Below are 72,089 nucleotides of genomic sequence, written 5' to 3' on the forward strand. Positions count from 1 at the left end.
TACACCAGTGCCCTCAGGCACAGTGCCGCGCTACGCCGCCCTGCCCCCCTCCAGCAGCTCCATCATCACCCCAGCGGGCCCCGGGACTCACACCCCCTACCCACAGAGGGGTCAACACCTAGCTGCGCCACAACACCGCACCCGAGAGCCCCCACCATTACCAGCAGTGGTAGTGCCTTCAATCACCACGACCCGTGGGTGGCGTCACGAACAATCTCCATAGCGGCCCCGGCCGCGCACCCACCCGATCACCAAAACAAACCCCCCTTTTCAGAGTGACCCCCGGGTCCGGGGACGCTCGAGACACCGACACACACCCGAACCCGGACCCGAGCGGCTCGGCGGCAGCAGCCGAGCCCCAGGGCAGTACATGAGCCCCTGACAACACTTAGAAATGCAATTAAAACTGGGAACACATCAGACATCGTATACACGGATCCGCTCCGTACACCTCGTACACACACGGCTCTGCTCCGTACACCTCGTACACACACGGATCCGCTCCGTACGCCTCGTACACACACGGATCCGCTCCGTACGCCTCGTACACACACGGCTCCGCTCCGTACGCCTCGTACACACACGGCTCCGCTCCGTACGCCTCGTACACACACGGCTCCGCTCCGTACGCCTCGTACACACACGGCTCCGCTCCGTACGCCTCGTACACACACGGCTCCGCTCCGTACGCCTCGTACACACACGGCTCCGCTCCGTACGACTCGTACACACACGGCTCCGCTCCGTACGCCTCGTACACACACGGCTGCGCTCCGTACGCCTCGTACACACACGGCTCCGCACCGTACGCCTCGTACACACACGGCTCCGCTCCGTACGCCTCGTACACACACTGCTCCGCTCCGTACGCCTCGTACACACACTGCTCCGCTCCGTACGCCTCGTACACACACGGCTCCGCTCCGTACGCCTCGTACACACACGGCTCCGCTCCGTACGCCTCGTACACACACGGCTCCGCTCCGTACGCCTAGTACACACACGGCTCCGCTCCGTACGCCTCGTACACACACGGGTCGGTACACCTCGTACACACGGCTCCGCTCCGTACACACACGGCTCCGCTCCGTACACCTCGTACACACGTGGCTCCGCTCCGTACACCTCGTACACACACGGCTCTGCTCCGTACACCTCGTACACACACGGCTGCGCTCCGTACACTTCGTACACACACGGCTCCGCTCCGCACACCTCGTACACACACGGCTCCGCTCCGTACACCTCGTACACACACACGGCTCCGCTCCGTACACCTCGCACACACGGCTCCGCTCCGTACACCTCTTACACACACACGGCTCCGCTCCGTACACCTCGCACACACACGGCTCCGCTCCGTACACCTCGCACACACACGGCTCCGCTCCGTACACCTCGTACACACACGGCTCCGCTCCGTACACCTCGTACACACACGGCTCCGCTCCGTACACCTCGTACACACACGGCTCCGCTCCGTACACCTCGTACACACACAGCTCCACTCCGTACACCTCGTACACACACGGCTCCGCTCCGCACACCTCGTACACACACGGCTCTGCTCCGTACACCTCGTACACACACGGCTCTGCTCCGTACACCTCGTACACACACGGCTCTGCTCCGTACACCTCGTACACACACGGCTCCGCTCCGTACACCTCGTACACACGCGGCTCTGCACCGCACAACTCGTACACACACGGCTCCGCTCTGTACACCTCGTACACACACGGCTCTGCTCCGTACACCTCGTACACACACGGCTCCGCTACATCCACACTGTAAACCCCTCCTGACCCCACACATAAACTTCCCCTCATCCAGCACCATGACAACCAGCACAGCAGAGTCCTGCATACACTGAGGAGCTGATCATGTGACCCTGACTCCTCCCCTCCATGTGACATCATCACAGGTCCTGTAAGCACAGAGCAGCCATATATCTAGTGTGCGGCTCTGCAGGTGGAGGTAGGTGCAGGGTATTATATATCTAGTGTGCGGCTCTGCAGGTGGAGGTAGGTGCAGGGTATTATATATCTAGTGTGCGGCTCTGCAGGTGGAGGTAGGTGCAGGGTATTATATATCTAGTGTGCGGCTCTGCAGGTGGAGGTAGGTGCAGGGTATTATATATCTAGTGTGCGGCTCTGCAGGTGGAGGTAGGTGCAGGGTATTATATATCTAGTGTGCGGCTCTGCAGGAGGAGGTAGGTGCAGGGTATTATATATCTAGTGTGCGGCTCTGCAGGTGGAGGTAGGTGCAGGGTATTATATATCTAGTGTGCGGCTCTGCAGGTGGAGGTAGGTGCAGGGTATTATATATCTAGTGTGCGGCTCTGCAGGTGGAGGTAGGTGCAGGGTATTATATATCTAGTGTGCGGCTCTGCAGGTGGAGGTAGGTGCAGGGTATTATATATCTAGTGTGCGGCTCTGCTGGTGGAGGTAGGTGCAGGGTATTATATATCTAGTGTGCGGCTCTGCAGGTGGAGGTAGGTGCAGGGTATTATATATCTAGTGTGCGGCTCTGCAGGTGGAGGTAGGTGCAGGGTATTATATATCTAGTGTGCGGCTCTGCAGGTGGAGGTAGGTGCAGGGTGTTATATATCTAGTGTGCGGCTCTGCAGGTGGAGGTAGGTGCAGGGTATTATATATCTGGTGTGCGGCTCTGCAGGTGGAGGTAGGTGCAGGGTATTATATATCTAGTGTGCGGCTCTGCAGGTGGAGGTAGGTGCAGGGTATTATATATCTAGTGTGCGGCTCTGCAGGTGGAGGTAGGTGCAGGGTATTATATATCTAGTGTGCGGCTCTGCAGGTGGAGGTAGGTGCAGGGTATTATATATCTAGTGTGCGGCTCTGCAGGTGGAGGTAGGTGCAGGGTATTATATATCTAGTGTGCGGCTCTGCAGGTGGAGGTAGGTGCAGGGTATTATATATCTAGTGTGCGGCTCTGCAGGTGGAGGTAGGTGCAGGGTATTATATATCTAGTGTGCGGCTCTGCAGGTGGAGGTAGGTGCAGGGTATTATATATCTGTGTGCGGCTCTGCAGGTGGAGGTAGGTGCAGGTTATTATATATCTAGTGTGCGGCTCTGCAGGTGGAGGTAGGTGCAGCGTATTATATATCTAGTGTGCGGCTCTGCAGGTGGAGGTAGGTGCAGCGTATTATATATCTAGTGTGCGGCTCTGCAGGTGGAGGTAGGTGCAGGGTATTATATATCTAGTGTGCGGCTCTGCAGGTGGAGGTAGGTGCAGGTTATTATATATCTAGTGTGCGGCTCTGCAGGTGGAGGTAGGTGCAGGGTATTATATATCTAGTGTGCGGCTCTGCAGGTGGAGGTAGGTGCAGGGTATTATATATCTAGTGTGCGGCTCTGCAGGTGGAGGTAGGTGCAGGGTATTATATATCTAGTGTGCGGCTCTGCAGGTGGAGGTAGGTGCAGGGTATTATATATCTAGTGTGCGGCTCTGCAGGTGGAGGTAGGTGCAGGGTATTATATATCTGGTGTGCGGCTCTGCAGGTGGAGGTAGGTGCAGGGTATTATATATCTAGTGTGCGGCTCTGCAGGTGGAGGTAGGTGCAGGGTATTATATATCTAGTGTGCGGCTCTGCAGGTGGAGGTAGGTGCAGGGTATTATATATCTAGTGTGCGGCTCTGCAGGTGGAGGTAGGTGCAGGGTATTATATATCTAGTGTGCGGCTCTGCAGGTGGAGGTAGGTGCAGGGTATTATATATCTAGTGTGCGGCTCTGCAGGTGGAGGTAGGTGCAGGGTATTATATATCTAGTGTGCGGCTCTGCAGGTGGAGGTAGGTGCAGGGTATTATATATCTAGTGTGCGGCTCTGCAGGTGGAGGTAGGTGCAGGGTATTATATATCTAGTGTGCGGCTCTGCAGGTGGAGGTAGGTGCAGGGTATTATATATCTAGTGTGCGGCTCTGCAGGTGGAGGTAGGTGCAGGGTATTATATATCTAGTGTGCGGCTCTGCAGGTGGAGGTAGGTGCAGGGTATTATATATCTAGTGTGCGGCTCTGCAGGTGGAGGTAGGTGCAGGGTATTATATATCTAGTGTGCGGCTCTGCAGGTGGAGGTAGGTGCAGGGTATTATATATCTAGTGTGCGGCTCTGCAGGTGGAGGTAGGTGCAGGGTATTATATATCTAGTGTGCGGCTCTGCAGGTGGAGGTAGGTGCAGGGTGTTATATATCTAGTGTGCGGCTCTGCAGGTGGAGGTAGGTGCAGGGTATTATATATCTAGTGTGCGGCTCTGCAGGTGGAGGTAGGTGCAGGGTATTATATATCTAGTGTGCGGCTCTGCAGGTGGAGGTAGGTGCAGGGTATTATATATCTAGTGTGCGGCTCTGCAGGTGGAGGTAGGTGCAGGGTATTATATATCTAGTGTGCGGCTCTGCAGGTGGAGGTAGGTGCAGGGTATTATATATCTAGTGTGCGGCTCTGCAGGTGGAGGTAGGTGCAGGGTATTATATATCTAGTGTGCGGCTCTGCAGGAGGAGGTAGGTGCAGGGTATTATATATCTAGTGTGCGGCTCTGCAGGTGGAGGTAGGTGCAGGGTATTATATATCTAGTGTGCGGCTCTGCAGGTGGAGGTAGGTGCAGGTTATTATATATCTAGTGTGCGGCTCTGCAGGAGGAGGTAGGTGCAGGGTATTATATATCTAGTGTGCGGCTCTGCAGGTGGAGGTAGGTGCAGGGTATTATATATCTAGTGTGCGGCTCTGCAGGTGGAGGTAGGTGCAGGGTATTATATATCTAGTGTGCGGCTCTGCAGGTGGAGGTAGGTGCAGGGTATTATATATCTAGTGTGCGGCTCTGCAGGAGGAGGTAGGTGCAGGGTATTATATATCTAGTGTGCGGCTCTGCAGGTTGAGGTAGGTGCAGGGTATTATATATCTAGTGTGCGGCTCTGCAGGTTGAGGTAGGTGCAGGGTATTATATATCTAGTGTGCGGCTCTGCAGGTGGAGGTAGGTGCAGGGTATTATATATCTAGTGTGCGGCTCTGCAGGTGGAGGTAGGTGCAGGGTATTATATATCTGTGTGCGGCTCTGCAGGTGGAGGTAGGTGCAGGTTATTATATATCTAGTGTGCGGCTCTGCAGGTGGAGGTAGGTGCAGGTTATTATATATCTAGTGTGCGGCTCTGCAGGTGGAGGTAGGTGCAGGGTATTATATATCTAGTGTGCGGCTCTGCAGGTGGAGGTAGGTGCAGGGTATTATATATCTAGTGTGCGGCTCTGCAGGTGGAGGTAGGTGCATGGTATTATATATCTGGTGTGCGGCTCTGCAGGTGGAGGTAGGTGCAGGGTATTATATATCTAGTGTGCGGCTCTGCAGGTGGAGGTAGGTGCAGGGTATTATATATCTAGTGTGCGGCTCTGCAGGTGGAGGTAGGTGCAGGGTATTATATATCTAGTGTGCGGCTCTGCAGGTGGAGGTAGGTGCAGGGTATTATATATCTAGTGTGCGGCTCTGCAGGAGGAGGTAGGTGCAGGGTATTATATATCTAGTGTGCGGCTCTGCAGGTGGAGGTAGGTGCAGGGTATTATATATCTAGTGTGCGGCTCTGCAGGTGGAGGTAGGTGCAGGGTATTATATATCTAGTGTGCGGCTCTGCAGGTGGAGGTAGGTGCATGGTATTATATATCTGGTGTGCGGCTCTGCAGGTGGAGGTAGGTGCAGGGTATTATATATCTGGTGTGCGGCTCTGCAGGTGGAGGTAGGTGCAGGGTATTATATATCTAGTGTGCGGCTCTGCAGGTGGAGGTAGGTGCAGGGTATTATATATCTAGTGTGCGGCTCTGCAGGTGGAGGTAGGTGCAGGGTATTATATATCTAGTGTGCGGCTCTGCAGGTGGAGGTAGGTGCAGGGTATTATATATCTAGTGTGCGGCTCTGCAGGTGGAGGTAGGTGCAGGGTATTATATATCTAGTGTGCGGCTCTGCAGGTGGAGGTAGGTGCAGGGTATTATATATCTGTGTGCGGCTCTGCAGGTGGAGGTAGGTGCAGGTTATTATATATCTAGTGTGCGGCTCTGCAGGTGGAGGTAGGTGCAGCGTATTATATATCTAGTGTGCGGCTCTGCAGGTGGAGGTAGGTGCAGCGTATTATATATCTAGTGTGCGGCTCTGCAGGTGGAGGTAGGTGCAGGTTATTATATATCTAGTGTGCGGCTCTGCAGGTGGAGGTAGGTGCAGGGTATTATATATCTAGTGTGCGGCTCTGCAGGTGGAGGTAGGTGCAGGGTATTATATATCTAGTGTGCGGCTCTGCAGGTGGAGGTAGGTGCAGGGTATTATATATCTAGTGTGCGGCTCTGCAGGTGGAGGTAGGTGCAGGGTATTATATATCTAGTGTGCGGCTCTGCAGGTGGAGGTAGGTGCAGGGTATTATATATCTGGTGTGCGGCTCTGCAGGTGGAGGTAGGTGCAGGGTATTATATATCTAGTGTGCGGCTCTGCAGGTGGAGGTAGGTGCAGGGTATTATATATCTAGTGTGCGGCTCTGCAGGTGGAGGTAGGTGCAGGGTATTATATATCTAGTGTGCGGCTCTGCAGGTGGAGGTAGGTGCAGGGTATTATATATCTAGTGTGCGGCTCTGCAGGTGGAGGTAGGTGCAGGGTATTATATATCTAGTGTGCGGCTCTGCAGGTGGAGGTAGGTGCAGGGTATTATATATCTAGTGTGCGGCTCTGCAGGTGGAGGTAGGTGCAGGGTATTATATATCTAGTGTGCGGCTCTGCAGGTGGAGGTAGGTGCAGGGTATTATATATCTAGTGTGCGGCTCTGCAGGTGGAGGTAGGTGCAGGGTATTATATATCTAGTGTGCGGCTCTGCAGGTGGAGGTAGGTGCAGGGTATTATATATCTAGTGTGCGGCTCTGCAGGTGGAGGTAGGTGCAGGGTATTATATATCTAGTGTGCGGCTCTGCAGGTGGAGGTAGGTGCAGGGTATTATATATCTGGTGTGCGGCTCTGCAGGTGGAGGTAGGTGCAGGGTATTATATATCTGGTGTGCGGCTCTGCAGGTGGAGGTAGGTGCAGGGTATTATATATCTGGTGTGCGGCTCTGCAGGTGGAGGTAGGTGCAGGGTATTATATATCTGGTGTGCGGCTCTGCAGCTGGAGGTAGGTGCAGGGTATTATATATCTAGTGTGCGGCTCTGCAGCTGGAGGTAGGTGCAGGGTATTATATATCTAGTGTGCGGCTCTGCAGGAGGAGGTAGGTGCAGGGTATTATATATCTAGTGTGCGGCTCTGCAGGTGGAGGTAGGTGCAGGGTATTATATATCTAGTGTGCGGCTCTGCAGGTGGAGGTAGGTGCAGGGTATTATATATCTAGTGTGCGGCTCTGCAGGAGGAGGTAGGTGCTGGGTATTATATATCTAGTGTGCGGCTCTGCAGGTGGAGGTAGGTGCAGGGTATTATATATCTAGTGTGCGGCTCTGCAGGTGGAGGTAGGTGCAGGGTATTATATATCTAGTGTGCGGCTCTGCAGGTGGAGGTAGGTGCAGGGTATTATATATCTAGTGTGCGGCTCTGCAGGTGGAGGTAGGTGCAGGGTATTATATATCTAGTGTGCGGCTCTGCAGGTGGAGGTAGGTGCAGGGTATTATATATCTAGTGTGCGGCTCTGCAGGAGGAGGTAGGTGCAGGGTATTATATATCTAGTGTGCGGCTCTGCAGGTGGAGGTAGGTGCAGGGTATTATATATCTAGTGTGCGGCTCTGCAGGTGGAGGTAGGTGCAGGGTATTATATATCTAGTGTGCGGCTCTGCAGGTGGAGGTAGGTGCAGGGTATTATATATCTAGTGTGCGGCTCTGCAGGTGGAGGTAGGTGCAGGGTCTCTATTATTTTGGGGTCATTATCATTAACCCCTTTATGGCCAGTTCTAGACCAGTTTACTCCGGTTCTTGATCAGCCACATTTTCATATTAGAAAGGGGGGAGCCAGCACTGCTTGATCAGACATGTCAGATGGGAGATAAATCCCCTCCCCCGGTCCCCCGTCTGGCCAAAGTGCCCCCCATTCCCCCTCCCCACACTGATCATCTAAGATGGTGGCCGCACGCTGCATTCATCCTCTGATTTCTGTCACATGTGAAATGTCAGATGTGACAGAAACGTCCTCCCCAGGTCCAGCTAAGTCACTCCCTGTCACTCCCCGGACCTCCCCCGGTCTCCTGATACCAGCTGCTGCTCCTTCCTCGCGATCACTACTCATCCTCTGAAAACTATCGTCTGCATGCGCAGAGCGGTTCTAACCCCAGGGCTTGATGACAGGTGACATTACACAGCTGGTATCAACCCCATTTACTACCCTGTTTGCCACCGCACCAGGCAACGGGATGAGCCAGAGTGAAGTGCCAGGATTGGTTCATCTAATGAATGCGCCACTGCTGGGACGACTGCAGCCTTCTATTTTTAGGCTGGGAAGGGCCAAATAACCATGGACCTTCCCACCCTGAGAATACCAGACGCCAGCTGTCAGCTTTACCTTCGCTGGTGATCCAATTTGGGGGGAACCCATGTTTTTTTTTCTGGTTTTTTTTAATTATTTATCAATAATTTAATTTGTTTTGGATTACCAGCCAAGGTGAAGCTGCCAACTGTGATCTGCAGGCTTCAGCCATCTGCTTTACCCTAGCTGGCTATCAAAAATGCGGGGAACCCACATAGGTTTTTTTTTAATTATTTATTTTTTTGGTTAAATATAAGGTAAACACCCTTCACTGCCACATGAAAGTCACTAAAGGGTGCCAGCTTAGATTATGCTGGGGGGTGGGACATTATATATGTGTTTGTCCATCCATCCATCCTAGCTTTTTAGGCTGTGTCCACGATCAGTGTTTGCAGCGTTTTGGACACAGAGTCTTTTCGCTGCTTCCAAAATGTTGCGCTGTGCAGTACAAGCGCAATGGAAGGATTTTTGGAAATCTCCTGCCCACTGTGCTTGTTTTTTTCCTTGGCATAAACTGACCTGCAGCGCGGCTTCCTGAGCCTCAGGATGTCAATTTATGCTGTGGAGACGAGAGTTTCATCCAAAGGGAAAATAGAGCTAAAGTCCTCAGCAGCCTGAACCTGGATCGTGGGCCCGGGCAGCTGCGTTCTCCAGTGGACAATACTCGCATCTCTGCACGAAAGCTGACATTGCGTCTAGACACAGTGCCACCTGGTTGTGGGCACATAGCCTAAAAGTGAGAAATTTGGCACTACAGCAACACTTTTGTGAAGTACCTGTGGGTTCAAAATGCTCACTATACCCCCGAATGAAATCCTTGAGGGTCTAGTTTTCAAAATGGGGTCACTTGTGGGGGGGTTTCTGCTTTATAGGTAATTTAGGGGTCCTGAAAATGTGACATGGTGCCCGCAATTTTTTTCAATTTTTCCAAAATTCACATGGTGCTCCCTCTGTTATGAGCCCTCCCGTTTGTCCAAACAGAGGTTTTTGGCCACATGTGGGGTATCACTGCACTCATAAGAAATTGGATAACAAACTGTGGCGTCCACATTTTGGTGTTGCCCCTTGAAAAAGTGAGAAATTTGGTTCTAAAGCAACATTTTTGTGGAAAAAAAAAGAAAATTTTCAATATGACGACCTAAGTTTATTAAATTTTATAAAGTACCTGTGGGTTCAAAATGCTCACTATACCCCTGGATAAAATCCTTATTGGTCTAGTTTCAAAATGTGATCACTTTTGATGGAGCTCCACTGTTTAGGCACCTCAGGAGCTTAAAACGCGACATGGCATTCGCTAATGAATCCAGGCAATTTTACAGTCAAATGGCGCTCCTTCCCTTCCAAGCCCTGCCGTGCACCCAAACAATTGATTTCCAGCACATATGAGGTATCTGTGTACTCAGGAAAAACTGCACAATAAATTGTATGGTGCATTTTTTCCTGTTACCCTTGTGAATAAAGAGCTTTGCTGTCACTTTGATGCTCATTTTATACCAGTTTGACACTTTTTTTTGCTGCTTTTAAGTGTATTCACATCAGGGCTCCGCACTGTATTGTATTTTATTATTGTGATTTTTTTTATGTTTGTTGTTAAACCTGTAAAAAAACCCTAAAAAATAAAAACTGAAAAAAAAAAAACAACTTCAGCCTCGAATAAGAAACTGGATGAATAAGAAACCAACTTCAGCATTGTGTGTGATGTCGAGCGATACCAGTTTCAATATAAGGGAAATGTCTGTTATTACCACAAATATACCCTGCCCTCCACACTGACTGACAGCCACTGAGCATTGGAACCTGCTGTCAGTCAGTGCCGAGAGTGCGGTATACTGAGCAGTGACTAAAACCGCATCAGTGCCACCCTTATGACTGAAAGCTGGACGCCGTCTCAATATATGTCTATGATCACATTTACATATTTCATAGCTATTTTGTAACACTTCTTATTTTGTATATATGGCTGTTTTTTACCTGGTCGGGTCCAATACCAGAGATTTGGATTGACAGTGTTATTTTCCTATATGTCACACAATTGGAAGGGGGTGGGGGGGGTCAAATCAGTTTATTTATATTTTCTTCTTACTTCCCTTGTGACTGGGGCTGATATAATAACTCAGCGGTGACCATATCCTCTGTATATGGCTGAGGAGGCACGGTCAGCTCTTTCTACCCTGTTTCCTCGAAAATAAAATGTACCCTGAAAATAAGCCCTAGTAGGATTTTTGAGGGCTTTTTTGAGCATGTTTAAAATATAAGCCGTAATCCAAAAATAAACCCTAGTTGTGGTTCCATAATGAATTGTCCAAACATCTAAAAAAGTTAAAGAATACAGCAGGACTTTTATCAAGGAAAGCAGACACCACCAAAAGAAAGCAAATATCCCCCCCAAAAAAATAATTACACTCACCAGGCCCCAAACAATTACAGTTGGCAAGTACCAATGGTGGATGGGCTCTCACACAGAGATCTGTGTCACTGTCAGGTCCCTCACATTCCCGCTGCATTGCACCACAGAGCTGTGTATACAGTGACAGAGAAGGCAGAGGCAGTAATAAACCGTCTGTGCCTTATGTAGAGATGGACGGATTTCCTCTCCGTTGCTACATGATTGTGTGTAGCTGCGCTGCTCTTTTATTTTTCCACCCACATTGCCGTATAAAGAATAGTTGGTTTTTGTTTGTTTTTTTTTAAATGACTCATAGGTTTTAATTTTACCATAAAATTTACTGGAAATTAAGTAAAAATTCCAAATGCAGTGAAATGGTGCAAAAAAGTAATTCCATCATTGTTTTTACTCCGTTCACGATGTGCTGGAAGTGAGCGGTCAGTGTGATTCTCCAGGTCAGTGTGATTACGACAATATCAGACATTTCTTATCTCAGTGGTGACTAGAGATGAGCGGACCCGTGGACGTTCGGCTTCTGCTGGTCCAGCTGAACATTTGTAAAGATCGGTTCTGGACTTGGACTTGACCTGAAGTTTATTTGAAGTCACTGATTGGCAGTTCGGGTCTCCGCCCACATGCAGCCATAAACAGATCACTAACAGGGGAGGGCGGGTTTTTTCCGTTTTATTTCTTGGCGCACAATACATCTGATCACACGAGAGCGGTTGCCATACGTGAAGCCCCCGACCCCAAAACTGAACTTTGCTATCTTGGAAAAGTCTGAGTTTGTACCGAAAACCGAACTTCAGGTTCACTCATCTCTAGTAATGAATAAAAATAAGAGTTTTGTAAAAAAAAAACCATAAAAAAAATCGTTTTGTGTCTCCATTTTCCGACATCAGAGTTGAGTGAGGACTTGTTTTTTGCTTGATGAGCCGACGTTTACATTGATACCATTTTAGGTGCAACTTCATTTCATGTTGAAATTTTTTTTTTTACTACCCAAATCATATTGTCCCTTCATTATTATCTCCATTAATTTTACATATCGGCTCCTCTCCTTCCCATTCAGGTCCTTTATAATATCGGATCCTTTCAGTGGTTTTATTCTGTTTCAGAAAATTTCGTGTCCAGGATAGATAGAGACAGAGACAAGATGGCGGAGAGGATATTACACCTCACCCTAGGGATCCTCTTCCGGCTTACTGGAGAGGTGAGAGATTCTGATGACGTCACATTACATCATTCTTATCTATGGGAATAACAGATGGACAGAACTGGAGAGGTGAGGACTCTGGAAATGTCTGGAGTGAGATTTATTACTGTGTCTCTCCATAACCAGGATTACACAGTAGTGAAGAAGACCTCTAGTGAGCGCTGTCAGGCCCCTGTGTCTGAGGGACGGGGAAGACCCCTGAGCCCAATCATGGGGCCTCCACCTCACCCCCCGATACATGAGGACATCAATGACCAGAAGATCCTAGAACTCACCTACAAGATGATTGAGCTGCTGACTGGAGAGGTGACACTGCTGGGAATGCTGGGACATTATACAGTAACGATATGAAGGGATCGGGGGTGACGGTATCATTGTATTTGTCAGGTTCCTATAAGGTGTCAGGACGTCACCGTCTGTTTCTCCATGGAGGAGTGGGAGTATTTAGAAGGACACAAAGACCTGTACAAGGACGTCATGATGGAGGTTCCCCAGCCCCTCACTTCACCAGGTAATAGACAGGACTAAATACACATGGCCTATAATTATCTGTATGTAAGGAATGAATTCAGTCCCTGTATGTGTCTCCTCCAGATCTATCCAGTAAGAGGACAACACCAGAGAGATTTCCCCGTCCTCTTCTCTCACAGGACTGTAAACAAGAAGATCCCGATGTTCCTCAGGATCATCAGGTAGATGGAGAGAAGGTGCTATGATATATCTCCTATGATGTGTCGATGGCTGTGAAGGTCTTGTGCTCAGTCTTGTTTTATCCTCTCCGGGGCTGGTGGTGAAGGTCGCCGCTGGGATGGTGTCGCTCATCACAGGCGGAGTGGGGTTACCTCAGGGAGGATGACTGAAGACGAACTGGGGTGGTGGTCCCCGTTGGCACCGGAAAAGGAGAAGCAGAGACAGGGGCTGCGGTTCCAGGTTTTTTTCTCACTGGTAGTTCAGGCGCTGCCCCAGAGTACCATTCTCCGCCACGATGGACTCCAGCCAATAACGATTCCATCGAAGGTCAGATCTGGTGTGTGTGTCAGTCTATGGGCCCTTCCTCCTTTGTTGTGCTAAGTATTGGATCCCCATGGCGTGAATCACTTGGGGATCCCAGTGACAGTAAAGTGTCCCATTCTGTATGCTGATAGCGCGGTTCAGATGTGTGGCTGGTCCAAGACCTAAACCCCGGATCCTATATGCTATTTGGCTGCAGACTCGGTGGGACAGGTCCGATGACTCTTCTAGCCTTTCCTGCGACCCTTGCAGAGTTGGTAGACAACGTGAAGTATATCTGCCCTAGGGTTCTGTACTCCGACAGCGCTGGTCCTGTGGAAGCAGCCGCCTGCTTCTCCCCAGCGACCATGTTCAAACGCCTTGGCCCACAGAGCTGCCTCGCGGCACATCTGCTCTGCTCCGTGTCTAGAGCTGTTCCCTCCTTTGTAGTTGTGTTGTGTATTCCAAGCTGTTGCCCCCAGCCGCTGCCACCGGCTGGTTCACTACTCTCACTATGTCAACCTGCTCTTCCCACTGTGTGATCCTGACTCCCCCTGGTGGTTGCTTCTCCCTGACCTTGGGTCCCAGCTCCTATGGATCGGAGAGCGCCTGCTGCGGAGGCGTCCTGTAAACCCAACCGCTGTTGTGACCCCTACTGTGACCCGACCCTGGTACGGTCCCCATTGGGGAGGGCAACCCATTGTAACTGTGTGTATGTGTGTTGGTGGAACCGGTACCGACCCTCCTTGGACCCAGGATAAGTACTACACCCTAATTGGAGTGCAATACCCTATGGCGCCTGAAGCCTCAGGGGCGCCACAGCAGGATTAGAGCTGATCATAGATGTGACTTCTCCATCTGTCTGTGACTTTTTGATCACATTTATCCCGTTCTCTACACTGAACACTTACATCAGGGTGTCAACACCAGGTTATCAGACAGAGAGAGGTCGCCGCTATCCCATGGGTCAGAAGGTCGCAGTGCACGCCAGCACTGATTGGATCTGTTTTACCTTCCATGTAGCTGTGCAGACTATACTTGTGCTGGTGCTGCTAGGGTTAAGCAGACCCTTGTGTCTTTCTTGGCTTACCGTCCTGAGTTGTCTCATCTGTTCTGATTTTTGCACTCCCTCCTGGTATAAGTTCTCACCACTTTACCTCAGTAGTTGCCAAGGATAACTTGCTTTTCCATGGTGCTGGCATGGAGGTGAGAGCCATGGAAAGAGAAATTGTTTTGAATTTGATACTGGAGATTGCTGCTTGGAAGTTTTTCTTTGGTGTCTTCCTATTGATCATCTCCCTTTTTATTCATTTCTTTCCATCCCCCTTTTTTACCACTTGTTGTTTGGGAATGCAGTTTCTTTTTCCTATGTCTGTCGTTTTCCTTTTGTGTCATTATCATAAAGCAGGACTAATGTTCCTCCTGCCCTGCTCACTAGACACGATTGTGATTAGGGTAAGACAGGGATAGACATGTGATTTCTGCATAAGGGGAAAGAACCTGTCTTGGGGCATCGGGGAGCTCAGGGTTGCTCAGAGTAAGTGACAGGGTTAATCCTTCCTGTTCTTCCCTAGAGGCAGTGGTTCCCACCCCATCTTTCTCATGATACACCGTTCAGCCTCTTGGTGGAACACAACAACCAGGGACTGCCCCGTATTGGTAACTGGTACCTACTGTCAGCAAAGTCCAACCTCAGAGGCTCTGGTGATGACTGGGTAGGCACTTAATCATGCCCCTCCAGATGAGCCTGGTTCAGGGTGCAGTGAGGCTACACCCTTCTCCTCAACCTATTAGCATGACAGGTTTACATGTAATTCTTCAAATGACATGATTCAGATGAAACCCCCAAAGGATCCATTCACTGTAATGATGCTGCAGAGTTAGTCTGGACTTCTCATGGCAGCTCGGTAATCATCCCTATCTAGTGAACAGTTATCTCCAGTAATTGTATTATTACAGCAAATTCTTCTCCCCATTCAGGTCCCTACAATATCGGATCCTCTCAGTGGAGATCTTTTATATAAGAGAATTCTCCTGATTGACCCATCAAGGATGGATATGGACAGGGACAAGATGGCGGAGAGGATATTACACCTCACCCTAGAGATCCTCTTCCGGCTTACTGGAGAGGTGAGAGATTCTGATGACGTCACATTACATCATTCTTATCTATGGGAATAACAGATGGACAGAACTGGAGAGGTGAGGACTCTGGAAATGTCTGGAGTGAGATTTATTACTGTGTCTCTCCATAACCAGGATTACACAGTAGTGAAGAAGACCCCTAGTGAGCGCTGTCAGGCCCCTGTGTCTGAGGGATGGGGAAGACCCCTGAGCCCAATCACGGGGCCTCCACCTCACCCCCCGATACATGAGGACATCAATGACCAGAAGATCCTAGAACTCACCTACAAGATGATTGAGCTGCTCACTGGAGAGGTGACACTGCTGGGAATGCTGGGACATTATACAGTAACGCTATGAAGGGATCGGGGGTGACAGTATCATTGTATGTGTCAGGTTCCTATAAGGTGTCAGGACGTCACCGTCTATTTCTCCATGGAGGAGTGGGAGTATTTAGAAGGACACAAAGATCTGTACAAGGACGTCATGATGGAGGATGCCCAGCCCCTCACATCACCAGGTAATAGACAGGACTAAATACACACGGCCTATAATTATCTGTATGTAAGGAATGAATTCAGTCCCTGTATGTGTCTCCTCCAGGTCTATCCAGTAAGAGGACAACACCAGAGAGATGTCCCCGTCCTCTTCTCCCACAGGACTGTAAACAAGAAGACCCCGATGTTCCTCAGGATGTGTCTCCTCCAGTTCTATCCAGTAAGAGATATCTACTCATGTACTTTCTGCACTAATTTTGTGTTTACATTTTTAGACTTTCTGCTCTGTTTTTTCAGCTGTATTTTCTTTGCTTCTGCTTCTTCTGTTGTTTGTTTCTAGTCCCTTCTCTATATTGTTATGATGGCAACATAACCCCTTCAGCCCCCGGGCTCTTTCCGTTTTTCCGTAGTTTTTTTTTTATTCCCTTTCTTCCGAGAGCCGTAACTTTTTAATTGTTCCGTCAATCTTACCATTTGAGCGCTTGTTTTTTGCGGGACGAGTTGTACTTTTAAATAAAACCATAAGTTTTACCATATAGTGTACTGGAAAACTGCAAAAAAGTGTGATCGTACAATAGTTTTTGGGATATTTTATTCACCATGTTCACTATATGCTAAAACTGATGTGTTGTTGTGATGCCTGAGGTCAGTGCGAGTTTGTAGACCCCAAACATGTATAGGTTTATTTGTATCTAAGGGGTTAAAACAAATTCACAAGCTTGTCCAATAAAAGTGGCGTACGTTTTGCGCCATTTTCCGAAACCCGTAGTGTTCTCATTTTTCAGGATCTATGGCTCAGTGATGGCCTTTTTTCTTTGCGTCTCGAGCTGACGTTTTTAACGGTACCATTTTTGCGCAGATGCTACGTTTTGATCGCCTGTTATTGCATTTTCTGCAAAACTTGCGGCGACCAAAAAACGTAATTTTTGCCGTTTTGAATTTTTTTGCCGCTACGCCATTTACCAGTCAGAATAATTGATTTTATATTTTGAGCGGGCATTTCTGAACGCGGCGATACCAAATATGAGTATATATATATTTTTTTTAACCCTTTAATTTTCAGTGGGGTGAAAGGGGGTGATTTGAACTTTTAGGTTTTTTTAACTTTTTTTTTTTTTTTTTTTTTTTTTTTTTTCCAAAACGTTTTTTATTGATTTTTCAAATTTGTAAAAACATGACAAGTATCATTGCAAAAGAAGAACATTCGTCTGACAAAATGTGACATAGAGGTGGGTGATACCCCAATTTGGAGTTCCATGTTGCTGTTCGATTTAAGATAGTATACAGTAACATTAAACCAAAACATAGGTAATGAAATATAATATAACATATGCAATACAATTCGTTAAATCTCTGTGTCGTCCCTGAATGATTTCAATTTTGCTAGCGTGTCTTGGTATTCCCAACCGTCTCGTCTCCCCCTCCCGCCAGAGCCCCCTCCTAGGTGATTCTCAGTTTACCCAGGCTGTCCTGGATATCGCTCAGGATATACCACTCCGAGTGAACAAAAGGTGCCATCAGGTTAATTATTTCTCCCTGTGTGAATTGGCTTTCAATAAAATGTCTCCATCTCACAAAAAACTTGGCTGTCAACCCATCTTTATCCCTCTCCGCTTCTAGTTTTTCCCACTTCAGAAGGTTGTGTAGTTCGCCCACAACCTCCTTTATGGATGGGCCCTCCCTTTGAATCCAGTGTTTTAAGATGCAACGCTTAGCTATCAAGGCTATGTCATGCATTATTGCGTATTTCCTCTTTTCCTGCGTGCTCGGTCCTCCTCCTACTCCTCCCTCAAAGGAGTGGAAAATCCACACCATTAAGTCTAGTTTGCTGAAAATTCCCCATGTTGACTGGGCAAATAGTCTGACTTGGTTCCAGAACCTAGCGATTGTCTCACATTCCCATAGCCCATGCAGCATATCCGTTTTTTCTTTTTGACACTTAGGACACCACCTATCCCTACCTGGTATGTTGAAACCTATAATGGCCCTATGTAGAATTCTGAATTGAGTGTCTCTCCATCTCTCATTGGTAATGTGTTTCCGCACTTGTACCCATCCTCTCAGTATATCATCCACCACTTCTTCCCTTCCCAATTGTTTCCCCCACGCTTTTAAAGTCCGACTATCCTCCCGAGAGATAAGCACCCCCCTTAGCGATCGATAAATTTTAGAGACATTTATACTTGTTACATCACATTCCAGTAACTCATCAATCGAACTTCTGTTCAGCTCTCTTCCAACCACACCCAGGTCTCCTATTATTCCATGTTTCAATTGTTCATACTGGATGACATGTGAGCTATTAAGGTTGTACTTATCCAGCACTTCCCGACCTGTCATCCACCTCCTGTCCTCCACATTCATAACATCTATCATTCTCCTGACTCCCCTCTCTTTCCATCTAGTAAATAGCTTGTTTTCTCGTCCCAGGGGAAAATTTGGGAATGCCCAGGGGTTCAAGTACTTGGACACTTTCCATGAGAGCCCCAGTTTTTTCCTTACCGACTTCCATGTTAGCATGGTGTCTCGGAATATAATTGAGTTCCTTATGTGCCCTTCAACCCTGGATAGTGGGGAGTGCAGAATGGACGTCAGATCCCACGGTGACGCATATTTATTTCCATCGCATGATCTGAGTGCCTACTCGTTCCTCTCACCCAATCAATTACATGCCTCATGATACATACAAGATTATACCCTTGGACATCTGGAAAGTTTAGACCTCCCTCCTCTGCTGACTTCATCAGCGTACGCAGCTTTATTCTGGGTTTCCTTCCCCTCCACAGAAATTCTGTATACGCGGAGTTGAGCTTATTCACATCCTTTAGTTTTAGCAATAGCGGGATTGTCTGGAAGGGATACAGCAGCCTAGGAAAGCTCATCATTTTTATCAGGTGACATCTTGCCAGTAATGGAAGTGGCAGACCTTTCCATCCCTTTAATTGAACTATAATTTTCCTGATTAGCGGTCCATAATTCAAGTTATAGATTGTTTCCACCGATCTTCCTATATGCACTCCCAGGTATTTAATTGAAGATTGTGCTATAGGAATTCCACATAGACAGCCATCCCTTATTTGTCCCCCCATTGTCCCATGATGCCCCTTTAGGAACATGATCTCGCATTTTTTTTTGTTCAGTTTGAAACCGGAGAATGAGCCAAATTTTTCAATCAAGGCAAGAGTCTGTGGCAAATCCGCACCGGGGTCCCCCATATAAAGTATGATGTCATCAGCAAAAAGCGCTGTCTTTACTTCTGAACCCCTTATCTTGATTCCTTTAAAGCTATTTTGTCCCTGTAGTATTCTTGACAACGGCTCGATTGCCAGGTTGAATAAAAGAGGAGATAATGGGCAGCCCTGTCTTGTTCCCTTCATCAAAGGGAACACGTCTGATAGAAAGCCCGGAGTGTGAACCCTAGCTCCCGAGTTGGCATAAAGGTTTCTAATGTAAAGTCTCATCTTGCCTACAATCCCTATGGCCTCCATTACCCTGTCTAACCACCCCCAATTTACATTATCAAACGCTTTTTCTGCGTCAAGTGTAACTAGGGCAGGTCTAGCCCCTCCCTCAGTGAGACCCAGTCTAACCGCGTCTACCACTAGAATTGTCTTTCGGATATTGGTAACGGCATTTCTCCCCTTAATAAACCCCACCTGGTGATTCGTAATGATCCTAAGTAAGATCTCGGCCAGTCTATTAGCCATGATCTTGGACATAATTTTTAAATCCTGATTTATGAGCGATATAGGTCTATAACTAGAGGGATCATCCAGGTCCTTGGTTCCCTTGGGGAGTAATTTAATATATGCTATGTTGGAATTTTTGGGTATTTCCGCCCCTCCCAGGAAAGCATTAAAGACTGAGGTTAGATCCGGCGAGATCAGATCCTTCAGAGCCTTATAGAATTCACTATTGAAACCGTCAGGTCCCGGTGCCTTGTTGGTGTTAAGCTCCCCAATTGTTCTCGTCACCTCCTCTACTGTGATATCTGCGTTTAAGGCACTCAAATCTTCCTCCGTCAAGCTAGGCATTTGGGCTTGTCTTAGCCACTCTGCCTCATCAGTCATGTCGTTATTCCCTGACCCATATAGTTTTCTATAGTAATCTCCCAACAGTTTATTAATGTCCTTAGGATCCGTAGTCACCTCTCCCCCCTTTGTTTTCAGTTTAGAGATCACTGTCATCTTTCTGCTGCCCCTTGCCAGATTGGCCAACATCCTTCCCGCCTTGTTGCCAAACCTATGTAAGTCAACCTCCTTGTGCGACCAGAATAGTTGTTCCTTTTTTTTGGCCCATTCGTCAAATCCCTCTTTTGCCTCCAGCCATCTGCCTTTTGTCATGGGAGATCTATTTGTCACATAATTTGTATATGCTACCCGTACTGCTTCACTATGGAAATTATAATTCTCATTGGTTTTCCGTTTGATCATGGCTGCGTACCCCACCAGACGGCCCCTTAGGACCGCTTTTGCCGTTTCCCAAAATATCACTGGGGACTCTCTATGTTCCTTATTGTCCTCTGCGAATTCTCCCCACCACTCCTGTAGCACCTTGTGGAAATTATCTTGCCTGAGAAGGAACGATGGGAATCTCCATATGATATCTGTACCTCTCCTGAATTTCTCTCTAATGCCCAATCTCACCGGACTATGATCAGAGATCACCATATTCTCTATCACACAATCTTGCGTTCCACTCAGTAAGTCTTGCGAGATCCAGAACTGATCAATACGTGACCAGCTATCATGAGGGTGAGAGAAGTGTGTATACTCTCTGTCATGTGGGTGAGTTAGTCTCCAGATGTCTTTCAGTCCTACGTCTTCTAATGTTACATCCCTATTGTCTAAACTCCTGCCCACATTAGCTGTCCCCTCCTCGCCCCTCCTCCTATCTTCAGCTGAGTCTGGGACAGTGTTAAAATCGCCTCCCACTATAATGTTAGCCTCCCCATCTGCTAATATGGTGGCCTTTATGTCATCATGGAATGTGATTTGTTGTGAATTTGGGCCATAGACATTATAAATACTGAGTTTACCCGCTGGACTAACGATTGTTAAGTGCTGCCACCTTCCATGGTCGTCTGCCTCATGTGCCACTACCTCATGACTGAATTGTTTATTTATTAGAATCATAGTGCCCGCTTTTCTACCTTGTGCCGCTGCCCCGTAAACGGTGCCCACCCAATGTTTCTTCATGCGGAAAAAGTCCTCCCCCCCCAAGTGGGTTTCCTGTAATAAGGCAATGTCTGTCTTTAGTCTTTTCAGATGTCTCAATATCATTGCTCGTTTGTTAGGTGATCTCAGCCCTTTAACATTCCACGTAGTTATCTGTATCATGTTAACCTGTGTATTCTGCTTTTACTACTCCCTCCCCTATGGGCCCCTGCATCAAGGAAGACGAGATGTTCGACACTAGAATCACAGTTGGTACCACAAAATCGACACTCCCTTTCCCCACCTTGCAAATATAACAAATACAACAAAAAGCATGTAACTGTAAAACATATTTTCCCTTCCGAGAAATCCACGGCGTTTCCCGCCACGTTGGTGAGCTCCCCTATTCCTAGCCAAAATATGTAGCTCCCTAATCACCCCCCAAAAAATATATGTTCTATCCCCGGACTAACTTGAATAAGCCTTTGAAAATTATGCAAAAATTAGCACAGTATGTCAAAACCTCAGCAAGATTCTCCAGTCCTACTTATCTCTGACTCCAGGTAGCCATCAGTCCGCCCAGAACAGGCCCACTTCATTTGAATTTGGATGATGTTCCTGGACAAAGGAGAAAAAGAAAAAAAGAAAAAAAAAAGACCAAGGGGAGAGAAGATGGAGAAAGAAAGGAGAAGAACAAAAAAAAAAAAAAAAAAAAAAAAGAGGGGGGGAAGAGGACCCAGACTTTGGGATGTTTTCCTCTCTTTTCTCCCTTCCCCCTCCTCCTCTCACCTCCCCAACCCTCTCTCCGTAATGCATCCTCCTCAACGCCTCTCCCTGTTTGGGAAGAGAGAAAAAAAAAAAAAAAACAGGCAAAAAAAGGAAAAACAATGAGCGAGTTCCAGTTCAGGTATCATGGTTTCTCTCCAAGGGTTGGTTCCTGTGTTCCAGGCGAGAATTATGCTGTCGACCCGGGCTTGGCCTCCTTTCCTCCCTGGTCTCGACTTGCTTTTGTCCCCCAAGACGTCCCACATCTCTTCCTGAGCTTGTGGGGGATCCTCTTCTATTATTCCCTTCTCCACTAGCTCCTTTTTCTTGCCTTTCTGACCTAGTCTTGTTGAGCTCTGCCATGAGAATGTTTTCTGCTTCTTTGTAGTCCTTGTAGTATACAAACGAGCCATTGGGGTTTCTAACTTTCAGTGTAGCAGGGTATAATAGCTGGCACTTTACTTTTTTGTTGTACAGAAATGAGCAAATTTTGGTAAATTCTTTTCTCCTTCTGGATACTTCCGCTGAATAATCCCCAAAAATTAGCAGTCTGTTGCCTTGATATTGTAGTGGACGCTTTCGTTCTCTAAAGGCCCTCAATATTTCCTCCTTATGCTTATAATCAAGGTACTTGACAATCACCTGCCTGGCTCTTATCGGGGTATTCTTGTTTGAGTTTTGGCCCTCTCCCTTATTCGCCTCCTGGTGTCTCAGTGGACCCACTCTGTGGGCTCTTTCAACTCTGAATTTCGCCTTTATGCCCAGGGCCTGCGGTAGCTCCAACTCGCATATATTATCCAACCGTCCAATCGACACAGACTCTGGCAACCCGACTATACGTAAGTTGTTTCGTCTCGATCTGTTTTCCAAATCGTCCGCTTTATCCTTCAAGTATTCATTAGATTTTGCTAGAGCTGCTATTTGTGCTTGCATAGCCAGTATTGTCTCCTCGGAGTCAGATATTCTCTGCTCTGATTCTGCCAGTCTAGAGGCATGGGCATTTATCTGTTTTTGCATATTAGCTAATGATGTTTGTATGGCTGCCTCAATAGCCACTTTAACCTCTTTTGACAAGTGTGATGTCACTTCTTCAGCCAGTTTTTTATAGTCCACATTAAGCTTTTGTGTGTACTTGTCTTGGCCTGCAGGTGGTGCTGTTTTCTTAGTTCTCTTTGTCTGGACTGGGCCACCACCTCCATCCCCCAATAGCTTGCAGGCTTGTGATGTTGGTGTGGTAGGCTGCTTTTTGTTTCCTTTGGAAGGGGTACTATGGATTCTTGCATTTGACTTCCTGTGAGTCTGAGTGGGATTAATCTCCCTGTGCTGTTTGTCAGTTTCATCCTCCAACACTGCTGTGTCTCTGAGCTGCCCTGCTTTGCCTGCATCTTCTCTCCCCTCTGCCTCCATATCTCCTTCATCCTCCCATTGCGATCCACCATCATCAGTCCCCTGCATCCACCTCTCTCCTGCTGTGTCCTCCTGTGACTCCTCGCTCATATCTTCCTTATCTCCTGTCTCCTCGCTCATATCTCCCTTATCTCTCCCCTTCCAGCTCTGTGTTTGCTTTTCTGTGTCTCTCACCATGCGTTCAGGCTCCTCCCCCATCAGGCTCGGTGCCATTATCTTATCTTCTCCTCTGTCCATATCAAAGCTTCTCCAGGCTGATTCACCGCTCCCAGAGCTTCTCAGGAGGTACCGTTCCATAGCTGTCTGCTTTAGGTAACCTCCTGTGCTGCTCTCTGTTTGGTGGCTCGTCCGGGGGGTCTGTTTTTAGTCGGTTTCTGTGAGGGGTGGCAGGAGCTTCTCCCCTAAGCTGCCACCTCAGCCAGGACAGGAACAGGAAGTCCTTTTTTTTTTTTTTTTTTTTACTTTTTTATTTTACTAGTCCTAGGGGGCTATATGGATCAACAATCCGATCGCTCTGCCCTATCTATAGATCTCAGCTACAGAGCTGAGAACTGCAGATATGCTGCTTTTCTCTCCGTGCTGGCACTATGCCAGCACTGAGAGGAAGTGACTCATGTTAGCTACATGGCAACCACAGAAAGTCATGTGATCACGCACGTGACTTCCGGTGGGGGCGGCGTTAAGTGAAAGTAATGGCTGCGCGCATATACATCTCGCTGCCAGACTTTGGGAGCGAGATGTAAAGGGTTAAATGTCGCGGGTGGATTGCGATTCCACTCGTAACATGCAGGCACACATGTCAGCTGTTGAAAACAGCTGATATGTGCGCGGATAGCCGCGACCTGCCCACGGCAGGTGGTGGGGATTAAGCTCACACGATCCATGATGGATATATCCGTCATGGGTCGTGAAGGGGTTAAATGCCTGCAGAGGGTTCATGAATACCCTGTTTCCCTGAAAATACGACCTACACCGAAAATAAGCCCTAACATGAGTTTATGGGATATTTGGAGAATACTTGAAATATAAGCACTACTCCAAAAATAAGCGCTAGTTACAGTCAGAAGTTGGGAGGCGTCGTCTTGAAAAAAATTTCTTTGAAGTTGTCTATGTGTACCGCCCCGCGCTCGGCTGCAGCCGAGCCGCTCGGAACCGGGCTTGTTTGTTGGTGGCTCGAGCGTCTCCGGACCGGGTGTCACTTTGCTCTGAAAGGGGCTGGCGCTTGGAGGGGATTTAGGGTTACAGCCGAGGCCGTGGTTTTTGTTACAGTTCGTGACGCCACCCACGGGTTGTGGTGAATGTGGACACCACCGCTGTTGTTCACTAGGCACCTGGAGTAGATGTTGTGCAGCTTTGGTGTTAACCCCTCCGTGGGCAGGGGTGATGGCCCCCGGGACCTGTTTAGTGTGATGTGTCGGTGCAGGGCGATGCGTGGCCCGAGGGCACAGTTGTACTCACTATTACAGATGCACAAGAGTCTCTGGTAAACCAAAAAGATGGTGGTCGGTGCCCGCAGCCGGCTGCGTCTGGTCCCCCAGTCGGGTTGGTGGTCTCCGCCTTTCTCCTGCACCTTCTGTGTAGCTGTGGGCAGCCCGTGCTTCAGCAACGGGAGCTCGCTACCCGGCGTTATGTGTCGGGAGAGCCCGTTTGCCCGCAGACGCTGGCCCTTTGGATGTCTTTGCCTGAGCGGTGGTTTTTTATCCCCCTTCGGTGGACTGTTGTCTTTAGTCAGGACTTGGGTGGGAAAGGACCTAAAGTCCAGACCTTAATCAGTTAATTAACTGGGTCCACTGGTTTCTGGACCGAGTTTCAGAGTCTGAGTACCCCCCTATGGGCTCCGGTTTCCAGTCGGTTCCCCGGTTCGGTACCGGCGGGCCACTACCCTGTCCCGGTCCTTTACGGTTCCACCTAGCCATCTTCCTGGCTCCTGCAGGCTGAGGCCACCGTATGCCTACTAGCCAGAGGTGACTGGGCTCCGACCCAGACACCTGGAGTTAGACTGCGGCAGACTTGGGCACAGGTCTGCCTCTGCACTTGAACTTCATTCCTCTCCTCTTCACCTCCTCAACTGAACTCCTAACTGCCTGTTTTTTCCTGCCTCAGGACCTGTGAACTCCTCCGTGGGTGTGTCCAACCGCCTGGCTCCGCGCCCTGGTGTGAACATCAAATCCTGAGGGAGGTGACTAGGGTTTTAAGGTTGGCTGATTACACCTTTTTAGGGGACGGGTGTTTGTGCAAGGGCCTATCTGTGACTACCTGGCTAGTCCAGGACGTCACATTCCCCCTTGGTTTAATACAGATCGTCCGCGGGCTGTCCGACCACCACCGGTTTATTTTTGGAACTGTAAAAGATAAACAGGAAAACAAGTACAATTATAATAACATTATTTACATTATAAGCAAGTGTGGAAATCATCCCTTACGGGAGGCATGTTACTTTAACGTTGCAAAACATAAAAGAAAAAACACATTTTTATGGAACGGGACCGGGTCCTTTCATTTGCCCACCCAAGCAAACCTACCCCTTGATGCTGCCTCTAAGAACAGGTCCGCACCCCTTTTCCCCAGTCCAGGAATTGGGCACGGGTCCAGGTATTGCCCCAACGGGCCAGGTACAAAGTTCCATACCTGGCAGTCTCTCCGGGGCCCCACGTCCAGGGGACCCCTGGCCCTGGAGGTTAGTCACCGATTGCCATGGTGACGGGACCTCGGCCTACTCTGCCGCAGGCCCTTCCTTCAACCAACCTCTCCGGAGACTGCAGACATGAAAGGGTGGTCCAAGGGATTATTTACAAAGCCCAAAAGTTATTGGGTGGCCTGCAAGTTCTCGGCCTTGTCTATTTTTTTAAAACTGGGTGTTAAACTGCAGAGTCCCAACTGGGACGGGAACATGGTAGCCGGGAAACCGCTACCTTTATAAATGCAGGCATGCACATCCGCTCTCCTGCCCAGGAGCCAGGCCCACTTGGGTGCCCTCGGCGCCGGCTACGACCGGCCTCTCATACTGCCGTGGGCCCCACCGATCAGTGGCCTGCTCCGGGTCAGCCTGTGTGGGAGACAGGCCCAGCTGGAGTCCCTCCGTGCCGGCTATGACCGGCACCTTCGGTAATGAGGGACCCCGCTGTGACGTGGCCTTCTACCGCTTGGCAGCTACATACCCGCCGTGCTTCAGCCGAGGCCGGGTGTCTGGGAGTGGTCAACGGGACTTGCGGTGCTGGCTTCTGGGCGAGGATCGCCCCCGTTGCGGCTGGGCGGACTGCCGGGGCCTTAGGCAATTGGGGCGCGGTTACTTCCGGGACCGGCGGATTCATCTCGGGAACGGGCACCTTCCGGGGACTGATCTTCCACGGGAGTGGAATTGGTGCGGGCCGAACAAGCGGCTGCCCGCGGGCTGCCTCCCCAGGTGGGTCCTCACAGGCAGATGGGACAAGCTCCGCCGCCGTTGTCGGAGGCAGCGGGCCGAGCGGCGGAGCAGCGGCAACCGACACGAGTGGTGAGGGAAGCAACATGGAGAGTGGGGGCAGACCGGGTCCCTCAGCCGCGTCGGCTGGTCCCTCAGGGACACAGGGGCGTGGGTCGCTTACCCGCACTCCAAAATTTGCCTCCACTTCACGCACTCGCACAGCCGCAGCTATCTCCTCCATCTCGGCCACCCATCGTTCCATCTGGAACCACACCTGGGCTTGCCAGCGGCAGCACATCAATGTCGTCCGGGCTTCCACCCACGCCGCTGTTCCAGGGGTGGGCTCCGGGGTTGCGGGCTTGCCACACGGGGCGGACATGGTGCATGCTCGGGGTCCAGGAACCAAATGGATGGCGTCCTGGAGTCCCTGCCCTTTATCTTCTCGGTCACATGACACGGGGTCTTCACCCGCCCCCCTTGGTCTTTTCGCGGCACTCCCTGTTTCTGCTGGGCAGTTTCACTTTCCGACCGCACGCTTTACTGCACGGCCAAGTTCCCAGGGGGCAGAGCTTCAACTCTCACGCTCTTTTCGCGGGGAAAAAGGCTTTGGCGGAAATCTTCATGCCAAAAGATGGCGGCAAGATGGCGGATTCTGAAATTTTTCAACGAGTAACCGCTGACTTCTACTTCAAAGCGCACTTCACCAGGTAGGTGACTAGGTAAGTATCCTGTTCATGACGCCAGAAGAGTCGATGTGTACCGCCCCGCACTCGGCTGCAGCCAAGCCGCTCGGATCCGGGCTCGTTTGGCGGTGGCTCGAGCGCCTCCGGACCGGGGGTCACTTCGCTCTGAAAGGGGCTGGCGCTTGGAAGGGGGTTTAGGGTTACGGCCGAGGCCCTGGTTTTTGTTACAGTTCGTGACGCCACCCACAGGTTGTGGTGAATGTGGACCCCACCGCTGCTGTTCACTAGGCACCCGGGGGACATGTTGTGCAGCTTTGGTGTTAACCCCTCCATGGGCAGGGGTGATGGCCCCGGGACCCGTTTGGTGTGATGTGTCGGTGCTTGGCGGTGCAGGGCGATGCGTGGCCCGAGGGTACAGTTGTACTCACTATTACAGATGCACAAGAGTCTCTGGTAAACCAAAAAGATGGTGGTCGGTGCCCGCAGCTGTCTGCGTCTGGTCCCCCAGTTGGGTTGGTGGTCTCCGCCTTTCTCCTGCACCTTCTGTGTAGCTGTGGGCAGCCCGTGCTTCAGCAACGGGAGCCCGCTCCCCGGCGTTATGTGTCGGGAGAGCCCGTTTGCCCGCAGACGCTGGCCCTTCGGATCTCTTTGCCTGAGTGGTGGCTTTTTATCCCCCTTCGGTGGGCTGTTGTCTTCAGTCAGGACTTGGGTGGGAAAGGACCTAAAGTCCAGACCTCAATCAATTAATTAACTGGGTCCACTGGTTTCTGAACCGAGTTTAAGGGTCTGAGTACCCCCCTCTATGCTCCGGTTTCCAGTCTGTTTCCCGGTTCGGTACCGGCGGGCCACTACCCTGTCCCGGTCCCTTACGGTTCCACTGAGCCGTCTTCCCGGCTCCTGCAGGCTAAGGCCACCGTATGCCTCCTAGCTAGAGGTGACTGGGCTCCGACCCAGACACCTGGAGTTAGACTGTGGCAGACCTGGGCACAGGTCTGCCTCTGCACTTGAACTTCACTCCTCTCCTCTTCACCTCCTCCACTCAACTCCTAACTGCCTGTTTTTTCCTGCCTCAGGTCCTGTGAACTCCTCCATGGGCGTGTCCAACTGCCTGGCTCCGCCCTCTGGTGTGAACATCAAATCCTGAGGGAGGTGACTAGGGTTTTAAGGTTGGCCGATGACACCTTTTTAGGGGACGGGTGTTTGTGCAAGGGCCTACCTGTGACTACCTGGCTAGTCCAGGGCGTCACATTTGTTGTGGATCAATGTTACAAAGAGATTTTTGCAGGTTTTGCCAACTGTCATGGCAGTGTCAAGATCTGTGGAAATGATAGATTCTGGTACTCTGCATGTTAACTGCTCTGATGCCTGTGAGCAGCTCAGGGAGACGCAGGCTTCGAGTCACAGGCTTGGGCAGGCTAACAAGAGATATTCTCTGCTGAGCTGCTTGTTAATGTCTTTGATCACATGCTGTAGAGGAGAAAGTATCTATCGCTCCCCTTCTGTATATGCTGGCTGGGCTATTTCATTAATGGCTCATAGATTCGATTGAACTTTGACTGTCACTGTGCAAGTGTCGCATCGCATCGCATCAATCTCCAGACAGCAGCGTGTCGGCTCCTTGTGTTTCCATGCAGCTGAAGCGCTCCTGTCCTGAGATCAGTCTGTGTGGGGTGATGCCCATGCAAGATGCAAGTGCAATCATCCCCTCACTGTAAGCCTGCTTCTTGCTCTGTACAGAACGATGTAGCAGAGCTGACAATGCTCTCTGCTTCTCACTGTGTATAGACTGTGTCTGTACAGAGTGATGAAGCTCACAATGCTCTCTGTGGATTACGTCGGATTAAGGATTTTTTTATTATAAAGATGGATTCTCTAAATGTTTTTTTGTTATGTCTAATAAAAAAACTTTTTTTATCTGTGTTTTATTTTTTTACTGTTTACTAGAAATTCATGGTGGCCATGTCTAATTTGGCGTGACATCATGAATTTCGGGCTTAGTACCATCTGAGAATACAAAGCTGGTATTAACCCCTTTATTACCCAGCGTGCCACCACCACCAGGGCCACTGGATGAGCCGGGTAAAGCGCCTGGAAAAGGCGCTAAGGAACAATGCGCCATTTCCAGGGGCGGCTGCAGGCTACCGAGAATCCCAGCCCCCAGATGACTGGCTGTCATTGATTGGCAGTCAAAATACAGCCGGAGCCCATGCATTTTTTTTTATTATTATTCTTTTTAAATAATTAAAAAAAAAAATAAATTAATGGGCTTCCTTGTATTTTGATTGCCATTCAGGTAAAGCCAGGCAGATAGGGTGGAGGTGGCAGCCCGTAGCCGCCCACTTCGTCTGTGCGGAGTATCAATAATACCACGGAGCGCTATAGCATTTTTTAAAATCATTTATTTTCATACAACTATATATTGTGTACATTTTATTTATAAAAAAAAAATATATACAGTACAGACCAAAAGTTTGGACACACCTTCTCATACAAAGAATTTTCTTTATTTTCAGGACTCTGAAAATTGTAGATTCACATTGAAGGCATCAAAACTATGAATTAACACATGTGGAATGAAATACTTAAAGTGTGAAACAACTGAAAATATGTCTTATATTTTAGGTTCTTCAAAGTAGCCACCTTTTGCTTTCATTACTACTTTACACACTCTTGGCATTCTCTTGATGAGCTTCAAGAGGTAGTCACCGGAAATGGTTTTCCAACAGTCTTAAAGGAGTTCCCAGAGATGTTTAGCACTTGTTGGCCCTTTTGCCTTCACTCTGCGGTCCAGCTCACCCTAAACCATCTCGATTGGGTTCAGGTCTGGTGACTGTAGAGGCCAAGTCATCTGGCGTAGCACCCCATCACTCTCCTTCTTAGTCAAATAGCCCTTACACAGCCTGGAGGTGTGTTTGGGGTCATTGTCCTGTTGAAAAATAAATTTTGGTCCAACTAAACTTAAACCGGATGGAATAGGATGCCACTGCAAGATGCTGTGGTAGGCATGCTGGTTTAGTATGCCTTCATTTTTGAATAAATCCCCAACAGTGTCAGCAGCAAAGTACCCCCACACCATCCATCCTCCTCCTCCATGCTTCACGGTGGGACCCAGGAATGTAGAGTCCATCCGTTAACCTTTTCTACAAGGACACAGTGGTTGGATTCAAAGATCTCGAATTTGCACTCATCAGACCAAAGCACAGATTTCCACTGGTCCATTCCTTGTGCTCTTTAGCCCAAACAAGTCTCCTCTGCTTGTTGCCTGTCCTTAGCAGTGGTTTCCTAGCAGCTATATTACCATGAAGGCCTGCTGCACAAAGTCTCCCCTTAACAGTTGTTCTAGAGATGAGAAGGTGTGTCCAAACTTTTGGTCTGTACTGTATATACACACAGCTCTGGCAAAAGTTAAGAGGCAACTGCAAAATTTTCAGTTTTTTTGATTTTTCTCTTTATAGGTACCGTATTTTTAGCTTTATAAGACGCACCGGATTATAAGACGCACCCCAAATTTAGAGATAAAAAAGGTGAAAAAGATAAAAAATGGGGTGTGTCTTATACTCCGATGTTGTCTTACAGGAGAGGGGCAGCAGCCATGGTGAAGCGGGCTCACAGGAGGCAGAGGTTGTGCTGGCAGGCGCAGCGTGTCAGTGGCTGCAGGCGCGGCGGCGTCCGTGGCGGAGGCGTAGCGGGTCAGTGGTGGCAGGCGCGGTGGCATCTGTGGCAGCAGGTGCGGCGGGTCATTGGCGGCAGCAGTGGCGGTGAGTGAGTGGTGCAGTAGGCCGTTGCGTTGAGTGTCCCAGTGTCTCCGCAGTCCCGGTTCAAATGATGGCGCCTGGAGTGGCGCATGCGCAGATGCAGCTCTCATCCAAGGGCTTAATCTGCGCATGTGCTGACTCCAGGAGCGGCGCGTGCGCAGATGGAGTCTTCATCTAAGAGTCCCATCTGCGCACGCGCTGACTCCTGCCACCATCATTTGAAACTGGGACCGCGAACACACTGGGAAACCTGCCGCACAGCCGCCCTCACAGAGTGGCAGCCAGCAGGCCACCCGCACAGAGAAGTAGCCGGCACCGACAGGCACCCAGCTGCCGCCCGCACACATGCACCCGGCTGATGCCTGCACGCAGCCACAGGCACCCGGCTGCCTGAACGCACCTGATCGCTGCACAGACAGGTTCCCAAGGTAGTTATATTCTGATTTTAAGATGCACCCCTCATTTTCTTCCCAAATTTTAGGGAGGAAAAATCCGAAAAATACGGTATATTTTTGAGTAAAATGTAAATTGTTTTAAAATAAATACAACATTTTTTGGTTGGAAATTCTGAGACGTTGTCAGTAGTTTATAGAATAAAAGAACAATTTACATTTTACTCAAAAATATTAAGAAAAAAAAATAAGAAAAACTGAAAATTTTGCAGGGTTTTTTTTTATTTTTGCCAGAGCTGTATATCTATGTATGTATGTATGTATGTATGTATGTATGTATGTATGTATGTATGTGTAAAATATATATATATATATATATATATATATATATATATATATATATATATATATATATATATATATATATATAAATATTTATTTATTTGTATAAAAGATAATGATTGAAAAAATTACGTAGCGCTCTGCGGTATTTTGGATTCACAGCGCACATAAAGCAGCTGGCTACTGGGGATTGTAATCTTCAGCGCAGGGTGGCCCAAGCACCCCCCCCCCACTGCAAATTGCAGTCGGCAGCCACCCCAGAAAATAGCTCTTTCATAGAGGCGCCATCTTCTTGTGCTGCATCAACTCTTCCAGCGGCCCTGATGGCAGGTTACAGGCTGGGTAATAAGGGGTTAATACCGGCTTTGTTTTACCACCTGGTGTTAAGCCCAAGATTCTTAGTGTCAGGCACGTTTAACCCGGCCATTAAGAATCTCCAATAAAGGGTTAAAAAAAAAAATTACCGTATTTTCGCTTTATAAGACGCACCTGATTATAAGACGCACCCCCAAATTTGGTGAAGGAAAAGAGAATTTTTTTTTTTTTTTAATATTAAATGGGGTCCATCTTATAATGCCATTGTCTGTCTAAAAAAATCATATAGGGTATATGTCCCTCATAGCCCTCCATCTTAAAATTAGCCCCCCTTAATCTGGATATGGCCCCCTTATATTGAATATTACCCCCTTGTGCTGGGACACGTCCCCCTGTGCTGCCCATGGCCCCTATAGATGGTACACCTCCCCTGTGTTTGATATGGCCCCCATGTGTGCTGCCCATGGTCACTATAGATGGCACATCTCCCCTGTGTTAGACATGGCCCCCATGTGTGCTGCCCATGGCCACTTTAGATGGCACATCTCCCCTGTGTTAGATATGGCCCCCATGTGTGCTGCCCATGGCCACTATAGATGGCACATCTCCCCTGTGTTAGGTATGCCCCCCATGCTGCTGCCCATAATAGAATAAAACACTCTTTCCTTACCTTCTCAGCGCTGTCCCTCCTCGTGTCTCCCACCTCGCAGTTGAGCTCCGGCTTCCTCTACTTCCTGGTTCTTGCTGCCGGTCATGTGATCGGCATGGCAGAGTGATATCATCTCTGTGTGCCTTATCACAGACAGCAGCAGCAGGAGACCGGGGGATCAGCGCTGGAGCTAAGTAGAGCTTTTTTTATTTTACCATGGGCAGCAGCACGGGGGCCATATCTAACGCAGGGGGGATCATGTGCGATCAAAGGGAGCACAGGCAGATATAATATGCCTCGCTGCCCCAGCCCCTCAGCGAGATGCAGTTTCAGCACCACGCTGCTGATGGACAGCAGCTGTGCATATTATATGAGCGGGAGCAGATCAAACTCTGCCGCCCTCAGCTGTCACCTGCCCCTAGCACCCGCTCAAGAGCGGACCCTGCAGTGTAATATATATATATATATATATGTGTGTGTGTACCCCCCCCCTGTATATTCGGTTTATAAGACGCACCCCCTTCTTTCCCCCAAAATTTGGGGGAACAAAAGTGCGTCTTATAAAGCGAAAAATACGGTACTTTATTAGAAATAAATACACAGACACACTTAGGGACTCCATCTTTATTACTCCCTCTCACCGCTCCACGATCCTGGTCTTCTGTCACTGATCTAGCTCTGCTATATCAGAATTCAGGGGGGGAAGGAAGAACGCTGCTACTCAATGAGTGATCAGAGGCTGCGGGTTGGTAAGCGGTGATGTCACCGCTGCCACCATTGCCATAGTAACCTAACGAACGGGTTACTATACTATAGTAACGGTGATCTCTGATCACCTTATTCCCAGGGCCGCTATTAATCACCGGCTGTGGCAGCCAATCCCTGCATGTGGGCTGACTGTGTAAAGAGTGTCTAGATGTAGAGGGGAAGCTGAGCATGTACTCGAGCATCTCGCCGGTACACAGCGGTCGCCGAGTTTACAGAGTACTGAGATGCTCAGGCAAGCACCGTGTACCAGCAAGCATGCTGACACTACAGGACCTTTGCACAATGTCATAATCATGTGACCCAGTCTGTAGCCAATGAGATAATACAACATTCCCACGTGACTGATCACATGGCTATGATGTCACGAAAGGTCCTTTTGGTTACCGGGAGAACACCGCGATGATCGTACTCAGAAGCAGCGGGAGACAGTGCAGGACGCGTGCGGGACCTGTAAGTAATGTTTATTATTAACTGTATTCTTTATTTTACAGCCCCCCCGCCCTGATCCCATAACGGTAAAGTCCAAGATCGGTGATCGGACGCAAGATCGTGTTAGCTCGATCCCGATCTACAAAATGATCCGAAGAGTCTCGCCGATCCTGACCATCGGGGGGATTGCCCATCACTACTCTTAAGTCCCTGTTACACGCAACGACATCGCTAATGAGATATCGCAGGGGTCACGGAATTCGTGACTCACATCCAGCGTTGTTAGCGACGTTGTTGCGTGTGACACGAGCAACCGCTAACTATCCCAAGTTCCGCAAATATCGTTGATTGTTGACACGTTTCTTTCCCAAATATCGTTGCACTTTTGGGACGCAGGTTGTTTGTCGTTCTTGAGGCAGCACACATCTCTACATGTCGCTGTGACGCCACACAAACCCCCCCTTCGAAAAGAGGTTGTTTGCCGGCCACAGCGACGTTGTTAGTAAGGTATGTGCGTGTGATGCGCACTACCGATATTGTCCGCGACGGGCAGCGATTTGCCCGTGACGCACGCACAACTGGGACGGGTGCGATCGCTAGCGATGTCGCTGCATGTAAAGCAGCCTTTAAGGGCTCGTTACACGCTATGATATATCAAACGATATGTCGTCGGGGTCACGTCGTTAGTGACGCATATCCGGCATCGTTTGACATATCGTAGCGTGTGACAGCTACGAGCGACTGTGAACGAGCAAAAATACCTTATAGTTGCTCGTTGACATGTCGCTCATTTTCTAAAAATCGAACGTCCTTCTGCGCGCCGGTTGTTCATTGTTCCCGAGGCAGTACACATCGCTCCATGTGACACCCCGGGAACGATGAACCTCAGCTTACCTGCGTCCCGCCGGCAATGCGGAAGGAAGGAGGTCGGCGGGATGTTACGTCCCGCTCCTCTCCGCCCCTCCGCTTCTATTGGGCGGCCGCTGAGTGACATCGCTGTGACGCCGAAGTCTCTCCCCCTTCAGGAAGAGGATGTTCGCCGCCCACAGCGACGTCGTTCGGGAGGTAAGTAGGTGTGACGGGTTACCGACTTTGTGCGACACGGGCAACAAATTGCCCATGTTGCACAAACGATGGGGGCGGGTGCGATCGCACGATGAATCGCCGCGTGTAAAGCGGCCTTTAGATGTCGAAATTGAACAACAGATTCAGAATACATTTTTTTTCTAATTTAATTTCTGATGTTATGGTTCAAAAAAATTTACTTTCAAGATATCATTAAAAAATAATAACATTGTGTTTATTTTTAGCAGATGACTGTATTGAGAGTTCAGATGGAAATCTATTATCTTCAGAATTTAAAACAGATGAAGAAAGTATCACACATGATACATATGAAGAGCATGCTGTTGTTCCAAATATACCTCCAGTCCTTCCTCAGAAAGCTTCATCATCAGATCTTTTCAAACAAGTCAAAAATTCCGATTTATCACAGAATTGTAAGCAAAACAAAAGTTACAGAAGGGATGTTGAACATGAAACGGCTCCTACAAGGGTGAAACCATTTTCATGTTCAAAACGTGGGAAATGTTTTACCAGAAAATCACATCTTAATATCATTCAAAAAACTCACACAGGGAAGAAGCCATTTTCATGCCCAGAATGTGGAAAATGTTTTACTCAGAAAATAACCCTTGCTAACCATCAAAAATATCACACAGGGGAGAAGCCATGTTCATGTTCAGAATGTGGGAAATGTTTTATTCAGAAATCAAATCTTGTAATGCATAAGAAAAATCACACTGGGGTGAAGCCATTTTTATGCTTGGAATGTGGGAAATGTTTTACTAGTAAATCAACTCTTGTTGACCATGGAAAACGTCACACAGAGGAGAATTCATTTTCATGTTCAGGGTGTGGGAAATGTTTTCATTTCAAATCAGATCTTGTTAGGCATCAAAGATGTCACACAGGGGAGAAGCCATTTTCATGTTCAGAATGTGAAAAATGTTTTATTCAGAAATCACACCTTGTTAGGCATCAAATATATCACACAGGGAAGAAGCCATTTTCATGCCCAGAATGTGGAAAATGTTTTACTCAGAAAATAACCCTTGCTAACCATCAAAAATATCACACACGGGAGAAGCCATTTTCATGTTCAGGGTGTGGGAAATGTTTTCATTTCAAATCAGATCTTGTTAGGCATCAAAGATCTCACACCGGGGAGAAGCCATTTTCATGTTCAGAATGTGGGAAATGTTTTATTCAGAAATCACACCTTGTTAGGCATCAAATATATCACACAGGGGAGAAGCCATTTTCATGTTTAGAATGTGGAAAATGTTTTATTCAGAAATCACAGCTTGTTAGGCATCAAAGATCTCATACAGGGGAGAAGCCATTTTCATGTTCAGAATGTGGGAAATGTTTTAATGGGAAATCAGAACTTGTTGTGCATCAAAGATGTCACACAGGGGAGAAGCCATTTTCATGTTCAGACTGTGGGAAATGTTTTATTCAGAAATCAAGTCTTGTTCGGCATCAAAGATCTCACATCGGGGAGAAGCCATTTTCATGTTCAGAATGTGGGAAATATTATATTCGGAAATCAGACCTTGTTGTGCATCAAAGATGTCACACAGGGGAGAAGCCATATTCATGTTCAGAATGTGGTAAATGTTTTATTAAGAAATCATATCTTGTTGTGCATCAAAGATGTCACACAGGGGAGAAGCCATTTTCATGTTCAGAGTGTGGGAAATGTTTTAGGCAGAAATCAAACCTTGTTGCGCATCAAAGATCTCACACAGGGGAGAAGCTGTTTTCATGCCCAGAATGTAGTAAATGTTTTACTAGGAAATCAGGTCTTGTTTCCCATCAAAAAAAATCACACAAAATAAACCATTTTATGTTCTGAATGTGGCAAATATAATTCTCAGAAATCACATCTTGTTAAACATGTGAAGAAGCCGCACAGGTAAGGAACCTTTTTCATGTTGTGAATAATCGAAATGTTTAACTGGTAAATCAAGTCTTGCCGACATCACAAAACCAACAGAGCAGAGCAGCCATTTTTGCTTTCAGAATTTGCCAAATGTTTTTATCATTAATCAGGTCTTGTTGTCAGATGAGTCACACGGGAGAAGCCATCATGATGTACCATAATTCAAAGGGTTTTATCCTAAAATCGGCTACAGTTCCATGAGTAAGTATTTGTGAGGAAAAGAACCATTTTTTTTTTTTTTTTTAGAAATGATTGTGTTTTTTGAACCATAAGATACACCTAGTCATGAAGCACTGTTATGGGTAGGATATGCTTCTGACACTGTTACGGGGATAAAATCCCCCAATTCTGTACTAATGTCTCCCATACTGGGCCCTTTCCAGGTAAATGTGTCTTTCATACTCGTATATAGGTCTTTCATCCTGGTATATATGTTGCCCATCTTTATCCCATCCTGGTATATATGATCCCCATCTTGGTATATATGGCTCTTGTCTTAGTATATATATCCCTTTAACAGGGTGAAAATGTACATAAGATAAACTTGTATCTTTGTTAATGAAGTATTGTATATTTATGCTATAACTTAAATGGCCACTAGTTGTCACTAGAGGGCAGGCACACTGCTAGGCAGTAAGGGGTTGCATTAGGTTTCCCTGGTAATGTAAACAGAGACAGTTAAAAGTTCAGTTGAGATCTGGAGACTGCACAAGCAAGAAGAGAGTGACAGGAAGAAGGCTGCAAGAGAGGGAGAAGGTTGTTGAACTCCTGTGTTCTGGACAAATAGGATTGCCTGTTTTTTCATGGGACTCCTACTGCCCCTGATGAGGGGAATTCATCTGAGCAAACTTTTCTCCGGAAAGTGCTTGAATAAGGTCATCTAAGACTAAATCAGAAGCAGTCTGAGGGAGACCGACACCATCTTGGGTGAAAGACTTCTGTGAGTAGCAACTGACCTGAGACCAATCGGTGTACTAATAGTCAGTTAGGGACAGAAAGATAGGAAGAGGACGCATTGAAGGAAGACTATTCTTTGAAAGACTGTTCGCTGACAAGGAGCTTTGCTTGTTTGTTTATCCGGAGGCATTTGCTCTGACCCGAAATTTATCAGAAGTTAAGCAGTGTTGTGCTGATAATAACAGACTATTCTGCCTTTGCTTCATCACACTGTCTGGGGGCAGTGAGGTACAGAGTATTGCATAGAGGTACATGTACATAAATTCACTTGTTTCTTACTGTATATGGGAAGTTGGCCGGGTACCCTGATTGAATTGTAAACATAAGGGGAGGTGGTTGTAAGATTATATCCTTGGAGGGATCACGTGCTGTTATCTGTAGTAGTGCACTCGGGTAAGCCCCATTAATAGATAGGGGAGGGAATGGTATAGCAGGGGGGAAACAAATATAGTCCATTTCATCTCTACAGACCAACACTTGTAGTCCTCCCAGTTGCATAAATTGTTATTGTTTATTCCGGGCCGTTGTGGCCCATAAGTTGTAAGAGAACTGGTTTTGTAAATATTTTTTAGACTTATAAAGAAAACTATTATTCACCATCTTTGTGTCACTGGGTTTTCTATAGTGCCATCGTACCTTAATAGTCATAGCGACCAGCGTATTTGGCGTAGTTGGCAGGATACGTTGCTCGCTATGGATGACCCTGAGCAAATGGGAGACGCTGCAACACCCCTGTTGTACTTCACCCCCTTCCCCTTGGTGACCAGCAGTGAGCGGCTAATAGGGTGCTCTGCAATGGGCGTGCTGCTAAATCACCTGGCTAAGTTCGATGGGTATACCTTACTGTTCAGTGATTGGGTCTGCTGGCTGAAGAACGTCATTGCCTTGCACAGCGTACACCCCAAACTGTAGCCCGAGGTCGCACTGAATGCTCTGGAGTGAGATGCCTGCAAGGTTGTTCTGCTGAAACCAGAAAGCCAGCAGAAGACAGTAGATGAAATAATTCAGATCTTGGAAAAAGCTTTTGACCATGTGGCAGCGGCTGAACAACTGCAACTACAGTTTTTCGCTCAGATCCAGAGGAGCAGAGCGAGTCTGATTCAGTATGGCATCGCATTGGAAGAATTGCATCAGGAGATTAAGAAGAAGTCGAATGTAACGGTGGGCGCTGAGGCCGAGGTTGATCGCATTTTACGTGATCAGTCCATTGAGGGGATCCGAAATGAAATGTTAAGGAGCGAACTACTGTTGAAGGCAAGGAGTACCCCTGGTGTTACCTACGCTGAAATACAACAAGAGGCAGTGGCGCGGACCCTGGAAGTGAAGTCTGCTCCGAAATGGAGTCGCATGCAAACAGTTGACACAAGGGAATTCAGTCGAGACTCTGTCTAAGTACCAATGCAACCAAAAAGAAAGGAGGAAACACTGGCACTATTCAGCGAGCTAACCGCTCAATCCACTTATTCCAGGCTTAGAGACGCATTATATGGCAGTAGAATCCAAAGCATATTGGCCCCGGTGCTTATTCTAATAGACCACAATCCATACAGTCCATGAAAAAGAGACGGAATGCACTCAGCAAATATGCGGTAAAAAAGCTCTTTTATTCAACCATCAGATCAGGGTGAAAGGTGTGAGGGAGGTGGGAACACCCGCCTTTCCCCCTGACCTGATGGTTGAATAAAACAGCTTTTTTTACCGCATATTTGGTGAATGCCTTCCATCTCTTTTTCATGGACTCTAAGTACAGCTTGCAGAAGACTGTGGAAGGTCTGGCAGAACAGATGCAACAAATGCGGGCTCAGGGGATGCCACCAACATACCCAGCACCGATATGCCCCTATACTCCCATGCCTGGACAAATGCCGCCTCCTATGGTGGAAATGCAGTCACGGCGTTATACACAATGAGGAACAGCGGCCGGCCCCAGAACAGAGGTAGCAAGAAGCGGGATGAGAGGGCTTTTCCAGTGTTGGAGATGCGGAGAGATTGGACATCTGCAACGAGATTGCGGGAGGGGCAGAACAGAAGAAACTGCGACAGCAGTAAAAGGGAAGCCCTAAGCCCTCGCTGTAGCTAGGCATATGGCGAGGCAGAACCGAGAACCAATGCCCGAACTCTGCTCAGAAGATCTGATTGCGGAGAGTCCTGTACTAAAAGGTACAGTTTGCTTGGAAGAAGGTCGCGTGTCTGGTAGACACTGGATCAGAGGTGACAACTATGCTGGTGGAATATTTCCAGACGTACTTCAAGGAAGCTGCTAAACGAGAATCGGGGCATTTAATAAGACTGAAAGCAGCTAACAGTGTAGAGATTCTAGTAGCGGGCATCGCATAGATGAAGGTGCAGCTGTGCGGACAGAAGCTGGGAACCAAGGGAGGGATACTAGTGAAAACGCAGGCAAGGCCAAATCTCCCGGTGGTCCTAGTGATGAACATCCTGAGGGAACTGGATTCTCTTCTGTTCGAGCGTGATGGCCCAGGATACAGGAAAAGAGCGACAACTCATAAGGTCACGCAGAGGGCCCTACAGCAGATGGTCCGTTCGTGTGGCATACAGCAGAGTTCAGCGGGAGGAAGAGCAGTGGGAGTGGTGTACGTCTCACGTGGCCCCGCTGTCACTATGTCTCCGGATCAAAAAAAGCTGGAGCCAGTGAGACAGTGCAAAAGCATGGGAGTCTTCATGATTGCCAGGACGCTCGCCACTGTACAAAATGGGAGGGTGCTGGTGAGGTGCCTGAACTTGCAGAACCATGAGGCGACTTTGGTAGCGGGCTCAAAACTGGCTGATGTGTATGTTTGCGGTGAGGTTCTCAACAAGAATCAGTTCACGTTTAAAGGAAACTGCCAGACTGCTTGGACTCTGTCGATGCAGGCAGCAGAAGAATAGTCACCCACGCCCATGTTGAGTGGTAAGAAGAGCATAGAGCTGATGGGGATGGATACAACCCAGCTAATGCCGGAACAGGTGTAACAGCTACAGACTACCCTATGGGAATACCAGTCTGCCTTTTCCAGGAGTGATTAAGACTTTGGCTGCACAAAGGCGGTAGAACACGAGATACCCACAGGGGACGTGGCCACAATCCGAGAGAGATATCGCCAGATTCCCCCGAATTCCCCCGAATCTTTATCAGGAGGTCGAGTATGTTAGCGCAAATGTTGGTAATGGCGTGATCCGCCTGAGTCAGAGTCCCTGGGCTGCGCTGGATGTACTGGTTCGGAAGAAGGACAGGTCCATACAGTTTTTTGTGTTGATTACCGCAAGCTGAACGCGCAGACCGTGCGTGACTCATACCTGTTGCCAAGGATTGAAGAGTCTGTCTGCTCTGGGAAAGGCAAAATACTTCTCCACATTGGACCTGGCTAGTGGCTATTGGCAGGTACCCATGGCAGCTAAGGATCGTCAAAAAAACAGCTTTCATCCTACTAATGGGACTCTGCGAGTTTAATCGAATGCCTTTCGGACTGACTAATGCCCCGGCCACATTTCAGCGACTGATGGAGTACTGGCTAAGCGATTACAACTTTGAATCTGTGTTGATATATCTAGACGATGTAATTATATTTGGAGATTCGTGTGAATATCACCTAGGGAAGCTCCGGCAAGTGCTACACCAGCTAAAAGACAATGGACTCAAGATCAAATGTGCCGCCCCTGCAGCGGTCGAACCGCTCAGATCCGGGGTCTGCTGTTGCTCGACTGTCTCCGGACCCGGGGGCTCGCGGCCACTTCAAATGGAAAGGGGGTATTTAGAGGGGATAAGAGTTCGTGACATCACACGTGGTTCGCGGTAAGGGGAGTACCTCCGCTTCCAATGGGAGTACCCGGGGGAGATGGAGTGGGGAAGCCAGATGACCTTCCTCCCACGGGTAGGGTAGGCCCCAGGACTCCGAATGGTGGAGGTGAAGGGGAGCGCTATGCTAGTTGGAAGCAGGGGAGGACAGCGTACTCACTCATGCAGTGTTGGTAGTGATGCAACCGCAAAGCAGACTCTGACACAAAGGTAAACCAAGTCTCCGGGTGCCGCTGCCTCCCTGGGGTAGCTCGTCCGGGAATCCGCTCCCTTTAATGTTGCTAGTGGTCTTGACTTGCCTCCTTGCACTAATTTTAGGTGTTTTCATGTGACCCCTCGGCTTGCAGCTTTCAGGGTCCCGCTCCCCACTATTAGGTAGAGAAGCTGTGCTCTCGATGGCTGACACTTGGGATTTCAGTGGGCTGCATGGGTTGGAAAGCCCTATCCTCCTCGTTGTGTTGGTGCCTTCATTCTCTGAGCCTTGGGGACAGTTCATAGAGATACTATCCTCCACAGGTTAATTATCAGGAGGTTGTGTGAAGCTACTCCCTGATCTAGGATGCATTGCCTCGCCGTGCTCGGTACCGGTTCGGTTACTAGGTACACCGGTGCCGACCGTTCTCGAAAACGAAGTCTGGCTCCTTTCTCCAATACCCTGCGACCGGGTCTCCGACTCCTCCTGTCCCAGACCACCGTCTGCGACCTAGCCAAAGTCTCCCAGGGAGCTCCACTCTCTGAGGGCTGCCACTGTTCTGACTGTGTCCCTTCCACCAGTCTGTCTGACCCCTAGGCGGGTGGCCCTATTCCAGCTAGACCACTCACTGATGTGCCTGCCTGGGTGTGGTGTAAGGTGACTAGGGTTTGAATGCTGGTGGAAGCAACATCAAAGTTTAGGATCCCAGAACCATGGAGGGTGGGTTCTGCACCAGGAAAAAGAGGGTGCAATTCCCTGTGACACCCTGAGTAGTTTGGGGGCGTCACACAAACCCAAGAAGTATTGCTTGTTCCAGACCCAGACTGAATATCTGGGACATGTGGTGTCAGCGCTTGGGGTGCGTCCGGTCGAGAGCAAGATACAGGCTTTCCAGGAGTGGCCCACTCCCAGAACTGTGAGGGATGTGCGGGCCTTCCTCGGTTTGGCCAGCTACTATCATCAGTTTGTGAAAGACTTCGCTAAGATGTCTGAACTATTGAATGAGTTATTGAAGGGGACATCTCAGGGCCCCAGGAATCAGACTATCCAATGGACCAATCGATAACAACAGGCATTCGATCAAATTTGGGCCGCTCTCGTATAGGCACCTCTGTTGGTATATGCTGGTTTTGACCGGCCCTTTACTCTGTATACGGACGGAAGTCTGCATGAGCTGAGAGCAGTGTTGGCCAAGAGCAAGAGGGACGGTAGAGGGTGGTCGCGTATGGCAGCAGGTCCCTACGGGACACTGATAGCAACCCTGGTAACTATAGTAAGTTCAAACTGGACATGTTAGCCCTGGTGTGGGCCATGTCCGAAAAATTTGCTGAGTGTCTGTCGGAATCGGAGGTTCTTGTGATGACAGACAATAACCCGCTAGCGCAGCTGGAGAATGCCAAACTGGGAGCGTTAGAACAGCGATGGGTGGCGCGAATGTCCAAATTTAATTACCCGATTCGGTTCCGATCCGGCAATGGGAACTCCAATGCGGATTCCCTGCCACGGGTAATGTGAGATGCGCCAGGGTGTGAGGTGGACGAAGATCTTGAGGATACCGAAATTCCTAACCTGAGGTGATTACCTGAGTTTGTAGATCTGGCATGTTCAAGTGGGGTGGGGACACGAGTAGTCAGATTGCTGGGGAAGACTCGTCAAGAATGGGCCGATCTACAGAACGCAGACCCCTGGCTGTCATGAGTAAAGAGGTGGGTGAATCAGAAAACTTGGCCTGATGTGAAAGCTAGAGCTCAGCTGAGCTCGGAGAAGCAAAAGTTACGGCAGTGGGACAGACTGACAATAACAGAGGGAGTGTTGTATCGCTGGATCTACTTATCGGCTGAGTTATGGTACTGATGGCAGGTAGTAATCCCATCCTTAGCAGCCCCAGACATTGCTCGTGAGGCCAATACCCAGGGTGCTCACCTTGGGCCTGAGAAAACTTATTGATGGTTGCACCGATCTGTATACGCTCCCAGGTTGGAAGCAGTTGTAAGGGAGGTGTGTGCTAGATGCCGGCCCTGCGAGTTGAATAAGTCCCCTGAATCAAGTGCCCCTGTTCAAACCATCATGACTTTCGCCCCGCTGGAGGTGTTAATGGTAGATTACCTGACGATTGGGTATTCTAGGACTGGGCATCATTCGTGCCTGGTGATGACTGATCACTTCACAAAATTCAACGTGGTTGTCCCCACCAGGGACCAGACCGCTGAATCCGCAGCGGAAGTTATCTGTAAGCATTTTATCCTGACCTACGGGTGTCCCCAACGGCTACATTCAGGTCAAGGGGCCTGCTTCCAGGGTAAACTCGTGACTGAGTTGCTTCAGGTCTATGCCATCACACAATCGCGGATGAAACCCTACCATCCGCAAGGGAATAGGGCCTGTGAGCAGTTCAATCATACACTGCTACAGATGTTGAGGAGGCTTGAACAGCAACAGAAGACGAGGTGGACTTAGTTCATCCCCGAACTTGTGTGGGCCTATAACAATAGAGAAAAAGGAGCTAGCATGATCTGAAAATGGCATGCATCATATAAAAAGTGCAAATTCACAGATTTATTCCAACTGTACTATAATATAAATTGAGATTTTTAGCAAATAATTGATCAATTCTTTGAGCCACCCCTGCCAACGTCACGGAAAATCTCAATAGGGGGGTTCTACACTAAATTATGCATTTCATGTGCCATGCAGCCTCCTAGATAAAGTTAAAAGCAGAACCATAATGGAGCACACATACCTGTAACCTGTATATAACCGCTTCTAGGTTGCAAAAGAGGCAATTGTGGATAGAGGCCAGCCCAGGTCCCAGCATGTAAAAATCTCAATTTATATTATAGTACAGTTGGAATAAATCTGTGAATCTGCACTTTTTATATGATGCATGCCATTTTCAGATCGTGCTGGCTCCCCTCTCTCTCTGGTTGTAGTTATGCTACAAATGTCTGGTGGCTGGTCATCACCATGCTATGCACGCCTGATCTTGGTTTGCAATATATTCCTCCTGTTGGTAGCTGTTCACATTCAGTTGTCTCACCCTTCCCACAGGCATTGCTAATTAAGCACCATACTTGGATCTGGTCCTCCTTTACCAATGGTTGCTGTCTGGCACTGGGAGGGTCAGTTCTGATATAGTCCTGGTATGTGTAGAGCTTGCTCCACATGCTGGGACCTGGTCTGGCCTCTATCCACAATTGCCTCTTTTGCAACCTAGAAGCGGTTATATACAGGTTACAGGTACAGTTAGGTCCAGAAATATTTGGACAGTGACACAAGTTTTGTTATTTTAGCTGTTTACAAAAACATGTTCAGAAATACAATTATATATATAATGTGGGCTGAAAGTGCACACTCCCAGCTGCAATATGAGAGTTTTCACATCCAAATCGAAAGGGTTTAGGAATCATAGCTCTGTAATGCATAGCCTCCTCTTTTTCAAGGGACCAAAAGTAATTGGACAAGGGACTCTAAGGGCTGCAATTAACTCTGAAGGCGTCTCCCTCGTTAACCTGTAATCAATGAAGTAGTTAAAAGGTCTGGGGTTGATTACAGGTGTGTGGTTTTGCATTTGGAAGCTGTTGCTGTGACCAGACAACATGCGGTCTAAGGAACTCTCAATTGAGGTGAAGCAGAACATCCTGAAGCTGAAAAAAAAGAAAAAATCCATCAGAGAGATAGCAGACATGCTTGGAGTAGCAAAATCAACAGTCGGGTACATTCTGAGAAAAAAGGAATTGACTGGTGAGCTTGGGAACTCAAAAAGGCCTGGGCGTCCACGGATGACAACAGTGGTAGATGATCGCCGCATACTTTCTTTGGTGAAGAAGAACCCTTTCACAACATCAACTGAAGTCCAGAACACTCTCAGTGAAGTAGGTGTATCTGTCTCTAAGTCAACAGTAAAGAGAAGACTCCATGAAAGTAAATACAAAGGGTTCACATCTAGATGCAAACCATTCATCAATTCCAAAAATAGACAGGCCAGAGTTAAATTTGCTGAAAAACACCTCATGAAGCCAGCTCAGTTCTGTAAAAGTATTCTATGGACAGATGAGACAAAGATCAACCTGGACCAGAATGATGGGAAGAAAAAAGTTTGGAGAAGAAAGGGAACGGCACATGATCCAAGGCACACCACATCCTCTGTAAAACATGGTGGAGGCAACGTGATGGCATGGGCATGCATGGCTTTCAATGGCACTGGGTCACTTGTGTTTATTGATGACATAACAGCAGACAAGAGTAGCCGGATGAATTCTGAAGTGTACCGGGATATACTTTCAGCCCAGATTCAGCCAAATGCCGCAAAGTTGATCGGATGGCGCTTCATAGTACAGATGGACAATGACCCCAAGCATACAGCCAAAGCTACCAAGGAGTTCATGAGTGCAAAAAAGTGGAACATTTGGCCATTGCAGAGTCAATCACCAGATCTTAACCCAATTGAGCATGCATTTCACTTGCTCAAATCCAGACTTAAGACGGAAAGACCCACAAACAAGCAAGACCTGAAGGCTGCGGCTGTAAAGGCCTGGCAAAGCATTAAGAAGGAGGAAACCCAGTGTTTGGTGATGTCCATGGGTTCCAGACTTAAGGCAGTGATTGCCTCCAAAGGATTCGCAACAAAATATTGAAATTAAAAATATTTTGTTTGGGTTTGGTTTATTTGTCCAATTACTTTTGACCTCCTAAAATGTGGAGTGTTTGTAAAGAAATGTGTACAATTCCTACAATTTCTATCAGATATTTTTGTTCAAACCTTCAAATTAAACGTTACAATCTGCACTTGAATTCTGTTGTAGAGGTTTCATTTCAAATCCAATGTGGTGGCATGCAGAGCCCAACTCGCAAAAATTGTGTCACTGTCCAAATATTTCTGGACCTAACTGTATGTGTGCTCCATTATGGTTCTGCTTTTAACTTTATCTAGGAGGCCGCATGGCACATGAAATACATAATATAGAGTAGGACCTCCCTATTGAGATTTGCTGTGACGTTGGCAGTGTGGCTCAAAGAATTGATCAATTATTTGCTAAAAACCTCAATTTATATTATAGTACAGTTGGAATATATCTGTGAATTTGCACTTTTTATATGATGCATGCCATTTTCAGATCGTGCTGGCTTCCCTCTCTATAACAATAGAGTCCTAGCACTACCAGGTTTACACCTTACATGATGATGTTTGGGCGGCCTCGGAGGAAGGTCGAGGACCTAAACCTGTCAGTACCTGGGGAACTCGAGTATTGCACAGCCAGTGAATGGGTTCAGAGTCACCAATGGAAGCTGTGGGAAATCCACAGGATAGTGGGGGAACAAGTGCGGGTCCATCCCCATCAAGATCGTGGACCGGTGCATGGAGATGAATTCCTAGTGGGCGAAAGGGTACTTGTACGGGTTACTCGCCTGGGTGGAAAGTTGGCCGACCAGTGGGAGGCTACACCTTACATGCTGGTGGACAGACCATTTACAGGGGGAAGTGTGTACACTGTGGCCCCTGAAGCATGTGTCGGGCCCCATCGTATGTTGAACTGGAACTGATTGAAAAGGTGTATCTCCGACACACCCACATGCCCACCTGTCTCACCTGATCCAACAGTCACGGGTCGGCCACATAACCTTGTGTGCCACTGCTGTGATGACTTCAGCAACGTAGCACTAGATGACCAAGGTCTGGCATTGCAGATTCCAGTTGCTCCAGAGCTACCTCCAAGTGTCGTTGCTCCGACAGACATAAAAATTGCCCCCAGAAACACAGCAGGTACTGACTTACGAAGATCTGAAAGGAGTACGGCTGGTGTTCCTCTGGTACGGTACAACCCTGCAGAATATCTACTGCATGTAAGATGTAGAAAGTGATTTGTCGGGACACCAAATCTTAAGTGGGATGGAGTGTAACAGGGTGAAAATGTACATAAGATAAACTTGTATGTTTGTTAATAAAGTATTGTGTGTGTGTGTATATATACATGTGTATATGTAAGGTCCTGGTGGTGGAAACTCTGGGCCGTGCACCGGACTCCTCCAGCGGAGCAACCCGGAGCTAACCCCTATACAGGGACTGTCCGGTCCAGAGGGCCTTGATGCACGGTAGCCGAAGCACTAGCTGTACAGGCACAGTCCGTTCCGGAAAGAGGAAGGAAGATGTCCCTGAGGTCACAGGGTTCCAGATGGTAGTCCCGATAAGGCTCTGGTTCAGGGGCCGGGTGGAGATGACAGGTGGAACCAGATCCAGCTGAATGAGAGGGCGGATGTCACCACGTGGAGCTGGGGATCGGAGCCGGGTCCGGGCTGAAGAAGATGGTGGAGTCCTCAGCCGACAGTCCCCGACAGGAGTTAAGCAGCAGTCGTGGTTAGGACCGGTTGGCGTGGCAGGATGGGTTCTGCGAGACAGACAAGGGTTAATACTGGACAAGGCAAAAGGGGACCTGAACTCCTAGCTTACTAAACACGTAGAACAGGCCCCACCCACCTGGAAGAAGAATCCTCTTATACCCTGTACCTGTCAGCCAATATCCTGTTTCTGGATGCTGGCCCTTTAAGAGAGGGTCAATGACCGCGCGCCACGAGGCCTGAGACCAGGGAAGGAAGCGGCGCCGAAGAAGCAGGAGTACCGTGCAGAGTGTCCTGCGATGCGGAGGGGCACCTGGAGCGGGGACGCATGGAGGACACCGGCGAGGGAGAGGGAGCAGGAGGACCGGGGACAGGAGTGGTGAGCGCTGTCGGGAACCGGGGAGCGTGCCACGGGGACCGTGATACGGGGACCGGGGAGCGTGACAGTATAAATATATATGTATAAATATATATATATATATATATATATATATATGTATGTATATACATATGCTATAACTAGAGTTGAGCGCGGTTCGTGGTTCGTGGTTCTCCAGTTCGCGGCTCGAGTGATTTTGGGGCATGTTCTAGATCGAACTAGAACTCGAGCTTTTTGCAAAAGCTCGGTAGTTCTAGAAACGTTCGAGAACGGTTCTAGCAGCCAAAAAACAGCTAAATCATAGCTTGGTTTCTGCTGTAATAGTGTAAGTCACTCTGTGAATCAAACTATTATCACATTTCAGTGTATAGTGTGCGTGAACAGCGCCTTCAGATCACTGCTGTTTCTATAATGGCGATCGCCATTTTTTTTTTTTTTTTTTCTTGTCTTCCTTCCCTAAGTGCGCGCGTCTTGTGGGGCGGGCCAGCATGTCAGCCAATCCCAGACACACACACAGCTAAGTGGACTTTGAGCCAGAGAAGCAACGGCATGTGTGATAGGATCTGCATGTCACATGTCCCTGCATTATAAAACCGGACATTTTCTTCACGGACGCCATTATCTGCCTTCTGCGTCTTTGGTGTCAGACATCACTGTCGCAGCTCCGTCTTCCTGAGTCCTATAGCCGATACAGCTGTATGCGCTGCATACACAGCGTTAGACAGCTTAGGGAGAGCACTTTATAGCAGTCCTTTTAAGGGCTCCAACCGGCAGGGTCAGAGAGCCATAGGTGACAGGTCCTGCAAACAGCAACAGCGTCTGTGTAGCCCAGGTCAGGGATTTCCTACCTGCATTTCACCATTAGGAGGGAATAGAAAGGCAGGCTTCCATTCCTCTACCCAGAGCACCACAATCCTGCCACTGTACCCTCTTGTCCTCTGCACACTCCAACTGATAACTAAGCCATTATACTAGCAAACACTCAGTGTACCTAGTGGCATCCTATACGTGGCTATTGGACTTTGCTATAGTCCCACTAGTGCAAAGACATTTGCAGAGCGCGTCTGCCTGCATTGCACACTACAACTCATTCTAAACAAGCCATTATACTAGCAAACACTCAGTGTACCTAGTGGCATCCTATACGTGGCTATTGGACTTTGCTATAGTCCCACTAGTGCAAAGACATTTGCAGAGCGCGTCTGCCTGCATTGCACACTACAACTCATTCTAACCAAGCCATTATACTAGCAAACACTCAGTGTACCTAGTGGCATCCTATACGTGGCTATTGGACTTTGCTATAGTCCCACTAGTGCAAAGACATTTGCAGAGCGCGTCTGCCTGCATTGCACACTCCAACTCATTAAAACCAAGCCATTATACTAGCAAACACTCAGTGTACCTAGTGGCATCCTATACGTGGCTATTGGACTTTGCTATAGTCCCACTAGTGCAAAGACATTTGCATAGCGCGTCTGCCGGCATTGCACACTCAAACTCATTTTAACTAAGCCATTATACTAGCAAACACTCAGTGTACCTAGTGGCATCCTATACGTGGCTATTGGACTTTGCTATAGTCCCACTAGTGCAAAGACATTAGCAGAGCACATCTGCCTGCATTGCACACTACAACTCATTCTAACCAAGCCATTATACTAGCAAACACTCAGTGTACCTAGTGGCATCCTATACGTGGCTATTGGACTTTGCTATAGTCCCACTAGTGCAAAGACATTTGCATAGCGCGTCTGCCTGCATTGCACACTCAAACTCATTTTAACTAAGCCATTATACTAGCAAACACTCAGTGTACCTAGTGGCATCCTATACGTGGCTATTGGACTTTGCTATAGTCCCACTAGTGCAAAGACATTAGCAGAGCACATCTGCCTGCATTGCACACTACAACTCATTCTAACCAAGTCATTATACTAGCAAACACTCAGTGTACCTAGTGGCATCCTATACGTGGCTATTGGACTTTGCTATAGTCCCACTAGTGCAAAGACATTTGCAGAGCGCGTCTGCCTGCATTGCACACTCCAACTCATTAAAACCAAGCCATTATACTAGCAAACACTCAGTGTACCTAGTGGCATCCTATACGTGGCTATTGGACTTTGCTATAGTCCCACTAGTGCAAAGACATTTGCATAGCGCGTCTGCCTGCATTGCACACTCAAACTCATTTTAACTAAGCCATTATACTAGCAAACACTCAGTGTACCTAGTGGCATCCTATACGTGGCTATTGGACTTTGCTATAGTCCCACTAGTGCAAAGATATTAGCAGAGCACATCTGCCTGCATTGCACACTCCAACTTTTTTAAACTAAGCAATTTTACTAGCAAACACTCAGTGTACCTAGTGGCATCCTAAACGTGGCTATTGGACTTTGCTATAGTCCCACTAGTGCAAAGACATTTGCAGAGCACGTCTGCCTGCATTGCACACTACAACTCATTGTTACTAAGCCATTATACTAGCAAACACTCAGTGTACCTAGTTGTATCCTAAACGTGGCTATTGTACTTTTGTCTATTCACAGTATTGGAACGATATTTGCAGCACGTCTGCCTGCATTGCACACTCTAACTTTTTTAAACTCAGCCATTTATAGTAGCAAACACTCAGTGTACCTAGTTGTATCCTAAACGTGGCTATTGTACTTTTGTCAATTCACAGTATTGGAACGTTATTTGCAGCACGTCTGCCTGCATTGCACACTCAAACTTTTTTAAACTCAGCCATTTATAGTAGCAAACACTCAGTGTACCTAGTTGTATCCTAAACGTGGCTATTGTACTTTTGTCTATTCACAGTATTGGAACGATATTTGCAGCACGTCTGCCTGCATTGCACACTCTAACTTTTTTAAACTCAGCCATTATACTAGCAAACACTCAGTGTACCTAGTTGTATCCTAAACGTGGCTATTGTACTTTTGTCAATTCACAGTATTGGAACGTTATTTGCAGCACGTCTGCCTGCATTGCACACTCAAACTTTTTTAAACTCAGCCATTTATAGTAGCAAACACTCAGTGTACCTAGTTGTATCCTAAACGTGGCTATTGTACTTTTGTCAATTCACAGTATTGGAACGTTATTTGCAGCACGTCTGCCTGCATTGCACACTCTAACTTTTTTAAACTCAGCCATTATACTAGCAAACACTCAGTGTACCTAGTTGTATCCTAAACGTGGCTATTTTACTTTTGTCTATTCACAGTATTGGAACGATATTTGCAGCACGTCTGCCTGCATTGCACACTCTAACTTTTTTAAACTCAGCCATTATACTAGCAAACACTCACTGTACCTAGTTGTATCCTAAACGTGGCTATTGTACTTTTGTCAATTCACAGTATTGGAACGTTATTTGCAGCACGTCTGCCTGCATTGCACACTCAAACTTTTTTAAACTCAGCCATTTATAGTAGCAAACACTCAGTGTACCTAGTTGTATCCTAAACGTGGCTATTGTACTTTTGTCTATTCACAGTATTGGAACGTTATTTGCAGCACGTCTGCCTGCATTGCACACTCTAACTTTTTTAAACTCAGCCATTATACTAGCAAACACTCAGTGTACCTAGTTGTATCCTAAACGTGGCTATTGTACTTTTGTCAATTCACAGTATTGGAACGTTATTTGCAGCACGTCTGCCTGCATTGCACACTCAAACTTTTTTAAACTCAGCCATTTATAGTAGCAAACACTCAGTGTACCTAGTTGTATCCTAAACGTGGCTATTGTACTTTTGTCTATTCACAGTATTGGAACGTTATTTGCAGCACGTCTGCCTGCATTGCACACTCTAACTTTTTTAAACTCAGCCATTATACTAGCAAACACTCAGTGTACCTAGTTGTATCCTAAACGTGGCTATTTTACTTTTGTCTATTCACAGTATTGGAACGATATTTGCAGCACGTCTGCCTGCATTGCACACTCTAACTTTTTTAAACTCAGCCATTATACTAGCAAACACTCAGTGTACCTAGTTGTATCCTAAACGTGGCTATTGTACTTTTGTCAATTCACAGTATTGGAACGTTATTTGCAGCACGTCTGCCTGCATTGCACACTCAAACTTTTTTAAACTCAGCCATTTATAGTAGCAAACACTCAGTGTACCTAGTTGTATCCTAAACGTGGCTATTGTACTTTTGTCTATTCACAGTATTGGAACGTTATTTGCAGCACGTCTGCCTGCATTGCACACTCTAACTTTTTTAAACTCAGCCATTATACTAGCAAACGCTCAGTGTACCTAGTTGTATCCTAAACGTGGCTATTGTACTTTTGTCAATTCACAGTATTGGAACGTTATTTGCAGCACGTCTGCCTGCATTGCACACTCAAACTTTTTTAAACTCAGCCATTTATAGTAGCAAACACTCAGTGTACCTAGTTGTATCCTAAACGTGGCTATTGTACTTTTGTCTATTCACAGTATTGGAACGTTATTTGCAGCACGTCTGCCTGCATTGCACACTCTAACTTTTTTAAACTCAGCCATTATACTAGCAAAGACTCAGTGTACCTAGTTGTATCCTAAACGTGGCTATTTTACTTTTGTCTATTCACAGTATTGGAACGATATTTGCAGCACGTCTGCCTGCATTGCACACTCTAACTTTTTTAAACTCAGCCATTATACTAGCAAACACTCACTGTACCTAGTTGTATCCTAAACGTGGCTATTGTACTTTTGTCAATTCACAGTATTGGAACGTTATTTGCAGCACGTCTGCCTGCATTGCACACTCAAACTTTTTTAAACTCAGCCATTTATAGTAGCAAACACTCAGTGTACCTAGTTGTATCCTAAACGTGGCTATTGTACTTTTGTCTATTCACAGTATTGGAACGTTATTTGCAGCACGTCTGCCTGCATTGCACACTCTAACTTTTTTAAACTCAGCCATTATACTAGCAAACACTCAGTGTACCTAGTTGTATCCTAAACGTGGCTATTTTACTTTTGTCTATTCACAGTATTGGAACGATATTTGCAGCACGTCTGCCTGCATTGCACACTCTAACTTTTTTAAACTCAGCCATTATACTAGCAAACACTCACTGTACCTAGTTGTATCCTAAACGTGGCTATTGTACTTTTGTCAATTCACAGTATTGGAACGTTATTTGCAGCACGTCTGCCTGCATTGCACACTCAAACTTTTTTAAACTCAGCCATTTATAGTAGCAAACACTCAGTGTACCTAGTTGTATCCTAAACGTGGCTATTGTACTTTTGTCAATTCACAGTATTGGAACGTTATTTGCAGCACGTCTGCCTGCATTGCACACTCAAACTTTTTTAAACTCAGCCATTTATAGTAGCAAACACTCAGTGTACCTAGTTGTATCCTAAACGTGGCTATTGTACTTTTGTCTATTCACACTACTGCAAATCTATGTGCAGCACCTCTGCATGACAACCTCGTGCTCTGTTTTTAATAAGCTATAATGATAGCACAAAATACTGCCATTTTGTGGCATCATAGAACTGGCTGTTGTATTCCATTAGTGCCCCACTGGTGACAAGCTATTTCTAGCACCTCTACATCACACCCTCATGCACATTTAGCTACGCTAATGTTATAGCAAACTCATGGAATTCATTGCTGCATTTCATAATTCGGAGGGATAGAAAGTCAGGCTTCCTTTAGCTTTTCCTTCTGTTCATAGACAGCATCTCCAAGACAAATTTCCCCTCCACGTCTAAGTGTGGAGAGGCAGCTAGTGCGCATGCGTGTGCCGATGTACCCCAGCTGCAGCATAATTACAGTGTTTCGCCTAGTGAGTATGCTCAGCCTGACTGTGCCATTCCTGACGCTAAGTCTTCATTTCGGGATACAGCGCATGCTCCCACACTAAGTGTGAAAAGCCTCTTTGCACAGGTGCTTGCATTCTGTGCCGGGTCTAAGTCCTGTTTTGTGCCTAGACACCATGCTAAAGCTGATAGTCTTTTTTCAGAGACTGTATTTCATGCTACTGAGCATGCTCAGGCACTTCCTGCATCAGAGACTAGGTCCGGTAATGAACTCTTTGGCCCTGGCCCTGATGTGGGGGTCCCATATAGACCACAGGGCATCAGGTGTCCTCCCAAATGGCTTGCAGAGGCCCACACCTATGACTTGTCACCGCATTATTGATGGTCAGACGATGACTGGTGAGGTGTTTGGGTCATGGCAGCCATGAGGTCATCATTGAAGTTGCGTTTCCAAATAGGACGCTAGTTATGCCACTCATGACGTGTCACTCTGCTTTTGTCTCCAGGAGGTGCATTGTGGTTCACCCTGGTTTGGGGCGGACCCAGGTTATAAAAGGGGCTGGAGCCAACAAGGAGGTGCGCAGTCTTCTATTATGCTCCGAAAGAGCACACCTCCATGTGTTGAACCCATTGCGGCTTTAGGCCAGAGGTAGGCAGGGATAGGGTGGTGGATGCAGGCCACCACCACAGTTGGTAACGCAGAACGGTTAAGACCAGCTCCTGTCCTAACAGTCCTGCTTGTGCAGCCCAGTGGCATTAACAGGCCTGCTGCTGCTGATGCGCCTGCTGTCCACAGGTGTGGCCCCTACGCACACGGTCAGCGTACTCAATGGCCCCTGTGTTGTTAACAGGGAGTTCCTGGGCTGGGTGGGCATGTGGACCCTGTGACGCTAACAGGGCTCACAGTCTCCAGATCCGAATGGCGTCTAACTCGGTTCAGGCTACTATTAGTTTCATAGCCACACAGCTCTGTATCCTCCACCAAACCTTCAAGTTGCCAACCTCTCCTTTTCCAACTGGGAGCACGGTGGACACTGACTGCTGAAGGTGATATATACCTTTCTCTTTCTTTTCTTATTAATTTTTGTTATATAGCGGTCACAGATTATATACCACTTTATCCAAATCTGCCAGTCCCACTGTAACAGATGTTGTTTCTTCAGCAAATGTTACAGTTGTTTAACCACCAAATCCACGGACCAAAATTTTTTTCCCCTTTCCAACACACCTGTTCCCCTTTCCAACAGCATCTGTCCTTTTTCAACTCATTTTGGGATATGACCAAAAGTGCAACTGTGCAGGGACACCGTACTCAACGCCATCTCAGCACAGCAGCCATCCCTCGGTCCCTCCGATGTGGACAAGTAAAAGACCATTTCCTCCTATCCATGACAAAGTGTTGAGATTCACTCTGTGCAGCACTGGTGTTTAGTGGAAAAGTAGATCTAAGATTGCGTACCACATTCTGCAGATACTCCTGTATACGTGCGTCTATTTCTATGGCAGGAATTAGTTCGCCAAATTTTGTCTTGTACCGGGGATCTAACAGTGTGGCAACCCAGTATTCAGGATTACTTCAAATTCATACAATCCGAGGGTCATGTAGGTAGTGCAGCAAGAAGGCGCTCATGTGTCTTGTGCATCCAGGAGGACCAAGTCCTTGGTGTGTTGGTGGCAGAGAGGTGAGAATCGTGCATCCTTCCTCTGCCCTCTACCCACAACCTCGCACAACCGAAATGTGAGCAAGCTCTCACTCATCTGCTGAGTCTTCCATGCCCATCGCCAGTTCGTCCTCCATTTCTTCATGGGCTCCTGCACTTTCATCAACACTTTTTGCTGATACTATGCGCCCTTGTTAATCCCTCTCCCTCACCATGACTGCCGCATAGGTGCCGCTGACCATCTGGACCTCGTAGATCTTGTTATCCCTTCCGCATATGACTCCTCCTGTACTTCCTCCCCTTCCTCTTGTCCCAACACCTGACTCCGAATAATAATTACAGTGTGCTCCATCATGTAGATGACCAGAATTGTCACGCTGAGAATGACATTGCCAGTGCTAAACATCTTCGTCGACATTTCAAAACTGTGTAGCAGGGTGCATAGGTCCTTGATCTGACACCACTCCAGCAGCGTGATCTGCACCACCTCTGGATCAACTTATCCCAGGCTATATGTCTTACCGTATTTCAGCAGGGCTCTGCGGTGCTGCCACACACGCTGCAACATGTGCAGATTCCAATTCCTGCGTGTCGGAACATCGCATTTCCGGCGTTTAACTGCCAGACCCTAAGACTTCCGGAGTGATGAAAGTTGTTGAGCTGCTGTGTGCGCACGATGGAAGTGAGCACATAGCGAGCGTGCCCGCTGCACAAGGCCATGTAGGCCGTGATGGTGTTTTAAAAATTGCTGGAGAATTCGGATCAACACGTGAGCCATAAAAGGCACGTGTGTCACATTGCCCTGAGGATGGCCCGCAGCCAGGTTTGCATCATTGCCGCACACGGCTGTTAAGTCACCAACGGAGTCCGCTCCGTCAATTTGTACTCCGGTCGCCAGGTGACAACGTGTTCCTTTCATGAATAGTGCTGATGATGGGAGAGTAGTCGATGCCAGCGGCGCAGGTGGACGCAGGTTATGCTCACCCACTGGGCTGCATTACCTTGACAGATGCAGAATCTCTGGCTGAATGTAGCTGGTGGGTATCTCACAGATGAAATACCATCATTCAGCTACAACCAATGGGAAGACACCACACCCTTTTTTATGCCCATCCTGTCTGCAGACCACTGCCAGACATAGCTATGAACCTCTGGTTAATTTTACCCCCAGTTCAGTTTTATGATTTTGTGTGCTTGTTACCTGACTACTTTTCCTGCTTGCTGTTTATGTACCTTGTTGGCCGATACGCATTTCACCTCTGCTTGTTTTCTGATTAAGTCCTGGCCGTCCCATTCTGTTCCTGTTCCTCAATTAATGTTTTGACCCTGCCTGACTACTATTCTCTGTAATAGCGGTGTGACTCACATTTCCCATACATTTCAAAGTAAAACTTTGACCGCCTGATGGCATTGAGCTCTGCTGCCAGCATAGTAAGGAGGTGTGTGGTAGTCCTTGTGCGCAGTTGCAAGGAAGGGTGGCCTGACCACACAGGGTTTGCGCAAAGGTAGAGGACCCACACGAGGTTGAAGAGGCAGAAGCAGTGTATTAACTTCTACATACAGAACAAGGATTGAAACAACTCGTGGGGACGGCAAGACTTGTACAGCAGACCCTTCTCCATCTCTCACCATAGTTTGCCAGTGCCCAGTCAGTGACATGTAATGACCCTGTCTATGCTTACTGGTCCAAGTATCTGTGTTGAAATGCACCCTGTCGCACACAGATTTTCTCAAGGAAGTGGTGATGTTGTGTGCGACATGCCGGTGTAGCGCGGGCATGCTTTTCTTGGAGAAGCAGTGGTGATTGGGCATCTGGTACTGGGGCACAGCGACAGACATAAGGTCTGTAAAATCCTGTGTGTCCACTACGCGTAAAGGCAGCATTTCGGTAGCCAACAGCTTACAGAGGGATAGAGTCAACCACTTAGCTTTGTCATGGGTCGCAGTAAGTGGCCTTTTATTTGACCACATCTGAGGGACAGAGATCTGGCTGCTGTCTGTAGACGGTGTTGAGTAGGGTGTCCCTGGAAAAATGCAGGTTTGTGAGAAAAGTGCAGGCGGAGACATGATGTTGGCTTCATCTTGCCTTCAGATCTGTTCATCTTGTATCATTTTTAAAAAACACAGCAAGCAAGGGTTACTCCAAGCGGAGTCTCCCTTTTTTTCCAAAAATTGGGCCCCACACAGACACCTTATCAGTGGCAGCACTTGTGCCCTAGTTGCAAACAGGATGTTTTGATTTGCATCAAGCACATTCCAAATCCACAAGCATTTACTCTCCCCAGGATGACACAGGGGTAGTAAATTCCTTCTGGATCCATGACTTGTTCATTTTGATGAACGTCAGTCTGTCCACATTGTCACTGGACAGACGCGTGCGCTTATCTGTCAGCACACACCCAGCAGCACTGAAGACACGTTCAGAGACAACGCTGGCAGCTGGACACGACAAAATCTTCGAGGCGTAACTGGAGAGCTCTTGACATTTTTCTAGATTTGAAGCACAAAAGGAGCAAGGCTCCATTTGCAAAGTCATTGCATCGATGTTCATTTGGAGATACTCCTGTATCATCCTCTCCATCCGTTGACTATGTGTCAGACTTGTTGTCTCTGGTGGCCTTGCAAAGGAGGGTCTAAAAAAATTATGAAAAGATTCCATAAAATTGCTGTTACCAGCACCAGATACGGTCCTACTGGTACGGGTAGACTGTTGAAGATGACGAGGCCGTCCCATGTTTGTCAAGTTACAACTGGGAGAATCACTCCCTTCACCTGCACGGTTGTTTGGTGGAAAAGCCGAGCTAAGATCGAGTAACAGCTTCTGCTGATACTCCTGCATACGTGCGTCCCTTTCTATGGGTGGAATTATGTCACAAAATTTGGACTTGTCCCGGGGATCTAATAGTGTGGCAAGCCAGTAGTCATCATCACTTCTAATTTTGACAATACGAGGGTCATGTTGGAGGTAGTGCAACAAGAAGGCACTCATGTGTCTTGCGCAGCCATGCGCACCAAGTCCACGCTGTGTTTGTGGCATAGAGGTGCTAACCGTTCTTTCTTCCTCTGTCATCTCCCCCCAACCTCTTTCAACTGAAATTTGACCAAGGTCCCCCTCATCTGCTGAGTCTTCCATGTCCATGGACAGTTCGTCCTCCATATCTTCATGTCCTCCTGCACCTTCCTCAACATCTCACCTGCTACCATGCGCCCTTGTTGATCCCTGTCCCCCATGGTCCCATGCCTGCCGCGTTGGTGATGATGAACGTCTGGACCTTGGTGATGTTGTTGTGTCTTGCGCATATGAATCCTCCTGTAGTTCCTCCCCTTCCTGTTGTCCCACCCCCTGACTACGAATAGTGTTTAGCGTGTGCTCCAGCATGTAAATGACTGTAATCGTCATGCTGATAATGGCATTGTCAGCGCTAAACATATTCGTCGCCATGTCGAAACTGTGCAGAAGGGTGCATAGGTCCTTGATCTGAGATCACTCCATCAGGGTGATCTGCCCCACTTCTGCATCTCGTTGGCCCAGGCTATACATCATGACGTATTGCACCAGGGCTCGCCGGTGCTGCCACAGTCGCTGTAACATGTGGAGAGTTGAATTCCAGCGTGTCGCCACATCGCATTTCAGGCGATGAACCGGCAGGCCGAAAGACTTCTGGAGCGATGCAAGTCGCTCAGGTGCGGCGGTTGAACGGCGGAAGTGAGCACTGCAGACAGTTTCCGTGCCCTGGTCAGAAGGCCATCTAGGCCGGGATAGTGTGTTAAAAATTGCTGGACAACAAGGTTAAACACGTGAGCCATACAAGGCACGTGTGTCACCTTGCCCAGGCGAAGGGCCGCACCCAGGTTTGCAGCATTGTCGCACACGGCCTTACCAGGCTGCAGGTTGAGTGGAGACAACCATTTATCAAAATCAGTCTCCAGAGCTGCCCACAACTCAGTCGCTGTGTGACTCCTATTTCAAAGACATGTCAAGCTAAAGACCGCCTGATGCCGTTGCGCTCTGCTACCAGCATAGTAATGAGGGGTGCGTGATTCCTTCTGCGCAGTGAGAACGCTGGTGGCCTGACCAGGCAGGCTTGGGGCGTAGGTGGAGGACCCAGATGAGGTGGAGGATGCAGAAGCAGTGGCGGAACTTGGACAGACAGAGGATTGACACACAAGTCGTGGGGACGGCAAGACTTGTGCAGCAGACCCTTCACCATCTATCACCATAGTTACCCAGTGGCCAGTCAGCGACATGTAACGTCCCTGTCCATGCTTACTGGTCCAAGTATCGGTGGTGAAATGCACCCGTTCACACACAGAGTTTCTCAAGGAAGCGGTGATGTTGTGTGCGACATGCTGGTGTAGCGCGGGCACACCTTTCTTAGAGAAGTAGTGGCGACTAGGCATCTGGTACTGGGGCACAGCGACAGACATAAGGTCTCTAAAATCCTGTGTGTCCACTAGGCGGAAAGGCAGCATTTCTGTAGTCAACAGCTTACAGAGGGATAGAGTCAACCTCTTCGCTTTGTCATGGGTCGCAGGAAGTGGCCTTTTATTTGACCACATCTGAGGGACAGAGATCTGGCTGCTGTGTGTAGACGGTGTTGAGTCGGGTGTCCCTGGAAAAATGCAGCTTTGTGAGGAAAGTGCAGGCGGAGACATGATGTTGCCTTCATCCAAAGTTGGTGCTATCGATGTCTGAGAGAGCTGTACACACTCACTTGTTTCCCCTTCCAAACCAACTGACGACCTACCAAGCAAACTGCCTGTTGCGGTTACAGTGGTGGAAGTTGTGGGTGGAAAAACAGGTGTGACAGCTGTCCCCACAGTCCTAGAAGATGACGAGCGCGCGGATGCACTGGAAGGGGCAGGCGGTGGATGGTTCGCTCCGCTAGGCCGCATTGCAGCACGGTGAGCTTCCCATCGGGCCATATGATATTTATTCATGTGACGATTCATGGAAGAAGTTGTCAAACTGCTGAGGTTTTGACCTCTACTAAGAGAACCATGACAAATTTTACAGATCACATAATTTGGGCGATCTTTTTCTATGTCAAAAAAGGACCTGGCTAGGCAAGGCTTAGAGGCCATGCGACCTGTTGATCCACCCCGAATAATGCTCAGAGGCAGAGTGGTGGCTGAGGATGCAGTTGTAGACGTGCTACCAGTGCTCCGACTGTGTCCAGGAAGGCGCCAGGTTACTTCGACGTCGGTTGCATCCTCCTCCACCGCCTCTGTTGACCTCCTCGAGTGTCTGACTGTGGGTTGACAGTAGGTGTGATCTAGAACTTAATCATCAATTGTTGTGTTTGCACTCCCCTACCCCTCAGACCGAGTTTCTTCTTGCCCTGACCGAATATTTAAGTTGTCATCCCAATCGGGTATCTGCGTCTCATCTTCATCAGTATGTTCCTCATTGCCTATAACCACAGTTGTTGGAAAGGCAGCATTTTGGTAGCCAACAGTTTGCATATGATGAAAGTCAACCTCCAAGCCATTTCATGCCCTTCTAAAAGCATGTAAAACACAGCGAGGGGACTCCAACCACAGTCTCCCTCGTTGCCACTAACTGGGCCACACACACCCCACTTGACTGGCATCGGTTGACCCCCCCTTTTGACAAAGAAAAAGATGCTTTGCATGAAGCACTCTCAAAAATACGCGTGCCTTTCCCGTCCCCTGGCTGACCCAGGGGAAGAAAAGTCCTCTGAGAGCCATGACTTGTTCATCTTGGTTCTTTTAGAGACACAGCGAGGGGACTCCAACCACAGTCTCCCTCGTTGCCACTAACTGGGCCACACACACCCCACTTGACTGGCATCGGTTGAGCCCCCTTTTGAAAAAGAAAAAGATGCTTTGCATGAAGCACTCTCAAAAATACGCGTGCCTTTCCCGTCCCCTGGCTGACCCAGGGGAAGAAAAGTCCTCTGAGAGCCATGACTTGTTCATCTTGGTTCTTTTAGAGACACAGCGAGGGGACTCCAACCACAGTCTCCCTCGTTGCCACTAACTGGGCCACACACACCCCACTTGACTGGCATCGGTTGAGCCCCCTTTTGAAAAAGAAAAAGATGCTTTGCATGAAGCACTCTCAAAAATACGCGTGCCTTTCCCGTCCCCTGGCTGACCCAGGGGAAGAAAAGTCCTCTGAGAGCCATGACTTGTTCATCTTGGTTCTTTTAGAGACACAGCGAGGGGACTCCAACCACAGTCTCCCTCGTTGCCACTAACTGGGCCACACACACCCCACTTGACTGGCATCGGTTGAGCCCCCTTTTGAAAAAGAAAAAGATGCTTTGCATGAAGCACTCTCAAAAATACGCGTGCCTTTCCCGTCCCCTGGCTGACCCAGGGGAAGAAAAGTCCTCTGAGAGCCATGACTTGTTCATCTTGGTTCTTTTAGAGACACAGCGAGGGGACTCCAACCACAGTCTCCCTCGTTGCCACTAACTGGGCCACACACACCCCACTTGACTGGCATCGGTTGAGCCCCCTTTTGAAAAAGAAAAAGATGCTTTGCATGAAGCACTCTCAAAAATACGCGTGCCTTTCCCGTCCCCTGGCTGACCCAGGGGAAGAAAAGTCCTCTGAGAGCCATGACTTGTTCATCTTGGTTCTTTTAGAGACACAGCGAGGGGACTCCAACCACAGTCTCCCTCGTTGCCACTAACTGGGCCACACACACCCCACTTGACTGGCATCGGTTGAGCCCCCTTTTGAAAAAGAAAAAGATGCTTTGCATGAAGCACTCTCAAAAATACGCGTGCCTTTCCCGTCCCCTGGCTGACCCAGGGGAAGAAAAGTCCTCTGAGAGCCATGACTTGTTCATCTTGGTTCTTTTAGAGACACAGCGAGGGGACTCCAACCACAGTCTCCCTCGTTGCCACTAACTGGGCCACACACACCCCACTTGACTGGCATCGGTTGAGCCCCCTTTTGAAAAAGAAAAAGATGCTTTGCATGAAGCACTCTCAAAAATACGCGTGCCTTTCCCGTCCCCTGGCTGACCCAGGGGAAGAAAAGTCCTCTGAGAGCCATGACTTGTTCATCTTGGTTCTTTTAGAGACACAGCGAGGGGACTCCAACCACAGTCTCCCTCGTTGCCACTAACTGGGCCACACACACCCCACTTGACTGGCATCGGTTGAGCCCCCTTTTGAAAAAGAAAAAGATGCTTTGCATGAAGCACTCTCAAAAATACGCGTGCCTTTCCCGTCCCCTGGCTGACCCAGGGGAAGAAAAGTCCTCTGAGAGCCATGACTTGTTCATCTTGGTTCTTTTAGAGACACAGCGAGGGGACTCCAACCACAGTCTCCCTCGTTGCCACTAACTGGGCCACACACACCCCACTTGACTGGCATCGGTTGACCCCCCCTTTTGACAAAGAAAAAGATGCTTTGCATGAAGCACTCTCAAAAATACGCGTGCCTTTCCCGTCCCCTGGCTGACCCAGGGGAAGAAAAGTCCTCTGAGAGCCATGACTTGTTCATCTTGGTTCTTTTAGAGACACAGCGAGGGGACTCCAACCACAGTCTCCCTCGTTGCCACTAACTGGGCCACACACACCCCACTTGACTGGCATCGGTTGACCCCCCCTTTTGACAAAGAAAAAGATGCTTTGCATGAAGCACTCTCAAAAATACGCGTGCCTTTCCCGTCCCCTGGCTGACCCAGGGGAAGAAAAGTCCTCTGAGAGCCATGACTTGTTCATCTTGGTTCTTTTAGAGACACAGCGAGGGGACTCCAACCACAGTCTCCCTCGTTGCCACTAACTGGGCCACACACACCCCACTTGACTGGCATCGGTTGAGCCCCCTTTTGAAAAAGAAAAAGATGCTTTGCATGAAGCACTCTCAAAAATACGCGTGCCTTTCCCGTCCCCTGGCTGACCCAGGGGAAGAAAAGTCCTCTGAGAGCCATGACTTGTTCATCTTGGTTCTTTTAGAGACACAGCGAGGGGACTCCAACCACAGTCTCCCTCGTTGCCACTAACTGGGCCACACACACCCCACTTGACTGGCATCGGTTGAGCCCCCTTTTGAAAAAGAAAAAGATGCTTTGCATGAAGCACTCTCAAAAATACGCGTGCCTTTCCCGTCCCCTGGCTGACCCAGGGGAAGAAAAGTCCTCTGAGAGCCATGACTTGTTCATCTTGGTTCTTTTAGAGACACAGCGAGGGGACTCCAACCACAGTCTCCCTCGTTGCCACTAACTGGGCCACACACACCCCACTTGACTGGCATCGGTTGAGCCCCCTTTTGAAAAAGAAAAAGATGCTTTGCATGAAGCACTCTCAAAAATACGCGTGCCTTTCCCGTCCCCTGGCTGACCCAGGGGAAGAAAAGTCCTCTGAGAGCCATGACTTGTTCATCTTGGTTCTTTTAGAGACACAGCGAGGGGACTCCAACCACAGTCTCCCTCGTTGCCACTAACTGGGCCACACACACCCCACTTGACTGGCATCGGTTGACCCCCCCTTTTGACAAAGAAAAAGATGCTTTGCATGAAGCACTCTCAAAAATACGCGTGCCTTTCCCGTCCCCTGGCTGACCCAGGGGAAGAAAAGTCCTCTGAGAGCCATGACTTGTTCATCTTGGTTCTTTTAGAGACACAGCGAGGGGACTCCAACCACAGTCTCCCTCGTTGCCACTAACTGGGCCACACACACCCCACTTGACTGGCATCGGTTGAGCCCCCTTTTGAAAAAGAAAAAGATGCTTTGCATGAAGCACTCTCAAAAATACGCGTGCCTTTCCCGTCCCCTGGCTGACCCAGGGGAAGAAAAGTCCTCTGAGAGCCATGACTTGTTCATCTTGGTTCTTTTAGAGACACAGCGAGGGGACTCCAACCACAGTCTCCCTCGTTGCCACTAACTGGGCCACACACACCCCACTTGACTGGCATCGGTTGACCCCCCCTTTTGACAAAGAAAAAGATGCTTTGCATGAAGCACTCTCAAAAATACGCGTGCCTTTCCCGTCCCCTGGCTGACCCAGGGGAAGAAAAGTCCTCTGAGAGCCATGACTTGTTCATCTTGGTTCTTTTAGAGACACAGCAAGGGGACTCCAACCACAGTCTCCCTCGTTGCCACTAACTGGGCCACACACACCCCACTTGACTGGCATCGGTTGAGCCCCCTTTTGAAAAAGAAAAAGATGCTTTGCATGAAGCACTCTCAAAAATACGCGTGCCTTTCCCGTCCCCTGGCTGACCCAGGGGAAGAAAAGTCCTCTGAGAGCCATGACTTGTTCATCTTGGTTCTTTTAGAGACACAGCGAGGGGACTCCAACCACAGTCTCCCTCGTTGCCACTAACTGGGCCACACACACCCCACTTGACTGGCATCGGTTGACCCCCCCTTTTGACAAAGAAAAAGATGCTTTGCATGAAGCACTCTCAAAAATACGCGTGCCTTTCCCGTCCCCTGGCTGACCCAGGGGAAGAAAAGTCCTCTGAGAGCCATGACTTGTTCATCTTGGTTCTTTTAGAGACACAGCGAGGGGACTCCAACCACAGTCTCCCTCGTTGCCACTAACTGGGCCACACACACCCCACTTGACTGGCATCGGTTGACCCCCCCTTTTGACAAAGAAAAAGATGCTTTGCATGAAGCACTCTCAAAAATACGCGTGCCTTTCCCGTCCCCTGGCTGACCCAGGGGAAGAAAAGTCCTCTGAGAGCCATGACTTGTTCATCTTGGTTCTTTTAGAGACACAGCGAGGGGACTCCAACCACAGTCTCCCTCGTTGCCACTAACTGGGCCACACACACCCCACTTGACTGGCATCGGTTGAGCCCCCTTTTGAAAAAGAAAAAGATGCTTTGCATGAAGCACTCTCAAAAATACGCGTGCCTTTCCCGTCCCCTGGCTGACCCAGGGGAAGAAAAGTCCTCTGAGAGCCATGACTTGTTCATCTTGGTTCTTTTAGAGACACAGCGAGGGGACTCCAACCACAGTCTCCCTCGTTGCCACTAACTGGGCCACACACACCCCACTTGACTGGCATCGGTTGAGCCCCCTTTTGAAAAAGAAAAAGATGCTTTGCATGAAGCACTCTCAAAAATACGCGTGCCTTTCCCGTCCCCTGGCTGACCCAGGGGAAGAAAAGTCCTCTGAGAGCCATGACTTGTTCATCTTGGTTCTTTTAGAGACACAGCGAGGGGACTCCAACCACAGTCTCCCTCGTTGCCACTAACTGGGCCACACACACCCCACTTGACTGGCATCGGTTGAGCCCCCTTTTGAAAAAGAAAAAGATGCTTTGCATGAAGCACTCTCAAAAATACGCGTGCCTTTCCCGTCCCCTGGCTGACCCAGGGGAAGAAAAGTCCTCTGAGAGCCATGACTTGTTCATCTTGGTTCTTTTAGAGACACAGCGAGGGGACTCCAACCACAGTCTCCCTCGTTGCCACTAACTGGGCCACACACACCCCACTTGACTGGCATCGGTTGAGCCCCCTTTTGAAAAAGAAAAAGATGCTTTGCATGAAGCACTCTCAAAAATACGCGTGCCTTTCCCGTCCCCTGGCTGACCCAGGGGAAGAAAAGTCCTCTGAGAGCCATGACTTGTTCATCTTGGTTCTTTTAGAGACACAGCGAGGGGACTCCAACCACAGTCTCCCTCGTTGCCACTAACTGGGCCACACACACCCCACTTGACTGGCATCGGTTGAGCCCCCTTTTGAAAAAGAAAAAGATGCTTTGCATGAAGCACTCTCAAAAATACGCGTGCCTTTCCCGTCCCCTGGCTGACCCAGGGGAAGAAAAGTCCTCTGAGAGCCATGACTTGTTCATCTTGGTTCTTTTAGAGACACAGCGAGGGGACTCCAACCACAGTCTCCCTCGTTGCCACTAACTGGGCCACACACACCCCACTTGACTGGCATCGGTTGACCCCCCCTTTTGACAAAGAAAAAGATGCTTTGCATGAAGCACTCTCAAAAATACGCGTGCCTTTCCCGTCCCCTGGCTGACCCAGGGGAAGAAAAGTCCTCTGAGAGCCATGACTTGTTCATCTTGGTTCTTTTAGAGACACAGCGAGGGGACTCCAACCACAGTCTCCCTCGTTGCCACTAACTGGGCCACACACACCCCACTTGACTGGCATCGGTTGAGCCCCCTTTTGAAAAAGAAAAAGATGCTTTGCATGAAGCACTCTCAAAAATACGCGTGCCTTTCCCGTCCCCTGGCTGACCCAGGGGAAGAAAAGTCCTCTGAGAGCCATGACTTGTTCATCTTGGTTCTTTTAGAGACACAGCGAGGGGACTCCAACCACAGTCTCCCTCGTTGCCACTAACTGGGCCACACACACCCCACTTGACTGGCATCGGTTGAGCCCCCTTTTGAAAAAGAAAAAGATGCTTTGCATGAAGCACTCTCAAAAATACGCGTGCCTTTCCCGTCCCCTGGCTGACCCAGGGGAAGAAAAGTCCTCTGAGAGCCATGACTTGTTCATCTTGGTTCTTTTAGAGACACAGCGAGGGGACTCCAACCACAGTCTCCCTCGTTGCCACTAACTGGGCCACACACACCCCACTTGACTGGCATCGGTTGAGCCCCCTTTTGAAAAAGAAAAAGATGCTTTGCATGAAGCACTCTCAAAAATACGCGTGCCTTTCCCGTCCCCTGGCTGACCCAGGGGAAGAAAAGTCCTCTGAGAGCCATGACTTGTTCATCTTGGTTCTTTTAGAGACACAGCGAGGGGACTCCAACCACAGTCTCCCTCGTTGCCACTAACTGGGCCACACACACCCCACTTGACTGGCATCGGTTGAGCCCCCTTTTGAAAAAGAAAAAGATGCTTTGCATGAAGCACTCTCAAAAATACGCGTGCCTTTCCCGTCCCCTGGCTGACCCAGGGGAAGAAAAGTCCTCTGAGAGCCATGACTTGTTCATCTTGGTTCTTTTAGAGACACAGCGAGGGGACTCCAACCACAGTCTCCCTCGTTGCCACTAACTGGGCCACACACACCCCACTTGACTGGCATCGGTTGAGCCCCCCTTTTGACAAAGAAAAAGATGCTTTGCATGAAGCACTCTCAAAAATACGCGTGCCTTTCGCCTCCCCTGGCTGACCCAGGGGAAGAAAAGTCCTCTGAGAGCCAGGTCCACATTGTCAGTGGACAGACACGTGTGCTTATCTGCCAGCAGACCCCCAGCAGCACTGAAGACAGGTTCCGAGAGAACGCTGGCTGCAGGACACGACAAGATCCTCAAGGCGTACGTGGCGAGCTCAGGCAATTTATCCAGATTGGAAGCCTAAAATGAGCAGGGCTCAAGTTGCACAATAATGGAATCGATGTTTCTTTGCATATACTCATATATCTGTGTGTCTCCCTCTTTTTCCTTGTCCAGCTGTTTTGTTTTCACATGAGTATATGTCCTTGTCACTTTCCCATGTGTTTGTGTTATGTTGTGAGTTGTTTGTCACCTTTTGGACACCTTTCAGGGTGTTTTCTAGGTGTTTTACTGTGTTTGTGATTGCCTGCCATTGTTTCCTATGGGCTCGAGTTCGGTTCGTCGAACGTTCGACGAGCCGAACTCGAGCCAGACCCCCCGTTCGGCGAACCGCCTCGAGCCGAACCGGGACCGGTTCGCTCATCTCTAGCTATAACTTAAATGACCACTAGTTGTCACTAGAGGGCAGGCACACTGCTAGACAGTAAGGGGTTACATTAAGTTTCCCTGGTAAAGTAAACAGATAGGGACAGTTAAAAGTTCAGTTGAGATCTGGAGACTGCAAGAGGAGAGTGACAGGAAGAAGGCTGCGAGAGAGGGAGAAGGTGGTTGAACTCCTGAGTTCTGGACAAATAGGATTGCCTGTTTCTTTCTTTGGAGCTCCTACTGCCCCTGACGAGGGGAATTAATCTGGGCGAACTTTTCTCCAGAAACTGCTTGGATAAGATCATCTAAAAGTGAATCAGAAGCAGTCTGAGGGAGACCGACACCATCTTGGGTGAAAGACTTCTGTGAGTAGCAACTGACCTGAGACCAATCGGTGTACTAATAGTCAATTAGGGACAGACGGATAGGAAGAGGACGAATTGAAGGAAGACTATTCTTTGAAAGACTGTTCGCTGACAAGGAGCTTTGCTTGCTTGTTTATCCGGAGGCATTTGCTCTGACCCGAAATTTATCAGACGTTAAGCCGTGTTATGCTGATAATAACAGACTATTCTGCCTTTGCTTCATCACACTGTATTGTGAGCATTGCATAGAGGTACATGTACATAAATTTATATATTATTATTATTTATTTATAGAGCACCATTAGTTCCATGGTGCTGTACATGAGAAGGGGGTTACATGCAAAATACATATACAAGTTACAGTAGACAGACTAGTACAGAGGGAAGAGGGCCCTGCCCTTGCGGGCTTACATTCTATAGGATTATGGGGAGGAGACAGTAGGTGGGGTGTAGGTGGGGCGGCAGCTCCGCACGGTGGTGGGGCGGCAGCTCCGCACGGTGGTGGGGCGGCAGCTCCGCACGGTGGTGGGGCGGCAGCTCCGCACGGTGGTGAAGCAGTGAGGCCATTGAAGGTTATAGGCATTTCTGAACAGATGAGTCTTTAGGTTCCGTTTGAAGTTTGCAAGTGTAGTAGATAGTCTGACGTGTTGAGGCAGTGAGTTCCAGAAGACTGGGGATGTTCGGGAGAAGTCTTGGAGGCGATTGCATGAGGAGCGAATGAGAGAGGAGGAGAGAAGGAGATCTTGGGAGGACCGGAGATTACGTTTTGGAGTGTAGCGAGATATTAGTTCAGAGATATATGGAGGAGACAATTTGTGGATGGCTTTGTAAGTCAGTATTAGTAGTTTGAATTGGATACGATGGAAGATTGGGAGCCAGTGAAGGGACATGCAGAGGGGAGAAGCGGGGTGGTAGTGAGGCGAGAGGTGGATCAGTCGGGCAGCAGCATTAAGGATGTTCTGGAGAGGGGCGAGCGTGTTAGCAGGGAGACCACATAGGATGTTGCAGTAGTCGAGGCGGGAGATTGAGGGCATGCACTAGCATTTTTGTAGATTGAGAATTGATGAAGGGGCGGATTCTGGAAATATTTTTGAGTTGAAGACGACAGGAGGTGGTGAGGGATTGAATGTGTGGTATGAAGGACAAGGCAGAGTCAAAGGTCACTCCGAGGCACCGAACTTTGGGTGCTGGGGAGAGCGTGATGTTATTTATTGTAATAGATAGATCAGGTAGAGAGTGTAGGTGAGATGGAGGAAAGATGATCAGCTCAGTTTTGGCCACATTGAGCTTTAGGAAGCGAGAGGAGAAGAAGGAAGATATAGCAGATAGGCACTCTGGGATTCTGGACAGCAGAGATATGACATCTGGACCAGAGAGGTAGATCTGAGTGTCATCGGCATATAAGTGGTACTGGAAGCCATGGGACTTTATGAGTTGTCCCAGGCCAAATGTATAGATAGAAAAAAGTAATGGTCCCAGGACAGAGCCTTGAGGGACACCAACAGAGAGATGGCGGGATGAAGAGGTTGTGTGGGAGTGGGAGACACTAAAAGTGCGGTTGGAGAGGTATGAAGAGATCCAAGAGAGGGCGAGGTCTCTGACACCAAGGGAAGAGAGGATCTGTAGTAGGAGGGAGTGGTCAACAGTGTCAAAAGCTGAGGATAGGTCTAGAAGTAGGAGTATAGAGAAGTGGTTGTTAGCTTTGGCAGTAAGTCATTTGTGATTTTTGTCAGGGCAGTTTCAGTGGAATGATGTGGACGGAAGCCGGACTGTAGGTTGTCAAAGTGAGAGTTAGAGGAGAGGTGGGAGGAGAGTTCAGCATGGACGTGCTGTTCCAGGAGTTTTGAGGCGAATGGGAGTAGCGATATGGGGCGATAGCTGGCAGCAGAGGTTGGGTCGAGGGAAGGTTTCTTTAGGATGGGTGTGACTGTTGCATGTTTAAAGGCAGAAGGGAAGGCACCAGTCGTTAAAGATAGGTTGAAGAGATGGGTTAAGGCTGGAATTAGGATAGTGGTGAGGTTGGGGAGGAGGTGGGTTGGGATGGGATCACGTGCACAGGTGGTGAGGTGCGCTTTTGAGAGAAGATGTGCAAGCTCTTCTTCGGTGATAGTAGAGAGGACGTTTATGGGGGAGGAGCAGTGGTCTGTTATATGAAGGGGTTGTGGTGGTTGAGCAGAAAAGACTTGTCTGGTTTGGTCGATCTTTTCTTTGAAATATGTGGCAAATTCTTCTGCGGAAATGAGGGAGGTTGGAGGGGGCAGTGGTGGGCGAAGGAGGGAGTTGAAAGTATTGAATAACTGTTTGGGGTTGTGTGTTTAAAGAGGATATGAGGTTTCTGAAGTATTCCTGTTTAGCCTGTTAAAGCCGGGGTCTTGTTTCCTCTCAGGTAGCAGGGACGGACCGGCCGGTTGTGAGAGCACGCTTAAAACACCATAAAGACAGGAGATTATAGTGAGTCAAATAGCTCTGCCCCTTTATTGAATCTGAAGGTTTCTTTATACCTTTCAAGCTGATTACACAATATGAGACATGTGATATAGTTACATAACTTTAGATAGATGCCAAATATAGTCATTATCCCAAATGACCATATTTGGCAGATATCATCACATAAGGAAAGGATTAATATTTCAAGCCAAAGAAATATGTAATAAAAAGTGTTTCAAGAGATGTGATCAATTAAACCTTGAAAAACAAGCTCCAGGTCAAGATGACCGTATAAACAATAGCAGATGTGGAATAGAACATCAATTACTCATTCCAAGCTTGCATAATGGATTGTGTAACGATTTCATAACTAATCAAATACCCATATGTGGGAGAATATAATGAACTTCATATGTTATAATGAACTCTATACTGAACTTCGATCTATACCAAAAAGATACAAAATGGCTTCTCTAACAATTCCCCTCTTTTGATTAATTATGTTCTATCTCATCTGTCCCTTCCTATAGGGTAGACCGCAGAGCCTTGTCCTACATTCACAATACACTAGGCTTTCCCTACGCGCATTATGGGGCCCTGCCATTCAAACGTGCTCTGTGGGATCAGCCTACATGTCCCTATACCCATCCTATCTACTGTTCCTAGAGGGGAATATATACTTAAGGCTATATGAGGCTATATAAGGCTATATGTGTAGTATAATATCATATATGTATGTTCTACCAGTTTATTCATTATATAAATGTGATATATGTTTATATAGTCCTTGTAGTGTGTTTATATATCACACACTTTATGGTTTTTTT

General features: G+C 48.2%; 1 protein-coding gene across 1 annotated transcript; it reads left to right on the top strand.

Annotated features, from left to right (window-relative positions):
* Positions 1-15,612: 15,612 nt before the first annotated feature.
* Positions 15,613-36,978, top strand: LOC142258978 (uncharacterized). The gene is made up of 3 exons (XM_075331520.1): positions 15,613-15,713; positions 15,797-15,910; positions 35,065-36,978. The coding sequence occupies exons 1-3, from the start codon at positions 15,629-15,631 to the stop codon at positions 36,672-36,674; spliced, it is 1,809 nt and encodes a 602-aa protein (XP_075187635.1). The 5' UTR covers positions 15,613-15,628; the 3' UTR covers positions 36,675-36,978.
* The last annotated feature ends 35,111 nt before the right edge of the window (positions 36,979-72,089 follow it).

This window comes from Anomaloglossus baeobatrachus (assembly GCF_048569485.1).
Source record: "Anomaloglossus baeobatrachus isolate aAnoBae1 chromosome 5 unlocalized genomic scaffold, aAnoBae1.hap1 SUPER_5_unloc_20, whole genome shotgun sequence".
In the NCBI taxonomy this organism is placed as follows: domain Eukaryota; kingdom Metazoa; phylum Chordata; class Amphibia; order Anura; family Aromobatidae; genus Anomaloglossus; species Anomaloglossus baeobatrachus.

Coding starts and splice junctions, on each gene's coding strand:
- LOC142258978 (XM_075331520.1), top strand. CDS start 15,629: ATGGAGGAGTGGGAGTATTTAGAAGGACACAAAGATCTGTACAAGGAC. Junction 15,714..15,796: donor CCAGCCCCTCACATCACCAG/GTAATAGACAGG, acceptor TGTCTCCTCCAG/GTCTATCCAGTAAGAGGACA. Junction 15,911..35,064: donor GTCTCCTCCAGTTCTATCCA/GTAAGAGATATC, acceptor GTTTATTTTTAG/CAGATGACTGTATTGAGAGT.